A 72089-nucleotide genomic window follows, 5' to 3' on the forward strand; every position below is an offset into this window, starting at 1 on the left:
TCATAATTTCCAAATGGAGAGGAAACAGAGTTTATGTAATATAAATTGTTCTTTGTTTTACTTTGAACGTATTAGGATATGTTGGTCCACACTATGTGGACTAATTCACAATAAGATGAAGAAAGCTCAGAGAATAATTGATGACTTCTTAACTTAATCAACTGGAGATTCACAATGTGTGAATTTGCAAAGTTCATGTATATGTGGTTGGACTCTTTGTGACAAACTTTCTTCTTGTTTTATATTCTCTTTCACTTGTTCTGAGATTGAGAAGGGATGATATGTCTCAAAATGAGCTTTTATCCACAGATCAAATATTTGAGGGATTGTTCCTCAAATAGATTTCATTGATGGGTCTTGGGATGTAACTCCTCATCCACCTAAACCAACAGTACAAAACTATAGGCTTTTACCAATCCTACTGTATCCCAGATGATATTTCAAGAAGACTGATGGAAGCATTCTTTGTTATTGGTTTCCGCAAGTAGCTCATTGGCCAAATATTGCATAGACCCTGAGAGGCCAGATACAATGACCCAGAATTTGCTGCTTCTGGGGATCTTCTCCACCTTGCATGTTGTAGTAATTATGAAGTCTGAAGAAAGACCTTGTAAGGAATGTTGTGAGCACGAGTCAGGATGTTACACTAGAAACTTACATAAAAACTGAAAGCTGACCTCACTTTTAATATGAAAACTGTTTCTGCTCCTTTGTTAATCCATTATCTTTAGTTTCTCTAAGGACTCTCTCAGTATATACTAGGTATATTGTTTCTTAAAATCTGAAGTTGCAAACCTAGTATTTTTACTATAATTTAATCTGCTGCTGTGTACATAAAGATAAGAGGTTGCTGGATTTAATGGGTTGTACCTCCAGCATTTACTTGCTCCATGTTGTACATCCAGAGCAGCCTCTGTAAATGTCTCTCTCTGCCTTTTGCCAGGAGAGTCCAACTAGTTAATATTAATATTTGTGACAAGAATAAATATTTCCTATGCTTCCTCAGCATGCAAACTCAGGCAGTTTCTCTATTTTGGTTGTCAGTATAGTCCACATTTTATTAATGCTTTGCAATATAGGTTGTTCTATTACCAATGAACACAACCACATTTTTTATACAAATATGCTTTAGTAATCTCTGCTCAGTGGGATCACAGATACACCCAGAGTCAGAAATATTTTGTTTAGTGAACTAAATTCCACCATATGTTTCAGAAATTAAATAATCAAGAGTTCAATAATTCATTATTTGCACTGCCCACATCAGAAACCAGAAAAGGAAATGTGATAGTGTACGATCGTGAAATATACTTAACATGCTAACGAGGTAGAGAGTGGCAACCTTCTGTGCGCAGCTTAAACTCCTTTCCGCGCTCATAGCAAAAGGTGTGTGTGCGTGCTCATCCTAGAGGGAACATTGTAGGCAATCAATTCTTGACACTGTAACAGAAAGATAGAAGGAAATGCAACATCAGCTGTCATGGATTCATACAGCACGGAAACAGGCACTTCAGCCCAGCTGCTGCATGCTGACCAAGGTTCCGAGCTAAGCTATTCTATTTGCCCATGCACAGCTTTCCTATCCATGTACCTGTCCAAGTCTTTAATAAATGTTGTTACTATACCTGCCTCAGCCACTCTATCTAGCAGCTTGTTCCATCTAAAGATTATCTTCCAGGTGAAAAAATTGGTCCTCAGCTTCCCAATAACACCCTCCCTCCCCTCTCACTTTAAGCCCATGTTCTCTAGTTCTTGAATTTGCAGTCTTAGGAAAAAGACTGTGTGCATTCACTTCAGATTTAAAATTTTATTCACCCTTACGATTTTATACACCTCTATAAGACCATCCCTCCCTCTTCTACACTTCAATGAATAAAGTCTCGCCAGATGGATGAATGTTGTAGCAGTTATCGGTGACGTGTGTTGCAGAGCTGGTACTGCATATGCGGGCTACAGCACAATCATTAACCAAACAATCCGGTCACATTTTTATTGGCATTACAAACATGTTCACTGGTATTTATTCTGTTGTCTCCCTTGACTCCTTCTTCCAATCATGCTTCACTTTCGAACAAGAAGGATGACCTCATACCGCCTCTGAAGTAAAGCACTTCTTTAGGTTTTTCCAATCACTCCACTAAAACATTAACAGTCCCATCACTCTATTGGAGATGTTAGTACTGAAAGCCTACACGTTCCTGCTTTAAAAAAATTACGATTTAATGACAGTGTCCAGCACTGGGGAAAATTCTGGATATGGTATTGTGATGATAATCTAGATCAATAAACCAGAGAGTTCAAATTAACTGAATAATTTATATTCTTAAACAAAATGTTGGTTCAGCTTAAAATAATAATGAAGCTATTATTGTGAAAGCACAAGTGGTCCACTACAGTTGTGAAAGGAAAATAACATACTGTCTAAATATTAGCCTTGCCATGGGAACTCATAAATAAAGAATGAGTTACAGTAAAATAAAAGATGATAGTGTAATACTGATTACTGCATTAGCTTAGTACACCTTCTAATAGTTATTCTATTACTTAAATAGTTTTAGGAAAGCCTAAAGGATTGCTAAAGGAAAAAGATAGGGGTGGGATTATAATAGCAGAATGGATTAGTTATAAGAGTGGTTATTTATAATATTGGTTATAAGAGTGTAAGCAGTAAAAGGCAGATATACTAGATAGATTTTTTAGCTAGTTTTATAATCTATAGGATTTGGTGCTGTGCCATTTCTATTTACTGACTATAACAAAACACTGCATATATGCCTGTAAGGATAAGCATCAAAATCTGCAGATACTAAAAGAAGCTAGAAAATCAAAGAGAGTTATAAATATATATTCATCAACAAGTTCCTCCAGCATTTGGTGTGTATTATATTGATAAGATGTGGAGCAGGATTAAAGAATGCACAACAGACTGTGGGGAAATAAAGTAATCTTTGAAAGTAGGCCTAAATGCTGGAAATGCAGGGACGTGTTTGCAGGGCAGTAACAACCGAACCTCTGAGTAATAAGGATGTAAAATAAATTGGTGAAACTCTCTTACTATACCTGTCTCTTGCCACTGACTGCAATACCTCGGGAGAAACAGATATCCAACTTCTGAATGCTCTAATGGAAGCTGAGATTCACCCTGCTTTCACGTCAGCTAAGATATGGCATAGAAGAATGTGTGCCATCATGAATATAGATCATAGAGTGTAAAGGGACATCCAGATTACCACAGTGCTGAGTATCTGGCTCTCTAACAGCTTAATAGCATTGCTAGGGTATCACCTCAATGTTAGGAGCAGTGCCTCCATAAAAGATAGACCTTCACCTTTCCTACAGGAAAGATGTATAAGATTGGAAGGGTACAGAGAAATTTACAAGGATGTTGTCAGGCCTGGAGGACCTGAGTTATAAGGAAAGATTGAATAGGTTAGAACTTTTTTCCCTAGAATGTAGAAGAATGAGGGGAGATTTGATAGAGACATGCACAATTATGAGGAGTATAGATAGGGTAAATGCAAGCAGGTTTTTTCCCACTGAGGTAGGTGAGACTACATCTAGGGATCATGGGTAAAGAGTGAAAGGGGAAATGTTTACGGGGAACATGAGGGAAAACTTCTTCACTCAGGTGGTGGAGAAAGTGTGGAATGAGCTGAAAGGCAGGTAATAGATGCAATTTCGATTTCAATTTTCAATAGAAGTTTGGATATGTACTGTAAATGGATGGGGGGTTATGGACGGCTATGGTCCAGGTGCAACTTGCTGGAGGTAGGTAGCTTAAAAGGTTCAGCATGGACTGAATAGGCTGAAGGACCTGTTTCTGTGCTGTAGTTTTCTACGACTATGACTTTAAAATGGTTGGTTAGAATTTTTAAAAATGGTTGCTAGGTTCAATTAGGAGTAAAATAAAAATAGAAAATACTGGAAATACTCAGTAGCTCAGGTGACATCTGTGGGAAGAGAAACAGCAGTAATGATTCAGGCTGAATAATGGTCTGATAAAGGGCTTTTGACTGAAAATGTTAACTTTCTTTTCCCTGCCACAAGCGATGAGTATTTCCAGGATTTTCTCTTTTTTTAATTTTAGGTTCTCAGCATCTGCAGTATTTTTAAGGATGTTGGTTTACTTGTTAGAATGCAATTAGATATGAGCAGAGTGCTCCACACAGGAGCATGTGTACAGAGACGAGACTCCTGCTTGAGCTGAAAAATGGAACTCATCTCTCTCTTGCAGGTCCCACCTGGCTAGTCCAGCTGTTTAAACGGCATTCCCTTAATATCCTTTTCAATTAGCACAGATGTTGCTGACAACCCATGGAGAAATCCGTGCCTGATCTGGGATGGCTTCAAACTGCTGGCTGTAATTGAAGAAAGAGAGTGAAACGTTACTGAACATGCTGAATACCAGCTTTTGGTGGGAGGGGAATGAGGGGGAGCAGTAATAATCTGAATCCTGCCTGTTATCTGATCTCAGGGAAGTGGACAGACAATGCTGCATTGATGTTTTGTCATCCAGACCACACAACCATTGATTCAAACAGACCCCATTGTCACTCTACTCCTTGGAAACTGCATTGTGCACGATCCAACGAGGATGGCATGCCGGAAAAAGACATAAATGCTTATTGGTGGCACTCATCTCTGTTCTTGCAAGCGAGAGCTGAATTCCATTTCTCAGCTCGAGCCAGAGACTAGTCAATGAACACTCTTTACTCCTTCGCTCCTGCAGTGAGTACTCTGCTCATACGTAATACCTCTCTGTGAAGGATAACTGACTGCTCACACACAGCATTGCTTTTACTCCCAGAGGACTGCAAGCTGCTAATGGGTTCCGCCCCTGTACATTGAACGGCATTTTGCTCTCACATTGTGATTAACACAAGAGCTGCATTCTGCTGGCAGTTTTCTGTGTGGAATATCTTCAAACTGCTCCCATGTGATGGGAACCAGGCCTCCAGTCAGATTCCAACAAGGCTACATTGAAGCAACTTCAGTTGGTCACACCACGTCTGTTACTGCTGTTTGATGGAATTGCCAACAAGCCTTTATGAAGAGATGTGAACAGAACAGAGATCTTGGGCACCTGGTCCCACACAACCTTTCTGGGGAGCATAGAGACAGACGTCTCATATGCCTTCATTCAGACATGTCTGTCAATAAACTAATTATTTTGAGTGTCACCATTTGTGGCTCTCGTGAGTACTCTTTAGATAAAAATGTCCTCCCCTCTGATAAACCTCTACGTCAGGTGATGCACCATCAATAACTCTCAGAGACGTGAGGTGGGAGATAGGCTTTTTATTAGCTGGAGGAGAGCACTATCAGCAGCAAGAGACTGAGGGAGGAGCAGTGCCTTCAATTGCCTTTATACAGGGGTCTGTGGGAGGAGCCACAGGAGCAGTCAGTGGGGGGGGGGGGGGGGGGCGTGTCCAGACAGGTATATGTAGTTCACCACACCAGGTTCCCTGCCACCTCATGCCGGTCTGCAGCCTACTCATTCCTGGTACATTCCCCCATGACACAGATCACTCCAAACTATTTTGCTTGTCTGCCATGGTGCCAGTCTGTAAGGCACTGTTGACACATTTTGCTCAACATTATTATCACCCTCCTCCTGCCTCTTTCCTCTTGCTCCATATTATGTTGACTTAGTGAGGAGAAAGCAGGGGGCATCTCTATGTTCCTTGTAAAATAAAAAATAGTTATGCTTACAAACCAAGCCCAAAAACCTTAGTGGTAGTACAGCAATACCTTTGGTAATAAAGGTGTCCACTGTTGAGAAACTAAAGAGGGACGTAGTAATCACAAAGAAACAATGCTAATGTGCACAATTGGCAGGCTTGTAGCTCCTCCAGAGTTATCACAGGTCTCTTGATGGCCTCCCTCACTAGTCCCCGTCTTGCATGGTCACTCAATTTTTGATGACAGCCTGCTCTAGGCAGAGTTAGAGCTGTGTCATATTCTTTCTATTGCTTGATGATTGGCTTAACTGTATTCCAAGGGATATTCAGCGATTTGGGAAATTTCTTGTATCCATCTCCTGACTTGTGCTTTTCAACAACCTTTTCGTGGAATTGCTTGGAGTGTTCTTTTGTCTTCATAGTTAGTTTTTGCCAGATACTGACTCATCACCAGTTAGACCTTCCAGATACAGGTGTATTTTTACTACAATCATCTTAACTGCACACAGGTCTCTGCAAATAGATCTCCATTTAACTAATTATGTGACTCCTCAAACCAATTGCCTGCACCAGTGATGATTTGGTATGTCATATCAAAGGGGGTCATCAATTATTTTGTGTTTTATATTTGTAATTAATTTAGATCATTTTGTGGAGATCTGCTTTCACTTTTTTTTGTTGATAAGTATCAAAAAAGCCAAATTAAATCTACTATGATTCAATGTTGTAGGACAATAAAACATGAAAACTTCTGGGTGTGGGGGGGGGGTGTGAATACATTTTATAGGCACTGTATGTCTGCTCAATGTATCTAGATTCTCTCTACCTTTTCCTTTCTGCCTTGCTGTCCTTCATTTCACAGACAGCTTGTGTTATCACTGTTTGGCTGCCACAGAGAAGTGTGCCATATTCTGATTACTGCACTGCAAAATGTTTCACTGGATTTAGTGTGGTGCTGCTAGGAGCAAGCAAGTTGCATCTCAGCCCTTCTGTCTGGGTGTAAGACAATGTCTCACTCTTGCTTTTAACTAATTTTGCTGTATCTTGTGGGAAGCCTGACACAGCATTTACTCTAACTACAGTGATGTGCAGGACACAAAGATCATGCAACCCAATTGCTTGCAGTGAGTAAAAACGAATGATATTCCAAATTTCCTGATGTTCAGGAATTAATAGGACGTGTTCGGTAGAATATTGTCTTGTGTCAGGAATTTCAAATTTAGACATCTTGAAATCTGAATCTCTTCATTATTGCAATACAGATTAAGGAGCAAGACTGGAGAATGTTCAAAAATGTTAAAAGAATGGAAGAATATGAATAGTAAAAGGCATCTTCTCTAAGTACAGAAAATCTTGAAGATGGAAGGTGGTAGGTAAAATACTTGCTTTTTTAAATCATGGAAGTGTAATAGGAGCCATAAAAATTTTTTTTAATGATAAAAAAATAAAGCATGGAAGTCTAAACTGCGCAGCAAAAAGCAGAATTCTCATGTCCAAAAAAAGCAAAGTAGATTGCAAATTCAGTTTCCTTTCATGCTGTTACTGTTCTGTGATTTCTGTTCATATGAATTCTAAAAAGATCCGCTTCAGTTTATAGAATTCACTCAGTTACAAAAACATACTACCTTAATAAGATTCATAGTGAATTTATAACATCAAATACAGTCTCATTATTTAGCTTCAAACATAGTTGAAAAATTAAATACTTAATTTCCAATCCAAAACTGTCGAAGCAAACAGAAGCTTCTAAACAGCGCACAATTGGTGGTACGTTGGGACGGCAGGGTTATGGCTTTGACCCTGAGTTCTAGTGCTGCCTTTTTGGGCTTTGCAGATCCTCCCTGTGTCTGCAGAAAATGAGAACACCAGTGCAAAAATTTCAGCAAGTTTGACCAGAGGACAAAATCAGTTGGGTGCCTAAGACACTTGCATTATGGTAGTAATTTTATATATTGCACTGTACTGCTGCAAAAAAAAGCTTCAAATTTCATGATATACTATATGTGGGTGATGATAAACCTGATTCTTATATAGGCCTTTATTGTGGACTGAGAGTGGGAAGGTAGAGGGGATTCATGGTTGGGAGTAGGGGAAGAGGGGAGGGAGGTGGACGAATTAGAGAGGCATTCTGTAATGATCAATAAACCAATTGAAATCAAATGACTTTGCCAGGGCTGGCTATGTCTGCACTGTGTGGGAGATCCAGCATTCCTTCTCTACCACCTGCCCCATACCATTCCCACTGCACTTCACCCTAGTTTTTCCCAACATCCTTTGTGTGCACTAGATTCACAAACTCGCTCGCAGCTCCATGTTGACAGATACATTACTGTGTATCTTACATACTGAAAGTACTCTTCTCAGTACACTTGACAGAATACTTTGTTCCTTAAACATAAATAACCAGCTATTTTTCTTCCTACTGTAATTTTCTTGTCCTCTGAACTAAAACCATTGCATGTCATTTCTATAATTATGTCATCTTTTTCTAATACCTCAAATTGGGGAATAAATTGTCAATTGTTTCTGTAATATGTCCTACCAAAAGCTATAATCATAGCTTTGTACTGAATGACATTTTATAAAACTATAAGCTCGAACCAAAAATGCAAAAATGGTTTAACTGTTACAAATATTCATGCACAGTATAATGTTTAAAATTTAACAATTACCTATAACCACAATAATAAATGCAAAAGAGTAATAAGTTTTATAGACTTGTTACACTCAAAAGCATATTTCTTTAAAATCTGATTAGTTCCAGGATTGGCTGGTAAAATGCCTATTTTATTCATGGTCTAAAATATTCTGGATAGCTATACTATAATGATGATCTATGCAGCATGCCCAAGTTCAGAAATAAAGTTTATTTAATGAAATGGCATATGATTACATCTTTAACAGAATGCCCACAAACCTATTCATTAAGACAATTTCACTTTGTTCAAATACTTGCAAAAGATTGCAAGCCCATTTTACAAAAGCTTTGGAGAACAGTGAAAATATTTCTTTACATTTTCATTTTATAAAGCATTTGTTGTCTTCAAAATGTTTTGTGGTGTCCAGAATCTTGAGGCTATGTCCTCTAGTTCTAATCTCATCTACCAGAGGAAACAACCTCCTTGTCTCTATCTTATCTATCACTTTCACAATTTTATGTGCTCCTATAAGATTCCCTCTCATTCTGCTGAATTCCAGTGAGCACAGTCCCAGGTGACTCTACTCCTAGGCTAAAGCCCTCATTTTTCGAATCAACTGGAGATGTAAAGCCAGGATAGTTTTCCTCAAGTGAGAAGACCAGAACTGCCAGTAGTCCAGTATGGCCTCAGCAGTACCCCGTACAGTTGCAGCATGACTTCCCTGCTCTTAAATTCAATTCCTCTAGCAATGAAGGTCAACGTTCCATTTGCCGTTTTGATAATCTGCTGCACCTGCAAATCAATCTTTTGTGATTCACGTAAAGGTGCTTAGAAACTCCTCTCTGCACAAACAGCATGCTGAAAATTTTCAGTATTTAAATATATTTAGTTTTCTATTTTTTCCATCCAAAGTTCATGACCTTGCAATTACTAACATTGTACTCTGTTAGCCAGACAGTTGCCCACTCACCTAACTTAGTTCCACATGGAAGGTTAGTTAAGAAGGTTCAGTCGTTAGGTATTAATGCTGGAGTAATAAAATGGATTCAACAGTGGCTAGATGGGAGATGCCAGAGAGTGGTGGTGGATAATTGTGTATCGGGATGGAGGCCGGTGACTAGCGGGGTGCCTCAGGGATCTGTTTTGGGCCCAATGTTGTTTGTAATATACATAAATGATCTGGATGATGGGGTGGTAAATTGGATTAGTAAGTATGCCGATGATACTAAGGTAGGAGGTGTTGTGGATAATGAGGTGGGTTTTCAAAGCTTGCAGGGAGATTTATGCCGGTTAGAAGAATGGGCTGAACATTGGCAGATGGAGTTTAATGCTGAAAAGTGTGAGGTTCTACATTTTGGCAGGAATAATCCAAATAGAACACACAGGGTAAATGGTAGGGCATTGAGGAATGCAGTGGAACAGAGAGATCTAGGAATAACAGTGCATAGTTCCCTGAAGGTGGAGTCTCATGTAGATAGGGTGGTGAAGAAGGCTTTTGGAATGCTGGCCTTTATAAATCAAAGCATTGAGTACAGAAGTTGGGATGTAATGTTAAAATTGTACAAGGCATTGGTAAGGCCAAATTTGGAATATTGTGTACAGTTCTGGTCACCAAATTATAGGAAAGATATCAATAAATTAGAGAGAGTGCAGAGATGATTTACTAGGATGTTACCTGGGTTTCAGCACTTAAGTTACAGAGAAAGGTTGAACAAGCTAGGTCTCTATTCATTGGAGCGTAGATGGTTGAGAGGGGATTTGATCGAGGTATTTAAAATTTTGAGAGGAATAGATAGAGTTGACGTGAATAGGCTGTCTCCATTGAGAGTAGGGGAGATTCAAATGAGAGGACATGATTTGAGAGTTAGGGGGCAGAAGTTTAAGGGAAACACGAGGGGGTATTTCTTTACTCAGAGAGTGATAGCTGTGTGGAATGAGCTTCCTGTAGAAGTAGTAGAGGCCAGTTCAGTTGTGTCATTTAAGGTAAAATTGGATAGGTATATGGACAGGAAAGGAGTGGAGGGTTATGGGCTGAGTGCGGGTAGGTGGGACTAGGTGAGATTAAGAGTTCGGCACGGACTAGGAGGGCCGAGATGGCCTGTTTCCGTGCTGTGATTGTTATATGTTACATGTTATTTCATCTCTCTGCAGAATCTCCTCATCCCCTGCACAATTTTGTTTCCACTTAATTTAGTGTCATCAATGAACCTACTGTATATATACTATGCTCAGTCAGAGTTAAATTACAATAAAATTGAAATTGAACATAAATATTGGTGTAACATTCACTGTATTTCAATCTACCAAAACCTGTCCAGGGTCCAGAGAATTTTAGTAAATTTTCATAAACATGTCTACTATAACTTCTGCTTTTTCTTTCAGTAACCTAGGATGCAGTTCAGCAGGATTAGGGGACTTGTTTATCTTTAGGCCCACTAGTTTTCTCATTGACAACAATTGTATTGGGGTCCTCACATCCCTTTGCATCCGTAACATCGCTCTTTTGAACGTTAGATGTGTCCTACACTGTGAAGACCATGACAAAATAATCATTCATTGCCTTGGCCATTTCTATTACCCATTATTAATTCCCTTTTCTCATCTGCCAAGGGACCTACATTCACTTTAACCACCCTTTTCTGCTTTAAAAACTATGTTTTTTTGTCACTAATTTTTATTCAACACCAACAAATGACATTCAATACAACCAGTTGCCGATTACATTTTGACTGTTTAACCCAGTCACCCCAACCCTCATCCCCATGCCCCCTCTCCACCCCTGTCTCTTCCCCTCCACCAACCAACTGAATAGTAGTGCATACACAGACAGAGCAATCCTATTTTAACAAAAGATCTTTAAGTTAGGTATCAAATTTGTCCAGATTAGGATTGTGTTTGGTCGTGCATCATTTACTCTTGCTGATGATAATTCCAGGTAAGGAATGTCCAAAAAGCTCCAAGCCAGTGAGTACTTGAAATATCATGAGCAGGTTTCCAACGCTGGACTACAATCTTTTTAGCTGCAGTCAGGCCTGCCAGCCAGATTTATATGCTATATTTTTTAATATTTTGTGTTAGTTTACTTTAATAATCTATATTCCCTTTCTTGATTGTTTCATCAGTGGTTCTTTGTTACTTTTTGAAGTTTTTCCAATCTTCCAGTTTCCCACTACTCTTTGTGACTTTGTATCCATGAGCTTTTAGTTCGATGCCTTCTTTTTTTTCCCTTAGTCATCCAAGGCTGGCTCTCCTCACCCTTTACTGTCTTTGCTTTTAACTGAACAGTTTTCTTGTTCAGCACCATGAAAAATCTCTTTGAACGTCCTGCACTGTTCCTCAACTGTCCCACCATCTAGCTGTGGTCCCAGTCTACTTTAGCCATCTTCACCCCCATCCCATTGTGGTTTTCCTTGTTTAGGCATAATATACAGTCGGCCCTCCTTATCCGCGGATTCTGCATGCGCGGATTCAAACAACCGCAGACCGGAAAACCCAGAAGTTCTCTCTGCAGCACTTGTTGTTTGAGCATGCTCAGACTTTTTTTTCTTGTCATTATTCTCTAAACAATGCAGTATAACAACTACCTACATAGCATTTACATTGTATTAGGTATTATAAGTAATCTAGAGATGATTTAAAGTATACGGGAGGATGTGTGTAGGCTACTTTCGATCGGGATCGAAAAAAACGGAAGTTCTCTTACTAAGTAAGTCGGAACAGGTACATCTGGTATTATTTAGCGTCAGTTAGTCAAACATTTAGCTTTGAATATAGTATATATTTTACCTTTCTATGCATATGAAACACTTAAGAATCATAAGCATTTCAATAATTAAACCACTGCATGGCTTAGTAATAATTGTAGCTTTCATCGGGGCAGGGCCTTTCTCACTTTATCCTTTAAAATTGTTCCGATCGTTGACCGACTGTAGCCTAATGCTTTTCCAATAATGGATGGAATTTCACCTCTTTCCGATCGCTTTATTATTCCCACTTTATTTTCAAACATGATCTTGATTATTTTCATGAACAGAAACACTGCGGGTTCAGAACTCTGCTGGGTCCTAAAGTCCACCGCACTGAGACAGGTTAAATAAGGGATTTGAACAGCTGCATTTTTTGGTATCCACTGGGGTCCCGAACTAATCCCCCATGGATAAGGAGGGCCAACTGTACTGCTTATAGATCGAACATTTTCATCTCCATTTGTTCGAGAAATCCAGTTATACCATGATCACTCTTTCCATTTGCAAAGGGAACATTTGCTTATTCTGCCCCACTTCAAAATGTGACTAAAATAATTTGATATAATAAGCCCATTGAGATTCATGGATATGCATTATTTTTGCTGTATTAATCTACTGTTAGTAATACTGCATGTATTTCCCTATCTAGTTGTGGTGGTATCACGAGCAATGATGTGCCAGTACTTGATTGGGCAGAGCACTGAGTGTGCGCAGGATTGCTAGAATGTTCCAACATGTGGTTGGGTTAAGATGTGTTTCTTTATTACAGTAAATAAAAGTTCTCTAATTCTTCCAGAATATGATTCTTCATTGTTAACCCACGGTTACTTTTAACAGAAGTAACATAACATGGTGTCAGAAGTGGTTCTGGAAGAATAATATGGAAGAAGTGAGAATTGAGAATCAAAGATAATTGAAAAAAAAGAAGGAAAAAAAGTTTGAACTGTAAATGGTAAAATAGAAGGGTTACAACCCCCATCAAAACTTCAGCTGACTGGCAACGTAGCTGAGAATTGAAGGATATTCAAGCAACAGTTTGAACTGTACTTATCGGCAATCGATTATGTAGAAAAATCAGAAAAAAACAGAGCTGCACCTCTGCTCCATGTAATCAGGAATGATGCAATAGAGGAATACAATAATTTTATTTTTGAAGATGGAGATAATTTCAATTTAAATTCAATAATGGACCGATTTGAAGTATTTTGTATACCTAAGCATAATTTAACCTATGAGCGATATAAATTCTTCACATGTGCGCAGAGAGCTGCTGAAACCATTGATCAGTACATTACTGAGTTAAGAAAGCATAGTAGAACATGCGAGTTTGGATTGCTCATGGACTCTCTCATTAAAGATAGAATTGTTTGTGGCATTTGAGATAATGCTCTGAGAGAAAGACTGTTGAGAGAGCAAGATTTAAAGTTTGAAAAAGTTTTGGCGCTTTGCAAAGTTTCTGAGACTGTGATGTTGCATGTTGAAGAGCTTTTTGTTAAAAACTGCAATGTAAATCTATAAAAGAGCGTGAATACATCAAGAAATATTGTATTACGTCAACGAAACTGACAGAGAGCAAGATGGCATTGGAATTAAAAATGCAATATGATCGCTGTGCGCGGGAACATTGTCCAAATCAGTGTCCCGCATATGGGAAAATTTGCAACGGCTGCAGTAAGACTAATCATTTTTCACGCTGTTGTAAAAGAAGAAAGAAGGAAAATAAAATGAAATAAGTAAATGCTGTGCTTGAGGATGAATGTGAGGAGTTTTATATCGATGTGCTTTGTGAAAACAATCAAAGTAAGAATGACTGGACTACTCCATTGCAACTGAACCAAAACAATATTCTGTTTAAACTTGATACTGGAGCGCAGGTAAATGTTCTTGCAGGATCTGAGTTTTATTCTTTAAAGCCAAGGCCCAAGTTACAACAGACAAATATAAAAGTGACTGTGAATTCAGGTGCAGACATTCCAGTTAAAGGAACATGCATGTCAAAGGTATCACACAAAAATATTGTGCACATGCTTTCATTTGTGGTCATGCCAAAAAATGTACAGTCAATTCTGGGTTTAGCTGCCTGTGAAAGACTTAATTTGGTGAAAAGAGTTTTAGTCTTGGACAGTGACGCAGAGCTGAAGCAACACAATGTTGCATTACAGTCAGCAGAAGGTGATGTAACTCAACTGCAGAGCCAGCTCATGGAGGCAAGTGACCACATGGAGAATATAAAAGCTGTAGCTGCAGTGTCTGAGATGATCAAACAGGAGGCAATTGAAAAAGCAATGGCAGGAGGAGGTTGCTTCAATGCAAGCGATAATGAAAGAGACACTGTGAGAATATGAGATTCAGTTTCATCACCGTCTAGTGCAAGAATGCTTACAGTGGGCACAGTATAAGAAAGAAGTGAAAGCACAAGTGAAGGAATTGACAAGTTTTATTGAGATGATGAAGTCTCAGCATAAAAAAGAGATTACACAGTTAATGAATGAATTAGATGAAGAAAAGAAGATTTGTATTCCATTACAAATGGAAGAGGAATGTGAATTGACTGATCTAAGGAGACGCTTGTCTGAAGGACAAGGAGACAAAGTGAGGATACAAGATGAAATGGACATAGACCAGATCATACATGGTCCAAACAGAGCAGGGAGCAGCGGTAAGAAGGGATCGCAAAGACCTCAAAAAAGGGCCTACTTCAGAGATTCAGTAAACGGAGGAAGATGAGGCAATACATGTAAATAATAACAAGGAAACACAAGAACTGAGTGTACCACTTAGAAGGTCTACTCGAGTTCGTAAACCCACAGAGTGACTGATAGAGACTTGTTGAATTATGCATTTGCTTTGATTTATGTTGCTATTTGTTTTTTTCTTTTTAAGGAAAGGAAGATGTGGTGATATCACGTGCAATGATGTGCCAGTACATGATTGGGTAGAGCACTGAGTGTGCGCAGGATTACTAGAATGTTCCAGCATGTGGCTGGGTTAAGACATGTTTGCTTATTACTGTAAATAAAAGTTCTCTAATTATTCCAGAATATGATTCTTTATTGTTAACCCATGGTACGTTTAAGCAGAAGTAACATGACACTAGTTAAATGCTATTTGAGTTGTTGGTGTCATTGTATTGTACAGAGAATTTAACTTATGGAAAATTTATTATTAATAATAATAATAATAAATGTTAACTAGATGTCAACAAGGAAGTGTTGAATGCCTGGCTTAGAGTTGGAGACCTCTTCCCAGAAACAGAAGGGTTCCTTGTGGCAACACATGATCGTGTGGTTAACACAAAAAAATATCAAAAATGCTTAATAAAAGACTGGCAAATTCAAGATGATAAATGCAAAAGAAAGCCAAAAAATCCCCAGAAACAATCCAACACATTACAGGGTCCTGCGGCAGTCTAACACAATCTGATTACATACACAGGCACAATTAAGTGCCAAACATTATTCACCAAAATCTTGCTTTGAAATACAAAATTAACACCTTACTATAAATACAAGCCTGATCCAGTTATAGAGACAGAATAAACAAATGATATTATGACCAATCTATTAATATAGATAGGACAATCCATAATCACCATCCAGATAGAATAATATGGGATAAACAAGCAAGAACTTATTTAATAGATATCATCATTCCAAACACGCATAACTTACAGAAATCAGTAAGTGAAAAACACCAGAAATATGCTGAATTAAAAGAGGAAATCGGAAGTCTTTGGAACATGAACAGGGTATACATTGTCCCAATCATAATATCTGCAACTGGCATCATCCCAATGACACTACACAACAGCATTAAACAATTAGGGCCACAGAGCAATATCTATGTAAGTCTTCAGAAAGCCACAATATTGAATACCACTAGAATAGACTGGAAGTTTCCAGCAATTGAGAATTGAATGTGCTTGGCTATGCCCATACCTCAGCTTGAGCTGAGAACAAAATTAGTAGTAGTAGTAGTAATAATAATAATAAAGCATGGTGACTTCTGGTCTTTTATTCTATCATATCAAACCGACATGGGAACAAGAATTGTACAAACATCACCACCCATATTTTATTCTAAAACTGTTTTAATACGAAATAGAGTTTAGCAAAATATTAACCCTTGAGCAATTTAAGAAGACTTGTGAAACATATGCTGAAAATATCTTCTCACTGATCCAAGTAGTTTCAAAGTGGGTATCAATGTAGTTGTTATCTGAATGACTGATAATTTACTGTAAACATAGCATTTGATCACTTCTCAACTTTATCCTGTCACCCTTTGTCACCTGTCACCTGTCACACTAATAAAGATGGTGGTGTACTGCTGTTGCACTAACACACATGCGTGGGAGATAAGTTTTCTCTGTCATCTCAGATGCATTTGAAAGCTGTTCATAGTAGCATGTTGGTTCCAACAATGCTGGTTTACATGAGGATTAATTTCAGTTAATTTCCTTATTACACCGCCATGTGTACAATCTTTTGAAAGAGTTTAGATTAGAACAATGATTCCCAAAGTGGGTTATATCGCCCTCCAGCGGGCAGTGGGAGTGTCTAATGGATAAAGATAAAGGTGGTGGTGGTGGTTGCTTGGTAGCAAAGGGGGCAGCTGACAGATAACGGGATTAATTTAAGAAATTAATTATTTATTATAAGCATTTGATTCTCAGTGCCTCATAACTGATCACGTAATCACTTCATCTCTTGCTAATCCACTTAGACTTCTCTGAGCGTGTTATAGTTGTTAAAAAACAAAGTGACACTTCTGTATTTAGCATACCATGAAAATTCTGGACTGACAAAATTGTCATTTCCGGGCCCAGCAATTTTGCTGTTCACTACAGTACAGTGTTAGCTGGTACAATTCCCATGCTCTAAATATGCATTAACTGTGAATTAGGATCTGTCATTCAAAGTGATAAAGTTCAGAATCTGCCCTTTCTAATGGTCTTAAATGCGTTTCCCTAGCCCACTGCCCAACGAAATATTGCTGTCCCACTTGTTATGCCTTCAGGAAGAGAGTCAGAACTTTCCTCCTTATTGATCACAGCCCTTGAGATTGCACAGTGGTCATTATTCCATGATGCAAATGGCCGAAGCAGACCAAACAAAAAAAACTGTGGACAGTATAGTGTGGAGTATCTGAAATGTGGATTTATATCAGCACCAAGCAACCAAAAGCAGCCAGTGTATCTGTTGTGTGAAAAGATTTTTTTAAATGAAGCCATCCAGATTCCTTGAACATTTGAAGAGATTGTACTCTGGTAAAGCAGATAACTTAATTTATTTCCAGTCACTTCACGAAAACTTTCAGAAACATAAAACACTTCAAAACAAGTTTGCCAGCACTTTAGAACAAAACAGTGATGGTTTGTCCGCTTTATACAATATTTCATTGCTCATTGCTAAATCTGGAAAGCCCCATACAATTGCTGAAAAACTGATTCTGCCAGTAGTAATGGAGGTTCTGATTACAGTTTTGCACAGGTCACTAGAACAAGTGATTAAAGCAATCCTACTCAGTGATAGCTCTGTTCAAAAAATGAATAGATGAAACGTCTGAGAATGCTGAAGACGCATTGTGCAACATACTTATGACAACTCAATTTGCTCTACTATTAGACTCATAGAGTCACAGAAAAGTACAGCACAATACAGGCCTATCGGCCCATCTAGTCCATTTAAACTGCCCTCTCCTATTGACCTGCACTGGGACCCGAGCAATCCATATCCCTATCATCCATGTACCTATCCAAACTTCTCTTGAGTGTTGAAATTGAGCTCGTATGCACCGTTTGTGCTGGCAGCTCATTCCACACTCTCACTACCTTCTGAGTGAAGGCTCCTCTCATGTTCCCCTTAAACTTTTCATCTTTCACCCTTAACTCATAATCTCTGGTTGTGGCCCAACCGAATCTCACGGTTAAATGCCTGTTTGCATTTATTGTACTCTGTTTATACCCCTCATGATTTTGTATACCCCTATCAAATCTCCTCTTAGTCTTTTGCATTCTGAGGAATAAAGTCCTAACCTATTTAATCTTTTCTTGTAACTCAGGACTTCCAGGCCTGACAACATCTTTGTAAAGTATCTTGGTGCTTTTTCAACCTTAATTACATCTTTACTGTAGATAGGTGACCAAAACTGCACACAATACTCCAAATTAGGTCTCAGCAATGTCTTATACAACTTCAACATAACTTCTCATATTCTGCTCAATACTTTGATTTCTGAAGGTCCAATGTGCCAAAAGCTTCCTTTATGACCCTATCTTCCTGTGACACTACTTTCAATGAATTATGGACCTGTTTTCTCAGATTCTTTTGTTCTACCACACTCCTCATTGTGTAAGACCCACCCTGGTTGGTCCTACTGAAGTGCAACACCTCTCACTTGTCTGCATTAAATTCCAGCTGCCATTTTCAGCCCATTTTTCCAGCTGGTCCAGATCCCACTGCAAGCCGCGATAGTCTCCCTCACTGTCCACTACACCCCAATCTTGGTGTTATCCACAAATTTGCTGATCCAGTTAATCGCATCATCATCCAGATCGTTGCTATAGATGACAAAGAACAGTGGGCCCAACAACGATTCCTGAGGCACTCCACTAGTCATAAGTTTCCAGTCAGAGATGCAACCATATACTGCCTACCTCTAACTTCTCACACGAAGCCAATCTGCAGGATCCTTTAGGATTCTCTTTCACCTTGTCTGCAGGTGCAAACTCATGCCTTCCCTTAGTCCTCCTGATTTCTTAAGTGTTCTCTTGCATTTCTTATACTCCATAAGCACCCCATTTGTTCCTATCTGTCTGTACCTGTTATGCACCTCCTTTTTTTCTTAACCAGGGCCTCAATATCTCAGGTTCCCTGCACTTGTTATCTTTACCTTTTATTGTGACAGGCACATACAAGCTTGGTACTCTCAAAATTTCACTTTTGTATGCCTTCCACTTACCAACTACACTTTTGCCAGAAGCAGCCTGTCCCAGTCCACACTTGCCAGATTTGTTCTGATACCATCAAAACTGGCCGTTTAGGATCTCAACCCACAGATCAGCCCTGTCATTTTGCATATTTACTTTGAAACTATTGGCACTGTGATCACTCGATGCAAAGTGTTCCCCTACAGAGACTTCTGTCACCTGCCCTGTCTTATTCCCTAACAGCAGATCAAGTATTTCACACACTCTCATTGGGACTTCAATGTACCGATTAAGGAAATTTTCCCGAACCCATTTGACAAACACTATCCCACCTAGTCCTTTTACAGTATGAGAGTCCGAATTAATATGCAGAAAGTTAAAATCACCAACTATGATACATTTAGGTTTCTGCAACAGTCTGCAATCTCTCTGAAAATATAGAACATAGAACATAGAAGTCTGCAGCACATTACAGGACTTTTGGCCCACAATATTGTGCTGACCATGTAACCCTATTCTAAAAATTGCCCAGAAATTCCCTACTGCATAGCCCTCTATTTTTCTAAGCTCCATGTACCTATCTAAGAGTCTCTTAAAAGACTCTATTATATCCACATTTACCACTGTCGTTGGCAGAGCATTCCATTCACCCAGCACCCTCTGTGTGAAATTTGTCCACTAAGTCGCTCGGACTGTTGGGTGGTCTGTAATATAGCCCTGTTAACATGACCACACCTTACTTATTTCTCAGTTCCACACACAATGCCCCATTAGATGAGTTCTCCAATCTGTCTGAACTGAGTTCTGCCATGACATTTTCCCTGACTAATAATGCCAACTCCTGCCTTTTAATCCTTCCCACTCCATCCCAGCCAAAACAAATGAACCCCAGAATACTGAGCTATCAGTCCGGCCCCACCAGCAACCAAGTCTCACTAATGGCTACAGTATGATAATTCCAACTGGATGAGTCCACCTTGCAAGGCAATTAATTTTTGTTTCTTGTTGATGTTCACTTCATAAAACATGGCTCATGAGTTGTTATTTGCAAGGAGACTAGAAACAGATACAAAGAGGGAGTCAATATTTCAAGTTCTTGAGCAATTTTTCTAAGAGAAGGGCATTCCACTCACCAAAATTTTTGCCTGTGCAACAGATGGGCACCATCAATTACATGACACCACCATGGGCCCGCAATGTTGTGCTGAACATGTCCCTACCTTAGAAATTACTAGGGTTACCCATAGCCCTCTATTTTTATAAGCTTCATGTACCTATTCAAAAGTCTCTTAAAGGACCCTAACGTATCTGCCTCCACCACCGTTGCCGGCAGCCTATTCCATGCACTCACCACTCTCTGTGTAAAAAACTTATCCCTGACATCTCCTCTGCACCTACTTTCAAGCACCTTAAAATTGTGCCCTCTCGTGCTAGCCATTTCAGCCCTGGGAAAAAATCTCTAACTATCCACACAAGCAATGCCTCTCATCATCTTATACACCTCTATCAGGTCACCTCACATCCTCCATCGCTCCAAGGAGAAAAGGCCAAGTTCACTCAACCTGTTTTCAAAAGGTATGCTCCCCAATCCAGGCAACATGCTTGTAAATCTCCTCTGCACACTTTCTATGATTTTCACGTAACTTCCTATAGTGAGGCGACCAGAACTGAGCACAGTACACCAAGTCTGACGTCTGACCAGGGTCCTATAATAGCTGCAACATTACTGCTCAACTCCTAAATTCAATTCCACGATTGATGAAGGCCAATACGTATGCCTTCCTAACCACAGAGTCAACCTGTGCAGCTGCTTTGAGCGTCCTATGGACTCAGACCCCAAGATCCCTCTGATCCTCCACACTGCCAAGAGTCTTACCATTAATACCATATTCTGCCATCATATTTGACCTACCAAAATGAACCACTTCACACTTATCCAGGTTGAACTCCATCTGCCACTTCTCAGCCCAGTTTTGCATCCTATCTATGTCCCGTTGTAACCTCTGACAGCCCTCCACTCTATCCACAGCACCTCTAACCTTTGTGTAATCAGCAAACTTATTAACCCATCAAGCCATACAAATCAAGTCCCATGCTCCCAATTCTCGACTATTTCAAGAGATTTGTGTTGAGATTGATGAACAGGTTGAATACTTGCTGTTGCACACAGAAGTCAGATAGCTCTCAAAAGGAAACTGCCTGAGACACCTTTATGCAAATTGAAACTGATAAAATTCTTTGAAGAATTCAGTAATCAGCTCAAGAAAATTAGGCAAGATGTTGCTTATTTGTCAGAATTATTCCCCAAGTTTAATGAAATCAATCTTCAATTGCAAGGAAAAGATGTGAATCTTATCAAAGGCAAATCAGTTATCTATACATTTCTGTCCAAGTTAACCCTATTTAAATGCAACATTGGCCGTATCGTGACCTTTTCCATTTTCTGAGCCTCTCTTGAGTTGGAAGAGAAAGAAAGAATACCTGGTGATGATATTCAAGTGATATTCTATAATATGATTAGGAATAGTCAGCATGACTTTGTCAAAGGCAGGTCATGCCTTACAAGACAGATTGAATTTTTCGAGGATGTGACTAAACACATTGATGAAGGAAGAGCAATCGATGTAGCATTTGATAAGGTACCCCGTGCAAGGCTTATTGAGAAAGTAAGGAGGCATGGGATCCAAGGGGACCTTGCTTTGTGGATCCAGAACTGGCTTGCCTACAGAAGGCAAAGAGTGGTTGCAGACAAGTCATATCCTGCATGGAGGTCGGTGACCAGTGGTGTGCCTCAGGGATCTGTTCTGGGACCCCTTCTCTTCATGATGTTTATAAATGACCTGGATGAGGAAGTGGAGGAATGGGTCAGAATCAGAACCAGAATCAGGTTTATTATCACCGGCATGTTAACTTAGCAGCAGCAGTTCAATGCAACATAATCTAGCAGAGAAAATAATAATATTAATAATAATAATATAATAAATAAACAAGTAAATCAATTACATATATTGAATAGATTAAAAAACATGAAAAAACAGAAATACTGTACATTAAAAAAAAGTGACGTAGTGTCCATTGAGGAATCGGATGGCAGAGAGGAAGAAGCTGTTCCTAACTTGCTGAGTGTGTGCCTTCAGGCTTCTGTACCTCCTACCTGATGGTAACATGAGAAAAGTGCATGCCCTGGGTGCTGGAGGTCATTAATAATGGACACTGCCTTTCTGAGACACTGCTCCCTAAAGATGTCCTGGGTACTTTGTAGGCCAGTACCCAAGATGGAGCTGACTAGATTTATAACCTTCTGCAGCTTCTTTTGGTCCTGTACAGTAGCCCCTCCATACCAGACAGTGATGCAGCCTGTCAGAATGCTGTCTATGGTACAACTGTAGAAGCTTTTAGTATATTTGTTGACATGCCAAATCTCTTCAAACTCCTAATAAAGTATAGCCTCTGTCTTGCCTTCTTTATAACTACATCAATATGTTGGGACTAGGTTAGATCCTCAGAGATCTTGACACCCAGGAGCTTGAAGCTGCTCATTCTCTCCACTTCTGATCCCTCTATGAGGATTGGTGTGTGTTCCTTCATTTTACCCTTCCTGAAGTTCACAATCAGCTCTTTCATCTTACTGACGTTGAGTGTCGGGTTGTTGCTGTGGCACCACTCCACTAGTAGGCATATCTCACTCCTGTATGCCCTCTCGTCACCATCTGAGATTCCACCACCAATGGTTGTATCATTAGAAACCTTACAGATGGTATTTGAGCTGTGCCTAGCCACATAGTCATGTGCATATAAAGAGTAGAGCAGTGGGCTAAGCACACGCCCTGAGGTGCGCCAGTGCTTACCATCAGCGAGGAGGATATGTTATTACCAATCTTCACAGACTGTGGTCTTCCAGTTAGGAAGTTGAGGATCCAATTGCAGAGGGAGGTACAGAGGCCCAGGTTCTGCAACTTCTCAATCAGGATTGTGCGAATGATAGTATTAAATACTGAGCGATAGTTGATAAACAGCATCCTGACGTAGGTGCTTGTGTTGTCTTGGTGGTCAAAAGTCATGTGGAGAGTCATTGAGATTGCCATTGACCTATTGTGGCGATAGGCAAATTGCAATGGGTCCAAGTCCTTGCTGAGGCAGGGGTTCAGTCTAGTCATAATCACCCTCTCAAAACATTTCATCACTGTCGATGTGAATGCTACCAGGCGATAGTTGTTAAGAAAGCCCACATTCTTCTTCTTTGGCACTGGTATAATTGTTGCCTTTTTGAACCTCTGCCCGTAGCAGTGAGAGGTTGAAAATGTCCTTGAATACTCCTGCTAGTTGGTTGGCACAGGTTTTCAGAGCCTTACCAGGTACTCCATTGGGACCTTCTGCCTTGCGAGGGTTCACTCTCTTTAAAGACAGCCTAACATCAGCCTCTGGGATGGAGACCACAGGGTCATCAGGTGCATTAGGGATCTTCACAGCTGTAGTTGTGTCCTCCCTTTCAAAGCATGCATAGAAGGCATTGAGTTCATCTGGTAGTGAAACATCACTACCATTCATACTACTGGGTTTCAGCAAGGCATTTGACAAGATACCCCATGCAAGGCTTATTGAGAAAGTAAGGAGGCATGGGATCCGAGGAGACATTGCTTTGTGGATCCAGAAGGCAAAGAGTTGTTGTAGACTGATCATATTCTGCATGGAAGCCAGTAACCAGTGGTGTGCCACAGGGATCTGTTCTGGGACCACTACTCTTTGTGATTTTTATAAATAACCTGGATGAGGAAGTGGAGGGATGGGTTAGTAAATTTGCTGATGACACAAAGGTTGGGGGTGTTGTGGATAATCTGGAGGGCTGCTAGAGGTTACAGTTGGATATTGATAGGATGCAAAACTGGTCTGAGAAGTGGCAGATGGAGTTCAACCCAGATAAGTGTAAGGTTGTTCATTTTGATAGGTCAAATATGATGGCAGAACATAGTATTAATGGTAAGACTCTTGGCAGTGTGGAGGATCAGAGGGATCTTGGGGTCAGAGTCCATAGGATGCTCAAAGCAGCTGTGCAGGTTGACGGTGTATTGATCTTCATCAACTGCGGGATTGATGAAGGAAGAGCAGTAGATGTAGTATACTGTAGTGAAGTGTCCAAAACTGAGCACAGTACTCCAAGTGGGGTCTGAACAGGGTCAGCATGGCTTTGTCAAAGGCAAGTTGTGCCTTACGAGCATGATCGAATTTTTTGAGTATGTGACTAAACACATTGATGTAGTGTATATGGATTTCAGCAAGGCATTTGATAAAGTACCCCTGCAAGGCTTACTGAGAAAGTAAGGAGGCATGGGATCTAAGGGGAGCTTGCTTTGTGGATCCGGAATTGGCTTGCCCACAGAAGGCAAGGGATGATTGTAGATTGATCATATTGACCAGTGGAGTGCCTCAGGGATCTGTTATCAGACCCTTACTCTTCGTGATTTAAATGACCTGGATGAGGAAGCGGAGGGTTGGGTTAGTAAGTTTGCTGATCACACAAACGTTGAGGGTGTTCTGGATAGTGTGGACGGCTGTCAGAGGTTACAGCGGGACATTGATAGGATGCAAAACTGGGCTGAGAAGTGGCAGATGGAGTTCAACCGAGATAAGTGTGAAGTGGTTCGTTTTGGTAGGTCAAATATGATGGCAAAATATAGTATTAATGGTAATACTCTTGGCAGCGTGGAGGATCAGAGGGATCTTGGGGTCCGAGTCCATAGGATGCTCAAAGCAGCTGCACAGGTTGACTCTGTGGTTAAGGGGGTATGGTGTAATGGCCTTCATCAATCATGGATTTGAATTTAGGAGCTGAGAGGTAATGTTGCAGCTATATAGGACCCTGGTCAGACCCCACTTGGAGTACTGTGCTCAGTTCTGGTCACCTCACTACAGGAAGTAAGTAGAAACCATAGAGAGGGTGCAGAGGAGATTTACAAGGATGTTGCCTGGATTGGGGAGCATGCTTTATGAGAATAGGTTGAGTGAACTCGGCCTTTTCTCCTTGGAGCGATGGAGGACGAGAGGTGATCTGATAGAGGTGTACAGAATAATGAGAGGCATTGATCATGTGGATAGTCAGAGGCTTTTTCTTAGGGCTGAAATTGCTAGCATGAGAGGACATAGTTTTAAGATGCTTAGAACTAGGCACAGAGCTTCAACTACGGTTGGACATGAAATTGAAAGTGAGTCGGAAGTTGAAACAGACTCTTTGGGAAATCCAGAAGAAAAAGAAAAGAAGGAAGAGATTAAAGGAGACATAAAAGATATCCTGATATATATATAATGAATTAAAAGTTATAAGAACAGATATGGCGAATGAATTTAAAGCTATAAGAACAGATATAAGAAGCATACAGAATACACTTGATAATGTGGTGGAAGAACAAAAGAAGATGGATAATAAAGTTAAAGAGATGGAAGTAAAAATAGAAAACATGGAAAGAATAGATAAGATAGAATACGATAAGCTTGCCTGGACAACAGAAAGAAAACGGATGATGGAAAAAATGGATGCGCTTCAGAACTCTAGTAGACGAAATAATATTAAAATTGTTGGTCTTACGGAAGGTACAGAGGGAGAAAATCCAATAAAATTCTTTCAAGAATGGATTCTGGAAATTTTGGAAATGAAAGAAGGAAGTCAAGTAATTGAAATTGAAAGAGCACACAGAGCTTTAAGACCACGACCTCAACAAGATCAAAATCCGAGATCAATTTTGATAAAATGTTTAAGGTACCAAGATAAAGAAATGATCTTGAAGGCAGCAACTCAAGGTGCTAAAAAGAGAAATGGGCCATTGATAGTAGAAGGGAAAAGTTTTTTTTTATCCAGACATAAGCTACGATCTGTTAAAGAGGCTGAAGGAATTTAATCCAGTGAAAAAATCTTTATGGGAAAAAGGCTATAAATTTTTATTGAGCTACCCAGCAAAATTGATAATTTTCCTGAATAATGGAGAAAGAGGATTCTTCGTTGACTACTGGAAAGCAGAGGAATTTGTACAAGAATTACCTGATGTCCATGAAGAGGACTAAAGAATTATAGAAATGAAATGGACTAATGATGAAGACTGAAACAAGGTTGGACCTGATGGACATTTATAAGAAAAAAAATGGTCGAGGAGTATTAATTGAGAGTAGAGACATTAATTATTATTATTTTTTTCTTTTCTTTATTGATATATTTTTCTTTTTTTTTGCAGGGGAGCTGGGGGAGCTCCTGATCAATAGCCGCGAGTTTCACGTGTGCAATCATGGTGATTGCCATGACCCGTAAAATGGGGGAGGGGGGTAATGTTGTGTTCTTTTTATTCGCAACATTAGTGGGGGGGTACTTTGTTTTTTTTTCTTATATATTAGTTATCTTTTTTCTATTTTTCTTCTTCTTTGCCTGGATGATTGGGGAGAGACTCATAGCAACACGGAGAATTTTAAATAATTCCCAAGGTACTATGATGATTAATTTACTTAATTTTTTAAGTTTTAATGTTAATGGAATTAATGGATCTGTGAAAAGAAAAAGAGTTTTAACATATATTAAGAAAATGAAAGGAGATATAGCTTTTTTTACAAGAAACACATTTAACAGAAACAAAACATAAGAAATTATAGAGAGATTGGGTTGGAAATGTCATTGCAGCTTCATTTAATTCAAAATTGAGAGGAGTTGCAATTCTGGTTAATAAATCTTTACCAATTAAAATACAAAATGTAATAATTGATTCTGGGGGGAGATATTGTCAAATTTTTTCAGAATTATGGACTTTGATGAACATTTATGCACCAAATGAAAATGATGCAAAATTTATACAAGAAGTTTTTTTGAACTTGGCTGATGCACATGATAAAATATTAATTTTTGTTTAGATCCAGTTCTGGATAGATCAACTAAAGGTGCTATAAAATCAAAAGTAACAAAACTAACTTTATCATTAATGAAAGATTAAAATCTGATTGATATATGGAGAAAAATTAATCCAAGAGAAAGAAATTACTCATTTTATTCAAACAGACATAAAACTTACTCAAGGATTGATTTTTTATTATCAAAAAATATTCAAGATAGAGTGAAAAGTGTGGAATATAAAGCAAGAATATTGTCAGATCATTCCCCTTTGATAATGACAATGATAATGATGGATGAGGAGGAACCGATTTATAGATGGAGATTTAATTCAACTCTATTAAAACGTCAAGATTTTTGTGATTTTATGAAAAAACAAATCCAATTTTTTTTGGATACAAATCTACATTCAGTTGAGGATAAAACTGTAATATGGGAAGCAATGAAAGCATATTTAAGGGGTCAGATTATAAGTTATAAAATTAAAAAGGAATATGCAGCAGAAATAGATCAATTGGAAAAAGATACCATAAAGTTTGAAAAAGAATCTCAAAGATACATGACAGAAGAAAAATGAAGACAACTTGTGAATAAAAAAACTACAATATAATACGCTCCAGACATATCGTACAGAAAAAGTAATTATGAGAACTAATCAGAAATATTATGAATTAGGTGAAAGATCGCATAAAATTCTTGCTTGGCAGTTGAAAACAGAACAGGTTTCTAAAACAATAAATGCAATTAGAGCAACTGTAAATAAGGTTACTTATAAGCCTTTAGAAATTAATGAAACTTTCAAAAATTTTTATACTGAACTATATCAATCAGAATCACAAAATAAGACTACTGAGATAGATAAATTTTTATCACAAATAACCCTTCCAAAATTAAATTTGGAAGAACAGAAAGGATTAGATATGCCCTTTACATTAAAAGAGGTTGAAGAAGCTTTAGGATCACTTCAGAGTAATAAATCCCCAGGAGAAGATGGTTTTCCTCCTGAGTTTTATGAAAAATTTAAAGATTTATTAATTCTTCCTTTTATGGAATTAATATACCTAGTGGAAAGAATGTATAAACTTCTGCAATCTTTTTTTAACAGCGATCATAACTGTATTGCCAAAAAAAGATAGAGACCCTTTAAAACCAACATCATACAGGCCTATTTCTTTGTTGAATACAGATTATAAAATACTAGCAAAAATTTTATCTAATAGAATATCTAAATACTTACCAAAATTAATACATATGGATAAAACAGGTTTTATTAAAAATAGACAATCAATGGATAACATAATTCGGTTACTTAGTATTATTCATCTGGCACAAAAAGAGAGGAAATGAGTGTGGCAGTTGCTCTAGTTGCAGAAAAAGCATTTGATAGATTGGAATGAGATTTTTTATTTAGGGTATTGGAAAAATATGAGTTAGGAAAATCTTTTATACAGTGGATTAAAACTTTAAATACTAATCCTCAAGCTAAAGTAGTTACAAATGGTCAGATTTCAACACCATTTTGCTTAACGAGGTCAACTAGACAAGGCTGCCCATTATCACCTGCTTTATTTGTATTGGCAATAGAACCATTAGCTGAATTAATTAGAACAGATTCAGACATTGGGGGCTTTAAAGTTAATCAAGAAGAATATAAAATTAATTTATTTGCTGATGTTTTGATTTATTTAACAAACCCATTGCAATCATTGCAAAGATTATCTTTTAGATTGGAAGAATATGGGAAAATATCAGGCTATAAAGTAAATTGGGATAAATGTGAAATTTTACCCCTCACCAAAAGAAATTACAATCAATGTCGATTAGCAACTCAATTTAGATGGTCAATGAATGGGATAAAATATTTAGGTATTAGAGTTGATAATGATGTAAAAAATTTATATAAACAAAATTATTTGCCATTATTAAAAAAAAGAGGATCTTGATAAATGGATGATGTTACCAATAACATTAATAGGTAGAGTTAACACTGTAAAAATGAATATATTTCCTAGATTGCAATATTTATTTCAAAATTTACCAATACAATTACCTCAGAAGTTTTTTCAAGAACTGAATAAATTTGTAAGGAAATTTCTTTGGAAAGGTTAAGGTGTCAAGAATATCATTGGAAAAATTGACATGTAAATTTGATCTAGGAGGGTTACAACTTCCAAATTTTAAGAATTATTATAAAGCAAATCAACTTAGATTTATTGCGTCTTTTTTGATGAAGAAAAATCAGCATGGATTAAAATAGAATTGGACAAGATAGGAGAAAATATATCAGAAGAAAAAAAAGAATCTCCTTTATTAAAACACTTGATTGATTTATGGAATAAGGTAAATATAGATGATATAAAGAAATCTTTATTAGCAAAAAGAACTTTAATCCAGAATAGGCTTATTCCTTTTACAATGGACAATAAACTTTTACATAATTGGTTCTAAAAGGGGATTAAATATATAGGTGATTGTTTCAAAGGAGGTATATTGATGTCGTTTGATCAATTAAAAAATAAATATAAAATATCAAATAACACTCTTTTCTGTTATTTTCAATTAAGAGCCTATTTATGAGAAAAGCTGGGATAAACAATGTTGATGCCAAAACCTAGTGAAATAGAAATATTGATTCAGAAAGGAAGAATTAAAAAATTTACATCTTGTATGTATAATCTGATTCAAAAGCAAATAATTAAATTAGGAATTCATAAATCAAGACAAAAATGGGAATCTGATTTGAATGTTAAAGTTGAAGGGAAAAACTGGTCAAGATTATGTTTTGATAGTATGAGAAATACAATAAATGTTCGACTTAGATTAATACAATATAATTTTTTACATCAATTATATATAACACCACAGAAAATAAATAGATTAAATTCAAATATGTCTGACCAATGTTTTCGATGTAATCAAGAAATTGGTACCTTTTTACATTCTACTTGGTCTTGTTTAAAAATTCAAGCATTTTGGATAAATTTAAGACTTTTATTGGAACAAATTACTGGAGTATAACTTCCACATAGTCCATTATTATTTTTATTAGGAGACACTGAAGGGACAATACCGAAACTTAAATTGAACAAGTATCAGAAAAAAATTATAAAAATTGCATTGGCAGTAGCCAAAAAAGTTACCGCAGTTAGTTGGAAATCTGATTTATATTTAACTATGGATCGTTGGAATAATGAAATACATAGTTGCATTCCATTTGAAAAAATTATGTATAATTTAAGAAATGAATATGATATATTCTTGAAAATTTGGCTCCCAATACTTACAAAAGATAGGATTAAATACATAGGTCCTTTGAAGATAAAATTATAGTAATTGGGGAAAGTAAAAAATAAGTATCAAAATCATTTTGAACTCCATGGAGCATGTGGGGATCCTTCAATATCCAGGCAATCTTTTTCTTCTTTCTTTTTTTTTCTTTAGATAAGGGTTAAGGGGAGGGGGGAGGGTTAATATTATCTTTCTTACTATTTTACTATTACATTTATTCTTTGTAATTTCTAAAATTTAATAAATAAATATTTTAAAAAAAGAAATAGGCACAGAGGAAATGTCAGGGGTAAGTTTTTTACACAGAGAGGGATGCTGGCGGTGGAGGTGGAGGCGGAAACGATAGGGTCTTTTAAAAGATTCCTGGATGGGTACATGGAGCTTAGAAAAATCGAGGGCTATGGGTAAGCCTAGGTAGTTCTAAGGGGTGAGGACATGTTCGGCACTGCTTTGTGAGCCAAAGGGCCTGTATTGTGCTGTAGGTTTTCTATATTTCTAAAAAAAGAAATTATTTTATTGTAGCTTTAAATAGATTTGTCATTACTTTGAATTTGCAGTTCCTATTTTCTTTCACTGTACATCAAAAGTCAAAATTCTTTATACTTTATGTGTAATGGTCAGGAAGTGAGAGAGAGGCACTGAGGATGTGATCTGGGTGCTATGGAGATGGCAACCCAAAAAGTCCAGGAACCACTGGTTTGGAACATAACTCTGAAATTACAGCTTTTTGAATATAGAGAAATAAATAGAGCCACAAATGGGATTCACCCCAAGGTCAAATCTATTCATGTCTATTTGGAATCTTGTGATCCCAAGTGTCTTTCGGCGCACCAATTTTTGTTTGAAGATTAGAAACCATAGTAACTGATGCTTGTCACATAACAATAGAAAGTCTTGGTAAATTTTACACTGTGACGGATAATTAAAAATCCCACTAGAGAAAGTAATTAACATGATTATTTGAAGAATCTTTATTCATTATAAAACCAAACTACGAGAACCACATAATTTGGATAATTTCCTTCTACTCATTTATTGCTTTGTGTGAATTAGTCCTTTTTACAAACAGCTTTTTGATGCATAAAAAATTTCTCGTAATGAACAAAATGATGAAATCAATATTCATTTTCAGACATAAAGCATAGTCACCTCAACTTTAAACTTGTACATCAAGGACACTGATTTCTGAAAATTTTGCTCTATTTGCTGCAGAACACTGTTAAGAACTCATTGCAATCACAATTTCAAATTGCAAACCTTGATCTTAAACTGATTACACACTTTTCAAAATACATTTGAGTACTTCAAGTACCTTTCAATACTGTATCATTATGAGAAGATCAGAGATTAAACACTTCAAATTCTGAAGTTTGATTGATCAGTTAGGAGGCATGAGTAATGCGTCTTGAGAGCATTAAAGACTGTATGATATCCAGAGGCAATTTTAACCCAAAGAGTTTGGTTGGATTGCATTAATTTCATGATTTGCAAGTTATGCTAAAGTGACATCCATCAATCCTGATCAAGAAGAAGCAGTCACAGCTCATCACAAACCCCATTAAGGCGATTTCTGAGAGTTTCAAGATAGAGACAATATAGGGTTGTTAAGTACTGACAATAATTATTCAAAGATAGATTAATTTGAAGATAGCAGCCTAGTCTGGGTTCATGACTTTTTTTATGCCATAGCTTCCTACACTAACTGAGGGGTCCATGGACTCCAGACTGGGAACACCCGGCCTAGATTTTCCTGAAATGGTAAGCACTTTGCACTTGTAATTTATGCTCCTGCTCAGACTAAATTACTTTTAGCAGATCTCTTGAGAGTAATTTCTTCAGTGATTCCAATATCATCACCAAGGTGTGTGCAGCGCAATGCTTTGCACAGATAAATGATCACATGAACAGAATAGAATGGGCTCACATGAATGATAGGTGTAAGCCAAGCATTTCAACTGAGAGAGCTGCTAAAACTGCCATAAACTGATTATGACTCAGACAGCTAAACAATTAAACCAAAATATTAAAACCATTTGAACATAGTATATGCTTAAATAATTAAAAAAAATAATAAAGACACAATTCACAATTAAAAATTCACAGTTGCTTGAGATTTTATATGCTCGTTATGTGACCCTCAGGAGTCAGAGTATATCCAAATAAAGCAACTATGCTCTTGAAGAACTCTAACCAATGCATTAAGGAATGCCCTACAGCTATCTGAAAACTGTTCTGTAATCAAGACCGATAGCAAAAAGCATCAGCAAGTTTAAAGTTACTACATAATGCACAACAGTGCTCTTTGTTTACTTCTGATAATACATCAGTGGGAAATAAACCAAAAGCTGTGGATGAACCACGAGATTCGAAGTCTACCGAGGGCTTAATCTGTGGCGATCAGGAATTATACAAGAAGTCCAGATGCAACCTCCGAAAGGCCATTTTAAGGCACAATAAACAATTCTGATTAATATTAGAGACAGAATTGGATACATGTCAGCTCTGGCAGGATTTGCAGGTTCCTAAAAAGCTAAACCTAACATCATGAACAGCTATGATGTTTCACTCCCAGATGATTTCAGTGCCTTTTATGAACATTGTGGAAGGGAGAATAACACTACATTCATGTGAAACCCTGCAGCATCCGGTGATCCTGTGATCTCTGTCCCAGTGACCAATATCAGAATGTCTTTCAACCTTTGCAAGGCATCAAGACCTGATGGTGAACTTGCTAAGGCTGTGAAAACCTGTTTCAACCAGCTGGCAGGAGTGTTCAAGGAGAACTTCAATTTCTCACTACTGCAATTGGAAGTACCCACCAGCTTCAAAAGGGTGACCATCATACCAGTGCCCAAAGAAGAGGAGGGTGAGCTGCTTCAACAAATATCACCCAGTGGCATTCACACCTACTGATGAAATGCTTTGTGAGGTTGGTCATGGCTGGAATCAACTCATATCTGAGCAAGGAACTAGACCCACTGCAAATTGCCTATCACCCAACTAGGTCTACAGTGGCTGCAATCTCACTGGTTCTGCACTCAGCTGTGGACCATCTGGACTATAGTAATACTTATGTAAAGCTGTTGTTAATTGACTACTGCTTTGTGTTTAACACAACCATACCATCAGTTCTAATCAACAAGCTCCAAAACCTGGGCCTCCGTAACTCCCTCTGCAAATGGATCCTTGACTTCCTCACTAGGAGAACACAAACTGTGCAGGTTGAAAATAACATCTCCTCCTTGCTGACCATCAACACCGATGCACCTCAGGAATGTGTGCTTAGCCCACTGCTCAATTCACTCTACACCCATGAGTGTGTGGCTGGGCACAGCTGAAACTACATCAATAAACCTGCTGATGACACAACGGTGGTTGGCAGAATTCCAGATAGTGATGAGGAGGCATACAGGAGCAGGATAGATCTGCTTGTAGAGTGGTGTCACAGCAACAATCTTGTACTCAACCAAGACCAAGGAATAGATTAATCACAACGAGGAGAAAAATTGCATATGTTGGAAATCCAAGCAACATATACAAAATGCCAGGCAACATTTATGGAAAAGAGTAAAAAGTCGACTTTCAGGCAGAGACCCTTAATCAGGACTGGAAAAATAGGTGAGAAGTTAGATCAAGAGGTGGGGGAAGGGAGGAAGAAGTACTATGATAAGTTAAAGAGGGAAATAGGAATGGGAATGCAGAAGGGGGGCAATTACTGTAAGTTTGATAAACCCTATGTCCTCCTTTAAAAAAAGATATATTCCTTCCTCCACCATTAATGCTGCCATCACCTGCATCTCATCCATTTCGCACATGTCCACCCTCAGCCCATCCTCCTGCCACCCCACCAGGGATAGGGTTCCTCTTGACCTCACCTACCACCCCACCAGCCTCTGCATACAGCACACAATTCTCTGTAATTTCCTCCATCTCCAATAGGATCCCACCACCAAGCACATCTTTCCCTCCCCCCACCTCCCCCCCCCCCCGGTTTTTGCTTTCCACAGGGATCGCTCCCTATGCGACCTCCTTGTCCATTCATCCCTCCCTACTGATTTCCCTCCTGGTATATATCCTTACAAGTGGAACAAGTGCCCACTTGTCCTTACACCTCTTCCCTCACTACCATTCAGTGCCCAAAACAGTCTTTTCAGATGAGGCAACGCTTCAACTGTGAGTCTTTTGGACTCATCTACTGTATCTGGTGCTCCCGGTGTGGCCTCCTGTACGTCAGTGAGACCCGACGTAGATTGAGAGACAGCTTCACCAAGTACCTTCACTCTGTCAGCCAGAAAAAATAGGGATATCTCAGTGGCCACTCACTTCAATTCTACTTCCTATCCCCATTCTGACATGTCAGTCCATGACCTTCTCTATGCCATGATGAGTCCACACTCAGGTTAGAGGAGCAACATCTTATATTCCATCTGGGTAACCTCCAACCTGATGCATGAACATCGATTTCTCGAACTTCTGGTAATTGCCCCCCTTCACCATTCCCCATTCCAGTTTCCCTCTCTCACGTCATCTCCTTACCTGCCCATCATCTCCCGCTGGTGACCCTCCCCTTCCCTTTCTACGTAGAAGTAGGATAGTGGAAAAAAGTGGGGGGGGGGGGGTTAAAGGACAGGGTCAAGAATTGTAAAATAACTTGGAGAGATTACCATTACACCAGCTTGAAAATTGATAGTGATTTGCAATGTATTACTACAGCTCCCTGGTGTTAAAATTCTAACCACTGAGCTTTCTCGACAGGGAGGATTCTTTTGCTTTTAGTCCATTTCATGAGGTCATTGAAACCTTGGTAAAATCAGTCATGTACCCTACTGAGATGAACAGAATGGGAGGAAGTATAGTTTATACCAAGCAACTAATGATATAAACTCTACAGAGGAATCCTTTGTACACAGATTTCTTTGATGTCCTTTCTGCACTGTTAAAGAATGAAAGGCTTATTGATCTGAATCCTATATTGAGGGCGTCAACAAGAATATACCAAAGCACAATTGTGAAAACTGCTGTGAATACAAAAGCTAATAGAAGACATAACTAACGGAGGATTTTCTTTCCTCTGGGGGTTCAAAGTACCATTAGGGTAAATTACAGCATTATTCTACATTAAATTACAATTGAAAAAGATTACCAAATCTCCAATGATTGTTTAGAGGAGAATGAACTAATACAAGAAGTGATATCTTCAATAGCTTCTTTAAAATTAACAGATACATTCATTGTGATTTGCCACTGAATCGTGCAGTTTGAATTCACTGTTAACATAAAAGCAAACCATAACTGATGCTCCTGATATGCAGGTAGCTTCTCATTTTGTTCTGCTTGTGAAATCTCCATAATAATAGGAAGCAAAGAAAAGAAATTAAATCTTGCCTCGTTGTAGGACATCTTGAATTTCTATTGTGGGTTGAGGAAGTATGTTTCAAGGTGTTAGTGTTTTCATTACAATAGTTCAGTACTTACACCGTTTTGTTGGAATTAATTGTGCAGGTGTAATGCTTACGCGACCGGCTGGTGTATGTCTAGGGGAAAATCATCCACCCACCAAACTGCACCTCCTGTATACGTGGATGCTGTGAAATACATGCTAATACAAACTCGCACACCCAATATCAAGCTCACACCAGGTACGTTTACAGAATACACTTTATAAATCTTAATAGAACTAAGTGATTAATAGCGATACAATATATATGACGGGAAAGAAAATAAAGAAAAGGCGCCAAAACTTATCAGAGTTCAGTCAATTAGTGCACATCATTGGAGCTCAATTATCAACCCTCCGACCACTCTTCGCTCTTCTCCGACCTCCACGACCCGCGCACCTGGGACCACCCTCGGTGATCGATCAGCAGTGCCTCACCCGTCCACCTTTCTCGCTGTCTTCTCCTGACTCACGAAAAGGCTGCGCAATCCCAGCTCCCAGACCCACAAGAGAAAATAACATTCAACCCAATTGGTTAACAAATGAATACAAACCCCGTTATCAGCAACTTTAACCCAAACAAGCTTTGAGAATGCTCTGCAAGAAAAGCACTCCCTCACCCGCAAGCGTACAAAGAAGCAGCTTTACTTATAACAAACAAAGAAGCCATTTTGATTAACATATGCAGTACACAAGTCATTATGGTTATAAATTATTCATCATGATAGGTTAATGGTGAGCTACCTGTGTTTATTACCACTGGACGGAAACATGAAAAATAAATTGAAACGTAACTTACATTTGCTTAAATTTACAACTGAAATTGAAATTTACATAATGTAAATTATGTAACTTCTACATAACCCCAATTATAATGAAACTCTATTGTACATTATTTAGCTCACTCTCTCTTACACAGAGGAAATGACTACTTTTGTCATAACAAATGCAAATAAATTCACCTTTTTTGCCAAAACTCGGCTAAATGTTTCATGATTAATTATATCCTCACAGAGTGTGGAATATTTACACAACATAGCATTCACTCATTAATCCAACAACACCACTGTCCTTACGATCCATAAAAATAATCTTACACTTAACCAAACTACCCACAAGTATACCAAGTATGTCATCGTAGAAAGCTAACAGCAAGCTGGTGAGTATTTTATAATCACTTGTGTAGCTATTTGTCAGTTGCATTGTAAAGTCATAGACTAATATAGCCCGAAGACAGGTCCTTCAGCCCAAATTGTCTATGTCAGCCACTCTCCAATGTAGCCCCGGTTGTCCACATTCAGCCCATAACTCTGCAGCCCTTCTCTTTCACGTGCCCATCCAAATTCTTCTTACATGCTGCAGTTGTACCCTTCTCAACCACTTCCTCTGGCAGCTCATTCCAGGTACTCACATCCCTCTTTATAAAGAACTTACTCCTCAGGTCTGTCTTAAATCTCTCCCCTCTTATCCTATATCTTTTCCTTTACGTTTTGGACTTCCAAACCCTGCAGAAAAGACTATCCATACCCCTCATGATTTTATAAACTTCTATGAGGTCAGCTCTCATTCTCCTACCCCTCAAGGAAAAACGTAGATCCAGAATGGCCAACTTCTTCCTATATCTTAGGCCCTCTTGCCTGGGCATCACCCACGTAAATCTTTTCTTCCAGCTTGACAATGCTTTTCCAAAACCCAATCACTAAAACTGTACACAATATTGCAAGTGCAGTTTCATCAACAACTTATATAACTGTGCCTATTCCTAAATATGACACCTTAACTGATGAAGGCCAGCATGCCAAACAACTTCTTCACCATCCTGTCTATTTGTGTGATTGCTTTCTGTAAAATAGTCATTGCAAGCTCGGGTCCAAAAGAAACAACGCTGATTGCGTTGACTTGAGCAGGATCAACCAACAATATACAGTGTGACATGACATATTGGCTCCCTTAAACCCATTTTCTATACAGAGGATTTTGGCAGGGGCTGTTGAGGAGGGACATCAATATGGAAATGAAACATCAAGGTCACCTGAAATGTAAATAACCCCATTTTGGCTTGGACAATATTCAGGTGATCCAAGTAATTATCTAAACCGGCATTTGTTTTTGTTTCATGATAAGTTAAGAAGAGATCTTAAACTTATAATGGACATTTGGAACTCATCATTTCCTGCTGTATTAAAAGTTTTTGTTCTTAAAGTGACCAAATGAGCAGAACTTAAAATGTCACTACAAAACAAAATAGAACAGTATAGCATCCTTTACCAATGATATTGTGCCAAATTGTTTCCGCTAAATACCCTTAATTAAACTAATCTCTTCTGCCTGTATGTGATCCATGTCCTCCCATTGTCTGCATATTTGTGTGTCTATCTAAGAACTTCTAAAATGCCTCTGTTAAATCTGCCTCCAATATTATATTTGTTAAAGCAATACCGGCACTCATCTGTGTGAACAGAAACCTGGCCCTACACATCTCCTTTTAACTTTCCTTTTCAAACCTTAAGGGTAAATCCTCCACAGGTGCACAATCCCTTATCCGAAATTCTGAAGTCCAAAAATCTCCGAAAACCCAAGTTTTTTCACCAACAGCTGATGTCACTCAGGTGTGATGTGTCAGCGCTAGCAGAGGCCACCAGACGTCAGTTGTGGCTCAGCGCTTGTATGGGGTACACGTGTATTTGCTGTTCGCTGATATTTTGTGTTCACTGTTGACTTTGTGTTTAATTTCACTGTGAAAGTGTCAAAAAGAGCTGCAGATACCCCTATGGGTAACAATGAGAAAAAGAGGAAGCATCTATCATTATCAATAACGCAGAAAGTGGAGTTATTGCAGAAGCTTGACTGTGGTGTGTCTGTGCGGCATTTTACTGAAGAATATGGTGTCAGAAATACCACTGTATATGATTTAAAGAAACAGAAAGACAGGTTACTGAAGTTTTATAGTGACAGTGATGTTCTGCATTTATTCCAATAACTCATTTAACATGTGTTTGATTCAGTTTGTTTGAAGCTGTATATTGTTATGTTTTATTGAATGTTTTTGTTGGAAATAATTTTTTTTCTTGTCATTATTCCCTAAACAATACAGTATAACAACTATTTACATAGCATTTACATTGTATTAAGTATTATAAGTAATCTAGAGATGATTAAAGTATACGAGAGGATGTGCATAAATCCAGAGCTCCGCTGGGTCCTATAGTCCACCCACACTGAGACAGGTTAAATAAGGGACTTGAGCATACGTGTTTTTTGGTATCCACGGGGGGGGGGGGGTCCTAGAACCAATAAGGAGGAATTCTGAAATCCAAAAAATTCTTTTCCGAAATGCATCTGGCCCCAAGGATTGGATTTTGGATAAGCGATTGTGGACCTGTAGTAATTGACATTTTGATCCCGGGAAGAAGATATTGCCTGCCTCCTCCATCTGTATCTCTCATAATTATATGAATATCAATAAGTCTCCTCTAGGTCTTTTATGCTCCATGGAAAACCACCTGTTTGTCCAAATCTCCTTATGGTACATGTGCTTTAATCCAGGCAGCATCCTGGTAAACCTCCTTTCCACACTCTCTGAAACATCCACATCCTTTCTGTGATGGACTGACCAGAAGTGAATGCAATATTCTAGATGCAGTTTGGTATAATAGAGTTTTATAAAACTGCAGCATAAATTTCTGACTCATAAATTCAATACCTCAACTAATACAGGCAAGCATGGCATATGCCTTCTTTACCACCCTACCTTGTGTGGCCACTTCCAAGGAGCTATGGACTTGAACCTCAAGGTCACTCTGTGCTTCAGTGGTGTTAAGGGTCCTGCTATTAACTGTGTATTGTCCGTTTACGTTTGATCTTCCCAAATTCAACCTCTCACATGGGTGGATTAAACTCCATCTGCCATTTCTCCACCCATATCTACAACTGATTGAAAATCTATTGCATCCTTCAGTAATCTTCTATTCTACCCACAATGCTACTGATTTTTTGGCATCTGTAAAATTACTAATCCAACCATTGTCATTTTCATTCAATAAATATAATAAAAATAATTTTTAAAATTAAAACAGAGCTGGCAGGACCCAGAGGATGTCTCCATTATTCAATACAGTACTGTTGACTGCCAACTGTGTCAGGCCCTTCCTTCCTCACTGCATCTTCCCCTGGGAAGCCCTTGGCATCAACCTAATTAGACAATAGCCTTTGGGAGTTTTTAGGTCTTTTTCTTAATTTACGGGATGTGGGCATTGCCACCCCTAGGTGCCCTTTAGAAGGTTGTAATGAGCTGTATTCTTGAACTGCTGCAGTCATTGAGGTGTAGGTACACCCACAGTGCACAGATCAATCATCTTTATTATGCAGATGAGTTAATGAGTCAAACTAGCTGAATCTTTGGCTTCTGGTGCAAAAATTCATATCTGGAAATGATAATAGTCTCAATTTCCTTGAATATAATGGATACTGCACCTTGTAATTACAGCTATGGTAACAAACAACAAGAAGATTCAGGTAAAATAGATCTAAATCAAAATATATCCATATTTTGTATGGTCTCAGAGAGAAAGGAGACTAAAAAATAAAAGAGAGAAACTTGTTTGCAATTAGAATGGGCTGGCACAGCCGTGAATCCAATCAGCAGGAGCTGAGGTCCAGTGATAAATGAAATCGGTCCAACCAAAGATCAGGCTATGCTCTCAATCTTTCCAGTCTAAAGGCCAACAATACACCAATCAAGGTGGCCTGAGAGTTAAGAATAAACTGAATCACTTTAGTTTGAGGCTTGTCAAAAGCAATTTGCTCCTTTAGAACACTTCGAACTTGCACGGAATGCAAGTCATTCATGCTCAACAAGATGAGACTAAAACTCAACAACAGATGGAGCAATGTTGCACTGAAGTAATGTAGCATTGAATCCCATAACTTATTAGCACTACATTGAAAGATTGGAGAACTGAGAGTACCAACAATCCTTGCCTGAGATTCTATTGTAACTTCAACTATACCGGATATAAAATAACGTGGTGGTTATGATGAATGCCAGAGAGGTTAATCTCCAAAGCATATTACAGAGGATTATATTAATACAATGATGCTAAAACTTATGATCTCCACATAAATTGGATGACCTTTAGACAAAAGCAAAATTAAGAAAGCTATAAAAGAGAAAACATGACAAACCTGGGATATATATTGGCACCCTATTGTTTCAAATTCAAGAAGTTCCATTTATTGAACATTCAGAAGAACAGAAGTATCAGTGGGTACTTTAACTTTGGAATAACCATATTGCTGGAGAGAGATTAAGGCAGACAGATTGTGTAGCAATTTCTTACTTTTGCATAATTAATTATACTTGCGTAGATTTAGAAAAAAGACAGTGACATAAGTAATCTTTCTAAGAATATTTCTATATTTTGCTGCATTTACTAGAAAAACAAATTACTTCACAAGTTATTTCCAGAATAGTAAAACCAGAAGATGCAGTGAATTCAAATTAACCTTGAGAAACTACACTCGGGGGCCACTTTATTAGGTACACCTGCTCATTAGTGCAAATATCTAATCAGCTAATCATATGGAGGCAGCCCAACACATAAAAGCATGCAGACATGGTCAAGAGGTTCAGTTGTTCAAACCAAACATCAGAATGGGGAAGAAATATGATCTAAGTGACTTTGACTGTGGAATGATTGCTGGTGACAGACGGGTGGTATTATTATCTCAGAAACTGCTGATCTCCTGGGATTTTCTTTAGAATTTAGAGTGAATGGTGTGGGAAAAAAAAAGAAAAATCTAGGAGGCGGCTGTTCACGAAAATTCCTTATGAATGAAATGTCAGAGTAGTATGGTCAGACTGTTTCAAGGCAACAGTAACTCAAATAACCACACACTGGTGCGCAGAAGAGCATATCTGAATGCACAACACATCAAACATTGAAGTGGATGGGTTACAGCAGCAGACCACCACCAACATACACTCAGAGGTCACTTTATTAGGTACATGAGGTAAGTGATTTAAATGCAAATCAGAATAGATTCTTTTATGGTAGAGAATATGAGTAACTTGGCACATAATATTTGATAATTGTAATATGCTTAGTCAAAAAGAGCTCACTGTTTTTTTAAGTTTCTCTTTTCACTGAGGTTTTCCTGAGTATTGTTGTAGGTCCATGATATATTTAGCATACAGTATATAGATTGCCACAATTGGTCAGAAATTCCTTTGTTGCTTTGATGTCTAAGCACCAGGATGTTAGAAGGAAAACTAAATGGAATTAGGTTTTCTAAAAATTTGATTTCCAAAGTTCAAAGTTCAAAATAAATTTATCATCAAAGTACATATATGTGTAACACTTACCCAACAGGCTGGTATATGTCTAGGCTAGGGGAAAAGGAGATCCAGCCACACACCAATCCCACTGCCCGTACACGCAGGTGCTGTGAGAATCGAGCCCACAGTATCAAACCCACAACAAATACCGTTATGAAATACACTTTAAAGAGTTTACTAAAATTAAAAGAGTATTAGGCAATACAATATATATGCAAGGTAAACAAACAAAAAGGCGCCAACTTATCAAAGTTCAGTCAGTTTAGTGCACATCGTTGGAGCTCAAACATCGAACCATTCAACCCCTCGTCGCTTGCCTCCGACCTTCACGTCTTCGCACCTAGGACCACGCCCGGTGGTCTTCCGAGCAGTGCAGCGCATGTCCACCTTCCTCGATATCTTCCTCCCGCTCTCCATGTCTTCGCACCTAGGACCATGCCCGGTGGTCTTCCGAGCAGTGCAGCGCACGTACACCTTCCTTGACGTCTTCCTCCCGCTCTCCCCCAAAAAGCCCGCAAAAAACCCCTCCCCTAAGTTCCCAGCCTCACAAGACAAAATAACATTCCCCATTGGTTAACAAATGAATACAATTACCATATCAACAAGTATAAAGCAAAACAACTGTGACAGAAACACCTATCAAAGAAGCATTCCTACTCTTAACAAACCAAAAAAACCCATTTTGAGTAACATACACAGGACATTGTACATATGTCACCATATACAACCCTGAGATTCATTTACTTGTGGGCATATTCAATAAATCTATAGAATAATAACCAGAATGAAATCAGTGAAAGATTGCCCAACTTGGGCATTAAACCAGTATGCAAAAACAACTGTGCAAATACAAAAGGAAAGAAATAACAATATTAAGTAAATAAGTAATAAATACCGAGAACTTGAGATGAAGAGTCCTTGAAAGTAAGTCCATAGTTTACGAGAACATTTCAATGATGGGGCAAGTTAAGTTGAATGAAGTTATCCTCTTTTGTTCACGAGCCTGATGGTTGAGGGGAATAAGTGTTCCAAACCTAGTGGTGTGAATCCTAAGGCTTCTGTACCTTCTTCCTGTTGGCAACAGTGAGAAGAAAGCATGTCCTGGGTGGTGGGTGTCCCTGATGATGGATGCTGCTTTCCTGCGACAATGTTTCACGTAAATGTGCTAATGGTGGGGAGCGCTTTACCCGTGATGATCTGGGCCATATTCACCACTTTTTGTAGGATTTTCCTTTTGAGGGCATTGGGGTTTCCATACCAGGCTGTGATGCAGCCAGTCAGTATACCCTCCACTAACCATCTAGAGAAGTTTGTCAAAGCTTTAGATGTCATGCCACACCTTCGCAAACTCCTAAGGATGTAGAGGTGTTGCTGTGCTTTCTTTGTAATTGCACTTACATGCTGGGCCCAGGACAAGTCCTCCAAAATAATAACACCAAGGAATTTAAAGTTGCTGACCTTCTATCCTTCTGATCCTCCAATGAGTGCTCATGGACCTTTGGTTTCCTTCTCCTGAAGTCAATAATCAGCTCCTTGGTTTTACTGACATTGAGTAAGAGGTTGTTGTTATGGCATCACTTAGTGAGATTTTCATCTCCACCTTTGATTCGGCCTATGACAGCAAACTTGAATATGGCATCAACAAACTTGAATTTGGCATCAGAGCTGAGCTTAGCCAAGTGAGTAACGCAAGGGGTTAATCATACAACCCTGTGGTGCATCAGTAGTGACGGAGGGGATGTTTTTTCCAATCCAATTTGATTGGGATCTGCAAGTGAGGAAATCGAGGATTCAATTGCACAAGGGGCTTTTGAGGCCAAGGTCTTGTAGCTTTTTAGTAAGTTTTGAGCTGATGAAGGTATTGTATGCTGAGTTGTAGTCAAATATACACTCAAAATAATTAAAATAATGTGCAGATTATACTCATTTTTTGTGCAAAGTTCTCCTTGCAGGTCAACACACGTGCCTTGCAGTGCTGAAATCAATGAGCAAGTGTTCAGATGCCTGTGAATCTGACTTGCTTTTCCGGTGGAATACAACATCTGAGCAATGAAGCTAAATTCCTGTCTCATTCATCCCCTCAGCTTTATGCCATTGATTCAGTGCTTGCTGTGGAATTGCATTTGATAATTTTAATTGAAAAGATGAGAGCTGGTAGTGATATGTTTTTTTAAATTTTACTTCATCTTAATAGCTTTAATTAGTCATAATAGTTTTAAATAAATATATTTTTATTCATGTGTTTAAGAAATTATTTATATCCATTACTAACACCATCACTCAGATTATTAAATGCATTTAAAAACAATGCAAAAGCTTTTGACTTCAGCAAACTATCAAAAGACCATTGGAATCTAGAGGAGGGTCCTTGGGAACCATCGTCCATGTCTAGACTTGACTCTTGAGGTTAATTGTCACCTGACTCCAAAGACAGCTCATGGAAAGATTACTCGGGTAGGGACGGGGCGGGAGGTAAGACATGCCTAATAGATATGGCAGGCCAGATTATGTTCCATCCAACTGACTCTTTAAGAGTTTTAGATTGTATTCTTGTTCCCTGAGCAGAGGTTTACCTGACCATGTATATGTCAGATGTTGTGGTACTTGTCTACATATTAATAATACCAGCACTTCAAAGATAAACCTTTTGGCCATAAAGCCCTTTGGAGTATCCAAACCTCTGGTAATAAAAGCAACAATAGCTTCATTTTATCACATTAAAATGTACTCATGACTTCAGGATAGTATACAGCACTTTACAACACATTACATCTTCTGAGCAATTAATATACATAGGCCAAGGTCCCAGAAAATAGCTGTGAGATAATCAGACAATCTGTTTTATGATGGTGCTTGAGTGACAGTTGTCACATAAGGCATCATGAGAATTCCTGTGACCCTCTTTTGAATGGTTTTGGATTTATATTATATCAGAGTGGGCAGATGGGATCTCTGTTTAATGTCAGACCTTTATACCATTTATAATCATTTATTTATATTCCTTTAGTGCTGTATTGAACTGTCAGAACAAATTATGAACTCAAATCCTAGTTCAGGACCTGAATCCACAATGTCCCGGCAAAAAGATTACCTCTAAATGCGTCGTCATTCAATATTGACGAGCTGCTTTAAATGCCCTGCAGGGCATTTCCTGGCTGAGAAGGTCAAAGAAAAAGCACTTGGCTGCATGGACACCCAGCACTTCACTTGACTGTCAACGCAACTGAACGCTCACTTGACATTTCATTTCCAGACCAGTCTCCATTCCTTAGCATCCAAAATCATCTCAAGTAATTCCTAAATAACTTGAGTGCCATGAAAAGACCTGAAGTTACATTGTACTGGGAATATTGCTATTACTCTGGATTAACTGAAGTATAGCTTGGCATAAAGAACTTACTAAGAACATTGGAGTCAGAAAATCCCATGTAATTGTATATAGGAGACAGATGTAGACACTGACTCACCCTGGGGTGGCAGGTCTACAGACATTGACTCACTGTTTTCTCATGATTCCACTTCAGAATTCATTTATTACTGCTCTGCTCGGGCATTTAATCTGGTCATCTCTCTCTGGAAATCCATTAGAATCTAAAGTTGAAAATCTGATGAACCCCACACCATAATATACCCATAAGTAGTGGACCACTGACTTCGTCTGTTTATTACAAAGAAATAAAAATTATTTGTGAATGAAAATCTGTAGCTTATAGGAGGTTAAAATAACATATAAAGTTGGGGAAAACACTCAGTTAAGCAGTTCTGTGTATTATGTGGTGTATTTCTTTTAGTATTTTGTCAGTTTTATTTTATGAGGCCAAGTTGCTAGCTTGATGCTCAACCTAGCACTGATAGAAAGTATGCAAGGAGCCGGCAGGATTTGAACCTGGGACCACTCACCTCAAAGTCTGGTACTGATGCCACAACACCACCAGCCAGCTACCTGCGAAAAGAGAAATAGAGTTAACGTTTCAGGTTCTTTTGACAGAATAGCATTAATCTCGGGGCACATGATGGTACCTGTGGTATAACAGGAAAGAACAAAGCATGTATTATATTCAGATTGGCTTTACATCATGAACAAATAAATACTACAGTTCAAACATAATAAATCTGATTACTTAAATTTGTACTTTCTGCTCTACACACATTTCATATTATTTTATGTTCAGAAGTCAGAATGTGTATAAAAACACAATGTAAGCATCGAGAGATTGGCTTTTACAATCAGTTAGCGTTTACTACAGGCACAAGTTCCTTGACAACTGAGCATCAGGAAGAACATTAATCACCAGCCTATACCATGAAGGTGGAGCATAATATTCCACCATAAAGAAATTAAACCTTTAATCAAATCTCTGTTTTGAAATCCTAAGGCACCTAATTCACCTTCAATTAAAAGTGACATTAAATCCTTAGAATTCTACATAAGTTTCACTTGATGTGTTAATGAGTCTGCCAAAGCTGACATCTAGTAAGATACACTTGCTATGAATTTTAATTCATATTATTAAATAGAATACTTGCCTATTCATTTTGCTAATAGAACAGTGTAGGTAGCCAGCTCAAATAATTGAAACAAAACAGTCAAAAATCAACTACTTGTTTTAAGATGTAGATGCATATGTTTTTCATAAGTATTTAATGAGCATATTGTTAATACAGTGGTGAAAAAAATTATTGCTGTTAAATTTTCTGTTCAAGAAGAGAATACTTAATTCTATTCAGGGAGAAAAAATCCCTACTCAAGTTCAATGGAACTAATAGGATATATATATATATATATATATATATATATATATATAAATATGAATTAGGAGCAGGATTAGACCACTTGGCCCTTCAAATCGTGCAGTCAGAGCAGTAATAACGTATTAATCTGAACTTTGAATTCCTGTTTGCTTACTGTAATCTTCCAACACACTGCTTAGCAAATATCTATATATCACTGTATTAAAAAAGTTTAAAGACTTCCAAGCCACCAAATGGGGAAGAGTTCCAAAGGTTCAAACTGAGAGGGGGAAAAAAACACCAATGACCCCTTATTTTAAAATGGTGATATATCATCAATAATCTCAAAAATTCCCCATTACAATTCATTCACTAGAATCCACTCTCACAAGAATGTCCATGAAGTGGAGCTTTTTGCTTTCATCACGTTTTTGTAATGCCAAATGCCAACATAGTTCGACAATACAATTTTGCAACATTTTGTAGTAACTATTCATGCACTTTCTACTCATTTTTAAAGTGTCAGTACCCTATCAAATCACTAAGGCATGTTGTGTTCAAGTATCATTCAAGTATTTATCTGCTATTTCTAACACCTGAGAATATAAAACCACAACAAAATGGAATAAGTTTTATAGACATCAATCTCTGTATCATTCCATGAGGTTTTCCACTAGTTTACCATATATAAACATGCTTTGATTCTACCAGAGCCTAAAAGTCAATCAAAAGCAGTCTTGAAAGCACTTATGAACTAAAAATCCATTGTTCCCTGGGATGAAGAATTCAAAAGGCTCAGAAACCTCAGTCAGTGATGAAATCTCTCCTCATCTCAGTCTCATAAGCTTGTCGCCTTAACCTGAGACAAAAGCCCACTTGTGTAAATCAGGTTTATTACCTCTGACATATACAGCAATTTTCATCAACAGCATTATGCAAAAAGTTCATGATTTTGTTCTTTGAAAACTTAGTTTTAAATTATTTAAAGTGCAACAGCTCTTTGGCAGAAGAAAACTTATTAAACTTTAAACGTGCATACCTCAATATATCCTGCAACCATTGAAAAATACTGTGGAGGCAAGATTATATTCAACTAATTTCAATATGTTTTGATTGTGATTGCATGATACAGGAATATAAAAAAGATTCTACAGCATGGATAGAAATAATATCATCTGTGGTGAAAATAATCAAGCTTGAATTAAAATGTCCAAGAGTCTCATAGATTTGTACTGTTAATCAGGAAGATCTGCATCATTCTAGAGACCTAGTTCCCTAATTTCACAAATAAAAGCCTTTGAACTGTTTTTAAATATTCCTGACTGTGGGAGATAAGGCATTTGGTGCCTTTGGTTGTTTAATAAGCTAAAAATGAAATTGAAGTTCATACCTTGTTCATACAGCATTCATACCTTTGATTATGCACGCTGAAAATTGCCTTTGCCTGTGTTTTGAATAGCACTGACTTCTTAAGCAATACACAAAAAAATAATAATTACCAAATTGGAATAAAATAATAGGTTTTGCTCTATGGTAACTCTGGAAACTGGACCAGGCTCTTCTTGATGGGATATTCACTTGTACAAATGACCTACTTTTCTTGATGGAAATGTATATAAATGACATTAGTCCCTGTGTCTTGTTCATGTGGAATGTTACCAGGAGAAATCAGGTCACATTGCCACAAATTGCTTCAGTGATGGTTGGTCACAACAAATTTTCACACCTATGTGATTTGAAGGGCCAAAGAAATGTTTGCACTTTAGTATTCTCCAGAAGCCTGCTTACATTGACCACATAGAAATTAAGAGAGAAGCACACTTAAAACATCTTCACTTTGTGTGTTTTAGTGATCTCACTTGGGATGTTGCATGGACTTAAGCTGTGGATATGCTTGAGGACCCTTATGGTAGAGAGTAAGGGCTTGTATCCACTGATCCTTTCTTCCAAAGTATGAAAGGGTATATGGCTCTAAAATATTTGCACCAAGGAACAATGTATCTAAAGACTTTGTTTTTAATATTTGTAATCATAGATATCTGCATTGCCTATTGACGCAGTTGCGACCACACAGACATGCCTGAGATTGGAGCTTAATGCCACTACCATTCTCAACTTCTTATTCTCTAGATTGCTCCAGTTGGTGATACAGTTTGTTGCTAAGCACAACATTTGGAAAGTCACAGACATTTTCTGCTCAAGGAAAAGGAACTTAATCCACTTTATCTTTAGCAGAGAGCATATAATGCTGAGTAGTCACAGATACTAATTAAATTTGGAACTCGCCAGCATTTATAGCACTTAGTCCATGATAACCTGTTCTCATGTATTCCTCAGGCTCCATTTCAGAACGTAGGGCTATTCATGGCTTGAAAGAACTCTCACCTTCTGAATGTAAAATTCATGGTCAACCATGAGAAAACATTTGTCACACAACTTTTTCCATTCTCAGCATTTTGTCTTGCCTTCCATATTTCTGAGACCTGGATCTTGGAGGCTGACAATTTTCTCATCCTTTTTAACTTCTTGCTCTACCCTCTAATGACAATAGCTCTATGTTACCATGACTTCACAAAGGGGCTAATGAAGTTTGTCATATTCTCAGAAAACAATTCCTCTGTATGGCCCGTTTCAACCTTATCATCCAGTATATATCAGAATGCATTTCACACTTTGCCATTTTGTGTAATTTTTTTCGCCAACAGGAGAGCACGCCATCAGCAACATAAAAAGGAAGGGTCAGACTAGTCATTTTGTCAGGGAGATACTAATTGCCTCAGATCATCCTAAAAGCACATTGTTCAAAATGCTCTACAGTCGGTCATGGAGGTTATTTGTGCAGAACAAAGGTACACACAGAGAGGATTCATTAATAAGCATTTGGTTAAGATTCAGTCCACTGGTGACTCAAACTCACATAAAGATGCAATTGAATGACTTCAAATGTTTGCAGATAAATGTTCAGCAAGATCACACAATTAACCTGTAGAAAGATTCTTTTCTTTGGCAGAAATTTGTAAGTAAAAATGAAATTTTCCAAGCCTGAGTGATTCACAACTAAATTCCTAGTGCTTGCTTGCAAGTGGGACTTTGGTGACCTCCTCTTATTACCGTGTACTCCATCTATGGGTGGTACATGATAGATAGAAAACTGCACTTTATCATCTGGGGGAACAACAATCAGAATCAGAATCAGGTTTAATATCATCGGTGTATGTTGTGAAATTCGTTAACGTTGCTGCAGAAGTACAGTACAATATGTGATAAACAAAAAAAATGAATTACAGTAAGTAAATATATGTATATTAAATAGTTAAATTACGTCAAGTAGCAAAAAAAAAAGTAATTTAAAAAGTAGTGAGGTAATGTTCATGGGTTCAATGCCCATTTAGGAATCAGATGGCGGAGGAGAAGCTGTTCCTGAATCGCTGAGTACAGTATGTGCCATTAGGCTTCTATAGCTCCTTTCTGGTGGCAATAATGAGAAGCAGGCATATCTTATGTGGTGGTGATCATTGATGATGGAAGCCACTTTTCTGGAGCACTGCTCCTTGGAAGTGTCTTGGATACTACAGAGGCTAGTATCCATGATGGGGCTGACTAATTTTACAACTCTCCACAGCTTGCTACGATCCTGTGGAGTAGCCCCCCACCCCCCACCATACCAGATGGTGATGCAGCCTATCAGAATGTCTTCATGGTACATCTGTAGAAATTTATGATTGTTTTTGGTGACAAACTAAATCTCTTCAAACTCCTGTCGAAATAAGGCAACAGCCTTGCCTTCTTTATAGCTGCATTGATGTTTTGGGACCAGGTTAGATCCTCAGAGACAAACAGGAACTTGAAATTGCTCACTCCCTCCATTTCTGATCCCTCTATGAGGATTGGTTCATGTTCCTTTGTCTTACCTTTTGTCAAGTCCACAGTCAGTGCTTTGGTCTTATTGACGTTGAGTGCAAGGTTGTTATTACAATACCACTCAACTAGTTGGTATATCTCACTCTTGTATGCCCCCTTGTCACCATCTGAGATTCTGCCAACAATAGAATCATCAGCAAACTTATAAATGGTATTTGAGCAATGCCTAGCTACACAGTATTGGGTGTCAAGAGAGTAAAGCAGTGAGCTAAGCACACATTCCTGACATGTGCCAGTGTTGATTATAGCAAGTTGGTGATGTTATTACCAATCCACACAGATTGTGGTATTCCATCTGGGAAGTTAAGGATCCAGTTGCAGAGGGAGGTGCTGAGGGCCAAGTTGTGTAGCTTTTTGATTGGGACTGCAGGAATGATGGTGTTCAACACTGAGCTATAGTCAATGAACAGCACCTTAACATGGGTACTTGTGTTGTCCAGGTGACCCAAAGCTGCATGGAAAGCCATTGAGATCGCGTCCACTGTAGATCTATTGTGGTGATAGACAAATTGCAATGGGTCCGGGTCCTTGCTGAAGCAAGCTAAGGAGTGATTTTTGACTGTACCATCTCACCAAAGACGTGGATAGCTGGCTGAGTGGCTGAGGTAAACACACTTGAGAACAAGTGGTGGGAGGAAAATTGCTGATGTCCTGATAACTCTGACAATGGAACAATCCTGAGACTTGGCAGGCAACAAGCTTTGCATCTACGACACAACTGTTCCAGATTTACAGTACTTCTATTTCTGCAAAATTTAAAACTATCTTCCTTTGTTTTTAATGACAGGCTTTAATTTTTCTTGTCAACCATTTATTCCTTTTCTTTGTTTTCCATTCATTAACAATCCTCTATCAATAATAATATGTTCCCTTCAAGTTTATTAGACCTTCCCTTGTACAACAGCAGCTTAATAAGTTTGTTAAACAGGGCTTCCCTTTCACTTCCTTTGGAACCATGAGTCACAGGGTGGTTAAACAAAAGAGGCCTTTTAAACATCTGAGTTCTGTAGAAGAGCTGTGTGGTTAGCCCAACTCTTCTTCCTTCTCTCTGTACCCCTGCAAATGATTTTTCATATATTAATTAGCTCCCTTTTGAATATTACAATTCAGCCTGCAACCACCATCATTTCTGAAAGTGCATTCTAGAGCCTAACTGTTGCTCATGCCACTTATGTTTCTCTGCCAAACACACTGGGCCCAACAGCAACTGGAAAAGAAAATCAGAGCTGACATTTCAGGTTAAAAGGACTTTCATCAGGATGTACCTGCTGAGTGTTTCTAACATTTTTTGATTATATTTTAGATTTCTAGCACTTTAAGACAATAAGACACATGAGAGAATTAGGCCAGTCAGCCCATTGAGTATACTCTGCCTTTCTTTCATGGCTCACGTATTATCTCCTTCAGCCCCATTCTCATGCCTTGACACCCTTACTAATCAAGAAACTATCAACCTCCACATCAAATATACCCAGTGACTTGGTCCCCACAGCCAGCCATGGCAAAGACTTCCACAGATTCACCACCCACTGTCTAAAGAAATTCCTCCTCATCTTTGTTCTAAAGGGTCATACTTCTATTCTGAGGCTGTGGTCTCTGGTCCTAGACTCCCCCATTATATGGAAGTCTAGAACTAAAGGGCATCCTCTCCATGTCCACTCTATCTAGACCTTTCAATATTCACTAGTTGTCAATAACATCTCTCCTCATTCTTCTAAATTCCAGTGAGCACAGCCTCAGAGCCATCAAACACTACTCATACCTTTCATTCCTGGGAGCATCCTTTGCTCAATGTCCCAAAAGTCTTGAAGGCTCTGCCAATGAAAAAAAACAATCCCCCTATCTACTATCTTACCTTTCCTGATTCAAAATACCTCTCTCAGATTCCCTTGCATGTACACTATTGTTTATATTGCCTCTTATTCTACCTACCAATACATATCACCTCAAAGTTCTCAGCATTAAGTTCATCCACAAATTGCTTTCCCGTTCCAGTAGGTTGTTTTTTATTTTCCAGGAAATTTATTACTGACAATTTTCTCCGCAACTCCCTGGTTCACTTTCCCAATGCCCGTAACCACCCCCATCTCATGGAATCTTTTCGTGCAGCTGTGGGAAATGTGATACCTGCCCTGTAAATCTTCCTTTTCTACCGTTCTATAACCAATGACGTTCTTCTGGGTGAAGAGCAATTCAATTTTGCATCCTCTAATTTACTGGATTGCATTTGGTCTCCTACACTGAAGGGAACAAATGAAAATTGGGGACAGCTTTGCGATCAGCTATTCAGTTAGAGTGCGTCACCCTACTCTGCTCCAATCCCAATTTAATCTCTCCTTTTTCTTGCCTTTGATATTCCACCAATGACTATCAAACTAATTTTGGCTGCAGCTATAACAGAACCATTTTTTTTGTTTAAGTTCTATTTGCAGCTTTTTTTTGGAAAGTGCTGGCAATGCTGCAAGCAACTGTTCACATTTCTCAGAATAAGGGCCACCAAATACAACATTATTTTTTAAGCGGGGAAATGCATAGCTATAGGAATTCCTTGGCCTGAAATCTGCCCAAACACCTGGTGTAGGAAGTGCTTCAGTATGTACTTGAATGGAGAGAAGGACCCTTGAGGGATGAGGGTAAACATTAGGCAAACAAAAAATCATAAGTTTGCAGAAGCTGGAAGTCTGAAACGAAACAGAAAGAGCTGCAGATATCCAGCAATCAAACAGCACCTACGGAGAGAGAAATATTGTTAATGTTTCATTGTTTCTCTTTCTGCAGATGCTGACTGACCTACTTGACATCCGTAACATTTTCTGATTTTAAGAATTGATCAATTTATTTTGTATAAGTACTTAAATAGTTTAGTGTTTTAATTGTCTTAAGCATATTAAGTTTCCATTTGTTCTGATTTAAAGTTCTAACCATTTTTGTAATTTTAATAAAAAATAGTTCTTGCCATAGTTTCTTTTTAATATTTATTCCCATTGCATGCATTCAGAACCATTCAGACTGTTTAATTGCAGATTTAAGCAAATGTCAAAAAGTTTTCTTTTGTACTGCCAGCAAATTTCTTGTTGCTCCAGATTTTAGCATCTGCACACGTTCGTCTGTCCATTTTCTTTTAGGTGTTTACTGGCCTCGGAACACCCTGTCAGTGCAGAGGGTCTATTTACTAAGGACAAAGCCAGCACTGTCCAGGAATGAATATTTGTTTTTACAGAAGTTAAGTTCAGACTTAGTGTAAGAGTTCATGGCTGACAGGCATTCTCAAACAATATTTTATAAGCAGGATATCTGTCACTTGTACTTGTATATCTAGAACAGGGTTTCTCAACCGGGGTTCCATAAGAGGTTGCTAGGGGTTCTGCGAGAGATCGTGATAAAAAATTAAACATAGTTTTTTGAACTTCACGTGATGCTGGTGCTTGCAGTGACCGAGCAGACCCATTAGCAATCTCGTTAGAGATCTTAACCACAAAGTACATTGCAGATGCTGTGGTCAAAGCAACATGTACAACACGCTGGAGGAACTCAGCAGGTCGGGCAGCATCCGTGGAAACGAACAGTCAATGTTTTGGGCCGAAACCCTTCACCAGGTCTGAAGAAAGAGGGGGCAGTTGCCCTATAAAGAAGGTGGGGGAGGGTGGGAAGGAGAAGGCTGGTAGGTGCCAGGTGAAAAACCAATAAGAGGAAAGATCAAGGGGTGGGGGAGGGGATAGGCAGGAGAGGTGAAGAAGGAATGTAAGGGGAAAGCACTATGGGTAGTAGAAGAAGGCAGAATCATGAGAGAGGTGATAGGCAGCTAGAGGAGGAGGCAGAGTGAAACTGGGATGGGGGAAGGGAGAGGGAGGGAATTATCGGAAGCTGGAGAATTCAATGTTCATACCAAGGGGCTGGAGACTGCCCAGACGTTATATGAGGTGTTGCTCCTCCAACCTGAGTTTGGCCTCATCATGGCAGTAGAGGAGGACGTGTATGGACGTATCCAAATGGAAATGTGAAGCAGAGTTGAACTGGGTGGCAACCGGGAGATTCTGTCTGTTGTAGTGGACAGAGCAGAGGTGCTCGACGAAGCGGTCCCCCAATCCGAGTCGGGTCTTGCCGATGTAGAGTTGGCCGTACTGGGAGCACCGGATGCAATAGATGACCCCAACAGAGTCACAAGTGAAGTGTTGCTCTCTCCCACCCCTTCATCTTTCCTCTGATTGGTTTTTCATTTGACACCTACCAGCCTTCTCCTACACACCCTCCCACCACCTTCTTTATAGGACACCAGCCCCCTCCCTCTTCAGTACTGATGAAGGGTCTCGGGCCGAAATGGTGACTGTTTATTTCCATGGATGCTGCCCGAACTGCTGAGTTCCTCCAGTGTGTTGTACGTGTTGTTAGAGATCTCTCAGCCCTGTGTAGGACCATGTTTACTTCCGTTAGTCCATTCTCAATTTTTAACACTGATAAGGGAAGTCACTGATAATTGGTGAGTGCTGTATTGCACGGAGGGGAGACGGAGGCTGATAATTGGTGAGTGATGTATTGCACGGAGAGGAGGATGGTAGGCTGATAATTGGTGAGTGATGTATTGCACGGAGAGGAGGATGGTAGGCTGATAATTGGTGAGTGATGTATTGCACGGAGGGGAGACGGTAGACTAATAATTGGTGAGTGATGTATTGCACGGAGAGGAGGATGGTAGGCTGATAATTGGTGAGTGTTGTATTACATAGGGAGGGGACGACGGTAGGCTGATAATTGGTGAGTGTTGTATTGCACGGAGGGGAGACGGTAGGCTTATAATTGGTGAGTGTTGTATTGCACGGAGTGGAGGATGGTAGGCTGATAATTGGTGAGTGCTGTATTGCCCAGAGTGGAGACAGTAGGCTGATGATTGGTGAATGTCGTATTGCACGGAGGGGAGACGGTAGGCTAATAATTGGTGAGTGTTGTATTGCACGGAGAGGAGGATCGTAGGCTGATAATTGGTGAGTGTTGTATTGCACGGAGGGGAAGATGGTTGGCTGAAAATTGGTGAGAGTTGTATAGCATGGAGGGGAGATGGAGGCTGATAATTGCTGAGCACTGTATTGCCCGGAGGGGAGATGGTAGGCCGATAATTAGTGAGTGTTGTATCGCACGGAGGGGAGACGGTAGGCAAATAATTGGTGAGTGTTGTATTACACAGGGAGGGGAGGATGGTAGGCTGATAATTGATGAGTGCTGTATTGCACAGAGGGGAGAACGGTCGGCTGATAATTGGTGAGTGCTGTGTTGCACAGAGGAGAGACGATAGGCTGATAATTGGTGAGTGCTGTATTGCACGGAGGGGAGCCGGTAGGCTGATAATTGGTGAGTGCTGTATTGCACGGAGGGGAGACGGTATGCTTATAATTGTTGAGTGCTGTATTACACGGAGGGGAGACATTAGGCTGGTAATTGGTGAGTGTTGTATTGCATGGAGGGGAGATGATAGGCTGATGATTGGTGAATGTCGTATTGCACGGAGGGGAGACGGTAGACTAATAATTGGTGAGTGTTGTATTGCACGGAGAGGAGGATCGTAGGCTGATAATTGGTGAGTGTTGTATTGCACGGAGGGGAAGATGGTTGGCTGATAATTGGTGAGAGTTGTATAGCATGGAGGGGAGACGGAGGCTGATAATTGCTGAGCACTGTATTGCCCGGAGGGGAGATGGTAGGCTGATAATTAGTGAGTGTTGTATCGCACGGAGGGGAGGATGATAGTCTGATAATTGTTGAGTTCTGTATTGCCTGGAGGGGAGACGGTAGGCTGATAATTGGTGAGTGTTGTATTACACAGGGAGGGGAGGATGGTAGGCTGATAATTGATGAGTGCTGTATTGCACAGAGGGAAGGATGGTAGGCTGATAATTGGTGAGTGCTGTATTGTACGGACGGGAGACAGTAGGCTGATAATTGGTGAGTGTTGTATTGCACGGAGGGGAGACGGTAGGCTTATAATTGGTGAGTGTTGTATTGCACGGAGTGGAGGATGGTAGGCTGATAATTGGTGAGTGCTGTATTGCCCAGAGTGGAGACAGTAGGCTGATGATTGGTGAATGTCGTATTGCACGGAGGGGAGACGGTAGGCTAATAATTGGTGAGTGTTGTATTGCACGGAGAGGAGGATCGTAGGCTGATAATTGGTGAGTGTTGTATTGCACGGAGGGGAAGATGGTTGGCTGAAAATTGGTGAGAGTTGTATAGCATGGAGGGGAGACGGAGGCTGATAATTGCTGAGCACTGTATTGCCCGGAGGGGAGATGGTAGGCTGATAATTAGTGAGTGTTGTATCGCACGGAGGGGAGACGGTAGGCTGATAATTGTTGAGTTCTGTATTGCACAGAGGGTAGACGGTAGGCAAATAATTGGTGAGTGTTGTATTACACAGGGAGGGGAGGATGGTAGGCTGATAATTGATGAGTGCTGTATTGCACAGAGGGGAGAACGGTCGGCTGATAATTGGTGAGTGCTGTGTTGCACAGAGGAGAGACGATAGGCTGATAATTGGTGAGTGCTGTATTGCACGGAGGGGAGCCGGTAGGCTGATAATTGGTGAGTGCTGTATTGCACGGAGGGGAGACGGTATGCTGATAATTGTTGAGTGCTGTATTACACGGAGGGGAGACATTAGGCTGGTAATTGGTGAGTGTTGTATTGCATGGAGGGGAGATGATAGGCTGATGATTGGTGAATGTCGTATTGCACGGAGGGGAGACGGTAGACTAATAATTGGTGAGTGTTGTATTGCACGGAGAGGAGGATCGTAGGCTGATAATTGGTGAGTGTTGTATTGCACGGAGGGGAAGATGGTTGGCTGATAATTGGTGAGAGTTGTATAGCATGGAGGGGAGACGGAGGCTGATAATTGCTGAGCACTGTATTGCCCGGAGGGGAGATGGTAGGCTGATAATTGATGAGTGCTGTATTGCACAGAGGGGAGAACGGTCGGCTGATAATTGGTGAGTGCTGTGTTGCACAGAGGAGAGACGGTAGGCTGATAATTGGTGAGTGCTGTATTGCACGGAGGGGAGACGGTAGGCTGATAATTGGTGAGTGCTGTATTGCACGGAGGGGAGACGGTATGCTGATAATTGTTGAGTGCTGTGTTGCACGGATGGGAGATGGTAGGCTGATAATTGGTAAGTGTTGTATTGCATGGAGGGGAGGATGGTAGGCTGATAATTGGTGATTGCTGTATTGCACAGAGGGGAGACATTAGGCTGGTAATTGGTGAGTGTTGTATTGCATGGAGGGGAGATGGTAGGCTGATGATTGGTGAATGTCGTATTGCACGGAGGGGAGGATGGTAGTCTGATAATTGTTGAGTTCTGTATTGCACGGAGGGTAGACGGTAGGCTGATAATTGGTGAGTGTTGTATTACACAGGGAGGGGAGGATGGTAGGCTGATAATTGATGAGTGCTGTATTGCACAGAGGGGAGAACGGTCGGCTGATAATTGGTGAGTGCTGTGTTGCACAGAGGAGAGACGGTAGGCTGATAATTGGTGAGTGCTGTATTGCACGGAGGGGAGATGTTAGGCTGATTATTGGTGAGTGTTGTATTGCACGGAGAGGAGGATGTTAGGTTGATAATTGGTGAGTGTTGTACTGCACGGAGAGGAGGATGTTAGGCTGAAAATTGGTGAGTGTTGTATTGCACAGAGGGGAGATGGAGGCTGATGATTGGTGAGTGTTGTATTGCACCGAGGGGAGATGGAAGTTGATAATTGCTGAGCACTGTATTGCCTGGAGGGGAGAAGGTAGGCTGATAATTGGTGAGTGCTGTATTGCACGGAGGGGAGACGGTAGGCTGATAATTGGTGAGTGCTGTATTGCACGGAGGGGAGACGGTATGCTGATAATTGTTGAGTGCTGTGTTGCACGGATGGGAGATGGTAGGCTGATAATTGGTAAGTGTTGTATTGCATGGAGGGGAGGATGGTAGGCTGATAATTGGTGATTGCTGTATTGCATGGAGGGGAGACATTAGGCTGGTAATTGGTGAGTGTTGTATTGCACGGAGGGGAGATGGTAGGCTGATAATTGGTGAGTGCTGTATTGCATGGACGGGAGGACGGTGGGGTGTTGAGGAGCTTGAAGTGCATTTTCCTAGCATTGAAATGGACTCACCGAATTTGGGCTTTGACGTCAGCCTCTTCCTCCCAAATTACCTCCAGCAACTTCCCCTTATGAGCCGCCGACTGGTTAATGTGTGCGAACAAACTATCAGTAGAAAGCTGGAGGGAAACTTTCATTCTAAAGACGATTCAGTGTGACAATTTTTGTGATGGAAGAGCAGGATTCTAAGAGTACAGACAATTTTGATAAGGTTAATCATGAAGAATTACAATCTTCTGAGCCATTTCACTGCACTGGTAAAACAACATGAACAATAAGGTCTGTCTTTTTTTTACAATACTATAGAAGTTTACTTACAGAAGAAATACACATTTAAGTATTTACAAGGGTGAATATATTCAAATTAAAAAATGATTTTTACTGTTTATAAAACACTCAATTCCCTGGTGGGGCCCACTGCTCTCAGAAATCCCCCATTATACCCATTGTGACCACATGCTCCGTTCTCCATGGACAACCAGTCCAAATGTATCCTCGGAAGAGGGGCAGTCAGTCAGCCCTGGGAGCGCCTTTGACTTTCTGTCACTGAGACCCATGAATTGTCATCTTGGCCAGGCCCAGGAGCAAGCCCACCAGTAGGTTCTGCTCGTGACCTGCCCCTTTCTATACTGGGTGCCTGTATATAAGGAGAGTGGAGCTAAACTACAGCTAGAAACTTAAGAGAAAATTAAAATTACTGAATCATATTTGGAATTTAGGCCATCTTCCGTCCTCATGGAAAATGGCAGAACCTGGACAACCACTGCCAGATCCTTCTAGTTATAGACCACAATCATTAACGTCCCATTTGTGTAAATTTATGAAACATATGGTAATAGTGCGGTTGAATTATATTTTGGAACAAAGAGGTGATATAGTGCTTTATCAGTGTGGATTTCGGAAGGGTAGTGTGACACTGGATTCCGTTTTATGTTTGGAAGATGATATTAGGAAAGCACAGGTAAATAAAAAAGTTGTAATAGCAGTATTTTTTGATATAGGAAAAGCATATGGTATGTTATGGAGAGAGGGTTTTTTGATTAAAATATTGAAAGTAGGAGTGAGAGGAAGACTATATAATTTTTTGAGATTTTTATTTAAACAGTCTATGCAGGTAAGGGTAGAAAAGGTATATTTTGGTTTCAAGTGAGAGAGAATGGGACTCCACAAGGCTGTATTTGTAGCCCTTTATTGTTTAATATTATGATTAATGATATTTTTCTGAGATAGCAACTGGGGTGGGTACATCACTTTTTGCAGATGATGGAGCTTTATGGATCAGAGGAAAATATTTCAATTTAACTGTATATAGGATGCAATTAGCAGTTAATAAGGTTGAACAGTGGGCAAATAGATCAGGTTTTAAGCTTTCAGTAGCTAAAATACAAGTTATATGTTTTACAAAGAGGATCAATAGACCTGCACTCAATTTGAAATTGTATAGTCAATCTCTTGAAGAAGTGTAAGATTTCTTGGCATGTGGCTGGATAATAAGCTGATATGGAAGCACCATATCAGTATGATAATTGACAGATGTAAAGGGACATTAAATATCCTTCAGTGTCTACGCGGGTATTCTTGGGGAGCCACATGAAAATCTCTGTTGACTTTATATATTAGTTTAATTAAATTGGTATTTGATTATGGCTGTGTTGCTTCTGGATCAGTGTCATCTTCAAACAAGGTGTTTGAATGTGATACAAGCTCAGGCTTTAAGACCGTGTTGTGGTGCAGTAAGGTCGTCCCATTTCAGCTTTACTGGTTGAACTGGGGCAATTACCCTTACAGTTGCAGAGGATGACTTTGTTGTTCACATACTGGGCTAACTTGAGGGGGCAGAGGAATGATCACCCTGCTAGAAGTGTGTTGGAAGCATCACAGGAAGAGTGTGTTTAGCTTTGGGTGGCTGTTTTCTCATCACATTAAGAATATGGGTTTGCTGGAAGATGTAATTAGTCCCACTGCAGCTTTTTTTGGTAACCCCACCATAGATTCTTCCAATGGCTGTAGTTGATTTTAGGTTGTATGGTTTAATGAAATCCAAGGATCCTGATATGTCTCAGAGTCTGTTGGTTCATCAGTCTGTTAAGGAGAATTATTGTGATATATTAACCATTTTTACTGATGGATCAAAAGATAATTTAATGGGAAATGTTAATGTGACAGTTTTTTGTGCCTGAATTACAGGTAACAATAAAGAAACACCTTACCAACTATTTATCAGTGTAGTCTGTAGAATTGGTTGCAATAATTTTGGGCTTGCAGTGGGTGGAGGAAATCTGTCCTTGCAAAGTTATAACTTGTTCACCCAAAGTACACCACAGATGCTGCGGTCAACTCAACACGTACAACACACTGGAGGAACTCAGCAGGTCTGGCAGTATCCGTGGAAACGTTGGGGGGTTATTTCCATGGATGCTGCCCGACCTCCCAATTCCTCCAGTGTGTTGTACGTTATAATTTGTTCAGATTCTTTTTTGGTTTTGACTACTCTTAAAACAGGTCACTCTAGCAGTAGGTCAGATTTACTGCTGGAAGCTCTTCAAACTTTACTTCACAATCAAAGTATTGGTCTACGTGTTTCTTCTTATGGGTCCCTGCACATAGAAGTGCTGAGGGGAATAAGTGGGTTGATTGTTTGGCCAAAATAGCTGTTAAAAGTTCATCTGTAGATATAGACCTTCCACTTAGCAAATTAGAAGCTAAGGGGTTGGTGGGGCCAAGAATTAGGGGATTATCGGAAGGCATATGGGATAACAGGCATAAGGGGAGACACCTTTACAGAATACATAAAACTGATGGATGGAAGAAAAAATAAGAAGGGAAGGAATTATATTGATTCAACTTAGTATTGGACATACTATGCTTACTTATTCCTTGTATCTTGTTGCAAAACTTCTCTCCGGGGTGTGTAGGTGTTGTCATCATTACAAAACAGTGGAACATATTCTTTTACAATGTGAAGCATAGAAGGTAAAAAGAAAGCAAATGCAGGCTGTACTACTAGTTTTGGGGTTGACAGCTTTCATTTTAAAACTCTAAATTATCAAAGTGACTTTAATTCACAATATTGTCTTTCATTATCTAAAATCTATGGGGCTTTTTGGAGTGATTTAGTTTTCATTTGATAAAGAACTTGTGGGGCTTTTATTTCCCAACTCTCTACACCACGCTCCAGCCCAGTGGGTGGTGGCAATGCACCTTTAAGTTGGACTGCCAACCGCCATGAGAAGTCAGAAGAAGAAATGCAGCCAGAGCCTGAGCTTGAGCAGCAGCCCCTTCAGATACTGAAACAGGGGCTGCAACCTCGCTCACTCCCTATGAGCCTGGTACACGGACTCCTCCTGGCCACAGGATAGACAGGTCAACGGGGTATCAGTGAACCTGCTTAAAAACCTGTTGCATGGTACTGCCCTATGTTGCCTGTGTACTGAGGAAGGACCCACTGGGAATCTCCGCTGCCAGATGGTAAAACCGATCGCCAAGCCGAGTCTGGTCAGCAGATGAAGGCAAGGAAGTGAAAGGTGTGCAAAAGCAGCCCGTACAAGGAACACTTTGGAGCGTCACAGAAGGGCACAGTGTGCGTGCCTGTGTGATGGCTCACATTATGTGGAACCATCTCCCACATGGTTTTCTGAAGGTCTGGGTCCAACAAGCAATTCCAGCCCATCAGCTGCTGTTGCAGCCGGAACCCTTCCACTTTGCCGAGCCGCCTCGATACCCACTGTGACAGGATGGGGATCAGTACCCCTCACAGCAAGAGGGCTGTCCCCCCCTAGCGCAGGAGCACCCTGGCTGGATGAGACTAGACCCCATACCCTCAACAGCTCTTGGTAAAAGCAAGGCAATTTCCTCAAGTGGTGATGCACCATCAATAACTCTCTCTGAGACGTAAAGGCGAGATATCGGCTTTTATTGACTGGAAGAAGGAACAAGCAGTGGCTGACCACCATACTACATCCTGGAGACTGAGAGGCTGGGCTCAGGCCTTGATCGCCTTTATACCGGGGTCTGTGGGAGGAGCCACAGGAGCAGTCAGCAGGGGGCGTGTCCAGACAGGTATATGTAGTTCACCACAAGTGGCATGGCTTATGCTGTGAAGCGTAGTTGCCTACAGGTATCTCTGCCGGGTCCTGAGGCAGAAAGCCACCAGCTGGGTATGTACACGCCATTGACTGACCACCCTCCACACTCAGAAGACTCGAGACTGTAACAGAGACCCAATGCCTCCTGTTGCCCCAGAAGAGGTCCATCAACCTCTTCTGGGTCCTGGAGACGAAAGGAGTAGGTGGGACTAAAGTAATCAGCCGGTACCATATCTTTACAATAAAAGCAACTTTACAATGGGTTTCACATGGACTGGTGATCCAAGTTGTCCTGTTCCATTGTGTCCAGTCTGTGGCAAACAACTTAGAAATGCAGCAACGGCTCCAGCAAAATTGAAAAATCACTTAACTACAAATTATATCCATCCGTCATGTAAAAGTACTGATTATTTTAAACGACTATTGGAATCTCAAAACAAACAGATTAAAGCATTTAAAAATAAAGACACAATCTGTAGAATGGATCAGAAAGTGAGTTATTTAGTAGTTTTAAGACTAGTTCACTCGAGAATGTTTAAAAAACTCTGTGAAAACCTGGACAAAGAGCACATCAATCTCCTACTACATACAGAAATTTGATGGCTTGGCAGGGGAAGAGTTTTCAACAGCGTGTTTAAGCTGAAAGGTGAATCGCAGTATTTTCAAGAAAATAGAAGGCCAGATTTTGCTAACTGCTTTGAATATGAAGAATGGTTGCAGAAACTAGTCTACTTAACAGGCAGTTTTCATCATATGAACCAGTTGAACAGGTTCTAGAGAAAATGTTTTGACTTCAGGTGACAAGATTCTTGGATTTAAAAGGAAACTGAGTCTTTGGAAAAATCATGCTGCAAAGAGAAATCTTGAAATGTTTGCACTCTGCTTGGACTTGAGAGTGAGGAAGAATATCAGAAAGTCTCAAGTCTTATTAAAAACCACCTGGAAGAACTACTCAACAAAATTGAACAGTGTTTTTCCTCCCTTTCAACAAAAATATATGTCTGGATGAGGGACCCTTTCTCTGTATCTTCTCCTCAGCCTGAGGACTTGACTTTGAGAGAAGAGGAAGAAGTTTGCAAGCTGCATTCAAGGTGAGATTTACTGACCTGGCCCTGGACAAGTTCTGGATTTCTGTGAAATAAGAGAATGCTGCCATTCATTGAATAGCAATGAACATTTTGCTGCAGCTTTCAACTTCTTACATGTGTGAACAAGCTTTTTCTTGTTTAACAAGCATCAAGAGTGAGGATAGAAATTGTCTCATTTCAGTTGAAGGTGAAATCCATGTGTGCTTATCTCAACTTTGACCCAGAATTGTAACATTTATTATGTTTGCCTTATGTTTTAAAAATTTATGGAATAGAAAGAAAGAGTAATTTCTAGAAAGGCGAGCTAAGCTTAACTATCTGTTTTTTCAAGAAAGGTTGGCTAAACATTTATTCTCTACTCAGAAGAGCATTGACAATTAGATTTGGATTATTATATCTACACACGAAGCTCTAGAAATAACAATTTTTATGCAGGGGTTCCCTGAGATCTGAAAATTATTTCAAGGGCAAAATTATCTCCAGGGCAAAAAAGTTTAGAAAGACTGATCTAGAAGAATAGAAAGGTTAATTTTTTATACATTAAAAATATAACAAAGATGGAAGCTATCTCCAACATCCTTCTTGATGTTCTGTACAAGGACTATCAATCTTTTACAAATCTGGAAAAATAACCCATGCTTTGCTCACTGCTTCCTCTATTGTAATCATTCTCAATCAGCTGAACAAAGCTATGAGTTTGAGAGACAATCACAGAATCATGTAGCACAGTCAGGTAGCATCTATGGAAACAAGTAAACAGTTGACATTATGGGCTGAGACCCTTTGTTAGGACCGAGGAAGAAGGGAGATAGAACATAGAACAATACAGTACAGTACAGGCCCTTCAGCCCACAATGTTGTGCCGACCCTTAAACTCTGCCTCCCATATAACCCCCCACCTTAAATTCCTCAATATACCTGTCTAGTAGTCTCTTAAATTTTGCTAAATAAAAAGGTGGGGGCAGGGGGAGGAGCAAGCTGGAAGGTGATAGGTGAAGCCAGGTGGTGGGAAGGATCGAATGCTTAAGAAGAAAGAATCTGATAGAGAGGAGAGTGGACAATAGGAGAAAGGAAGGAGGAGGGGACCTGGGGGAAGTAATAGGAGGGTGAGAAGTGAAATGTCAGTGTGGGGAATGTGGGGGGGGGTAGCTTGTTTGTTCACCTGAATTGTTATTCATGCCATCAGGTTGGAGGGTATCAGATGGTGTACACGACGGTGCTTTTCCTCTTGGCACAAATGGAGGTCATGGATCAACATATTGGAACAGGAATAGGAATCAGAATTAAAATGTTTGGCCACTGGGACGTTCAGCTTGTGGCAGACTTACCAGCAAATCTTTGGTATGTGGGAAGAAACTGGATGAAGCACATGTTGTCATGGAAAGAACATGTATGGGCGGTATAGAAAAATAGAGGGGTATGTGGTAGAGAAATTCTAGGTAGTTTCTAGAGTAGGCTACATGGTTGGTACAACATTGTGGGCCAGAGTGTGCTGTAGATTTTCTATGTTCTACAAACCCCATTTCCAGAAAAGTTGGGATATTTTCCAAAATGCAATAAAAACAAAAATCTGTGATATGTTAATTCATGTTAACCTTTATTTAACTGACAAAAGTACAAAGAAAAGATTTTCAATAGTTTTACTGACCAACTTTACTGTATTTTGTAAATAAACACAAATTTAGAATTTGATGGCTGCAACACACTCAACTAAAGTTGGGACAGAGGCATGTTTACCATTGTGTTACATCACCTTTCCTTTTAATAACACTTTTTAATCATTTTGGAACTGAGGATACTAATTGTAGTAGATTTGCCATTCTTGCTTGATATAAGACTTCAGCTGCTCAACAGTCCGTGGTCTCCGTTGTCTGATTCTCCTCTTCATGATGCGCCATACATTTTCAATAGGAGATAGATCTGGACTGGCAGCAGGCCAGTCAAGCACATGCACTCTGTGTCCACAAAGCCACGCGTTGTAACCCGTGCAGAATGTGGTCTGGCATTGTCCTGCTGAAATAAGCATGGACGTCCCGGGAAGAGATGTTGCCTTGAAGGCAACATATGTCTCTCTAAAATCCTAATATACACCTCAGAGTGAATGGTACCTTCACATACATGCAACTCACCCATGCCGTGGGCATTGATGCACCCCCATACCATCACAGATACTGGCTTTTGCACCTTTTGCTGATAACAATCAGGATGGTCGTTTTCATCTTTGCCACGGAGAACTCGACGCCCATTTTTTCCAAAAACTAGCTGAAATGTGGACTCATCTGACCACAGCACACGGTTCCACAGTCTTTCGGTCCATCTGAGATGAGCTCGGGCCCAGAGAACTCGCCGGCGTTTCTGCATAGAGTTGACATATGGCTTCCTCCTTGCGTAATACAGTTTCAAGTTGCATTTCAAGATGCAGCGATGGACTGTCTTAAGTGACAATGGTTTTCCGAAGTACTCCTGAGCCCAGATGGCTATAATTGTCACAGTAGCATGATGGTTTCTTAGGCAGTGCCGCCTGAAGGCTCGAAGATCACGTGCATTCAACAGTGGTTTCCGACCTTGCCCTTTACGCACTGAGATGTCTCTGAATTCTCTGAGTCTTTTCACAATATTATGTACTGTAGATGTTGCAAGTCCTAAATTCTCTGCAATCTTGCATTAGGAAATGTTCCTTTTGAACTGACTAACAATTCTGTCACGAATTTTGGCACAAAGGGGTGAGCCATGACCCATCCTTGCTTGCAATGACTGAGCCTTTGATGGACGCTACTTTTATACCCAGTCATGATACCTCACCTGCTACCAATTAGCCTGCTTAATGTGGAGTCTTCCAAACTGGTGTTACCTGAATATTCTGTGCACGTTTCAATCTTATTTTAACTCTGTCCCAACTTTTGTTGAGGGTGTTGCAGCCATCAAATTCTAAATTTATGTATATTTACAAAATACAATTAAGTTGGTCAGTAAAACTATTGAAAGTCTTTTCTTTGTACTTTTGTCAGTTAAATAAAGGTTCACGTGAATTAACATATCACAGATTTTTATTTTTATTGCATTTTGGTAAATATCCCAACTTTTCTGGAAATGGGGTTTGTACATGGTACCCAGGGTATGAATGGAAAGTGGGACGTTGGTATCTCCAGGAAACTGTGTTAATTGACATTGCGGTGTGCAAGCACTCAACTCTTTGTATTCATTTTTCAGACTTATTGGACATAGGGTGCTATCATCTGAGCATGGAACTGCTGATATTTCCCAATAGGTCTGGCCCAATAATGCCATATATGTCACAGGGCTTAAATTTCATAAGCCCTATGGCAAGTATGTTCAAATAAGTTAACTTTACCATCAGTGTGTTATTTTTCTAGTAACAACTGAATTTGAGTATGTTTTTACTGAAAATTCAAAAAGATAACAGAAATTAACATGAAGGTAGGGCAGACTCCAAGCAGCATTGAGTTCAAACAGCAAACCAAAGGCCCCACCCTCAGTCTGACTGGATTTTGAATTGTTTTCATATTTATCCTGTAGAGACATTTAGAAATAATTATATAAACAGTTAACATAAAAATAATTTTCAATGAAAAGCTGTAATTATATAGCTTCTATTTTACATCACTTCTAACACCACAGATCAGCAGTGCCTCCTGGTGGAGAAATGTCATCAACACACAATTCGTTTTTCAACTGGATGAAATACGTTTTGCATGCAATTAAAGCCGGTATTTTTTTCTTAGAGGAGTATGACACTGATGTGATGAATAATATATCTTTATAGATTATTTTCAGAATTTACACTTGTGAAAACTTCATTAAAAATCAAATTGCATCATGCTGCACATAGCCCATTGTCCACAGTACCTACCTACCTGTAAGTAGAAGGCTGATCTCCCTGACTACCCATCTCCTACCGTGGAAATGAGTAAGATCTCAACAACTAACCAGTCTCAGGTTGAGCATTATCGAGGTGCTATTCACATCAGCCTCACCTCTTGACATTCTTTGTTCTCAAAGATTTTTGAACTCTTTTTAAATGTCATCTAAAACCAATTCAAATAAGTTGAAATAATCAAAATCTGATAAAAGAAAAAGTACACCAATTAAAATGTTAATAATAAGATAAAGCAAAGTACCATTTGCGTTTGCTCACAAGGTCAAACCACCCTCCCCCACCCCCCAAATCAGATACATAGCATAACTGCTTATGCACATTGAACCTCAAACTTACTCTGGACTTCTGCATTTGGTCAATCATCTGCATTAGACGAAGCTGATCTGGCTATGCCATCTGCCTGCTAAATTTTGCCTATTGGAACATTTACAAATCATAAAAAGATTTTACTAATGAACAGTACTTAAAAAGAAATATATCATGCCTGAGATCATGGGTGGGCTCAAGTAATGAATGGTAGAATTTCAGTGGGAATCCATGTGGTATGATTTGCAGCCAGAGACACTTGCTAAGGAATGGCATGCATGTACGGAAATAAAGTCTGATCGAAAGTGAGTTAAACAGAAATCATTGAAGGTGAGCAAAGAAAAAAGATGGAAATCCTAGAGAGGAGATTAGAATATCTTCAGGTGGATGTTCCCATTCTGTGGCACAAATGATACTCACCACTTATCAGTCCAAAAGTTTAAAGTTCAAAGTGAATTACCAACATACATGCTACAATATACTACATTGAGATGCATTTTCTTGCAGGCATTCCCAGGAAAACAAAGAAATACAATAGAATCAAGGAACAACTACACACAATGACTGACAAATAGCCAATGTCCAAAGAAGATAAACTATGCAAATAAAATTAAATAAATAATACGGAGAACATGACTTGTAGAGTCCTTGCAAGTGACTGGACTGTTGGTGAGATCTGCCTGCACATAGATGTAAGCTGCTTCATTGACTGAGCACTTGAAAGTATATTTAAACACTGCCATCATCACTGAATATCCCCACTTCTGAAGGTCTCGGAATGAAACAGTTGATGATGGTCTCCAACAGCCACAGCCACCACCTTTTGTACAAGGTATAACTTCTCTCAATACTCATTACCCAGTTTTAACCAAAGATCCTTGATTTCACACTTAGTAAAGTACTGCCTCAAAAGCAAGTAATTTCTAATTCAAATTTAGAGTTTGGTACTTCATTCAACTTTAGACCAAGGTCCAGTTGAGATCTGGAGAGGAATGGTCCTGGCCAGACTCCACCTAGGTATTATTAGCAGAATGGGAGAGCAAGTGCTGCTTGAAAGGACAGTAAACTACACTTGCTGTCACTTCACCAAATACTGAAAGACAGCTATTGAGGCATTGATAAAAGATTGCATTTTTTCTTTTTTTTATTAGAATACACTGGACAACATTTTTTTCATAAGTGTTGCTTCCCCCAGCATTATTTTCTGTTTATGATAGACTGCTTGAAGGTGAACACAAATATATTTCAGACTACGTGTATTACTTAGAAATTTGGAGAAACAAGAAATTAACTTTTATTGAATATTGTATGTTTAATTGTATAACAGTGCTGATGCTTTGCAATAGTTCAACTAAGCCAAAAATGCTAATCTGATGATTTTCATTTGTACTCAGCATCTGAGGCTTCTTATGTAAGTGTCCAACACGATCAGCCAGCATTGGTGGATTCCAGTTGCCCTGATACCATTTCTCCATGACCATACTTGTCAATGACAGCACCAAGATTTGCAGGGAAAAAGTATGAATGGGAGTACAGAAAAATAATCTTTAGTGACATGCTGCACTTCATGGTTTTGTATGCTTGAAGCATGTTGTCAACCAGCTGCATGTAGTTTGATGCTCTGTACTTGCCAAGAAAATTTTCAACAAAATCCTTCCATGCTATTTTCTCGTGTCCCACTAGAAATAATGACCTGTTTGATTTGTGAACCATCAAAAGTGCCTTCCTTAATCTTGGCATCAGTTATGCTGGGCACCATTTGTCTCAAATACCTGTATTGAAATCCTTCACAGAAATTAAAAGCCTTTCTAAATCCTTGTCCTGCCATGCAGCATCCACCACCTCCAAGCATGTCTGGACACGATAGAAAACCTTTGGGCTTACATTGTGGACAACATTTTAATAGATTTAAATTATGAATTAAAATAACAAATGTGCACGAGAAACTTCATGGTGATTTTCAAGATCAGCAGCCCCAAACCCATGATAGAAGTATTCAGAAAGCAAAATCTTTGTTGTCCAGTGATATTACTAGGTAGTGCTGCAAGTGTAGTATCTTCTGAAAATTTTTTTTGCCCAGATTCTGCTTAGCTGGGTTCACTATCTGCTATTGATGAGTGGATTCACCACTGTCCTGTAATTACTTGGCTTGAACACACTAGGCCACTATTTACTGGACTTACAGCAGTGAATCCCGGCACAGCATCTAAAGCTTCAAGAGTTACAGTTAGGGCTTCACATGACACTGTCGGATCAAGGCATATCCAGAGAATCTTTGACATATGTCAAAGCTCTTCATTCTGAAATTATCCTGGCATTCTAAAATTTTGTAACATTTAAAAAATAAAATGAACAATTAAAATAAAAACATCTAAATTACTCTAAAAATTTAAGTAATTAGTAACATTGATATGTAATTCAGCTTTCCTCTCAGCAGTAAAGTTTGAACTTGATGAACTTGCAGATCCTCACCTCATGCAGAATTTGTGAGCATAAGTGCTGAGCAAATTCATGTTCTATCTCAGGACTAACAGTGATGCCTGGGGAATCTGTAGAAAGCTGGAGTTTCTGCACTCAAGGGGCAAAATCCCAAATTCACTTGTAGTTAAACCTAGCTGGGTTGAGGGCAAATGTGAGCAATTTGCTGTAGAATTACTTGATACAGTGTACTAACGAAACTCAGCTCCATGTTTCTGACCTTAATGCCCAAGCAATTTATAGCACAAGAACACCAAATTATGCCGGCATTGGGCTTGGAATGAGTTTATGCTTTTGGCAGTCTATGGAACAGGAGTTAAACACAAGAAATAGCACAGATACTGTTACCGTGGTTTCTAATATTAGTAAGTCACATGGTAATGTTGTCCCAGTAGCTGTGATGGAAATAAATGTCTTAGCTATAAAAAAATTCAGAGAATATAATGTGTTCATATCAAATGTCTGAGCAAATATTTGTCTAAAACACAAGATGTTGTTGCATGGAGGTTACTATAAAGAGATATTTATTTTTGCAGAACAACTTTAATGGTCTGTCACCTTCCAGATGTGAACACTACATACGCTCAAAAAATCTGTTCAAAAACTCTTTTACTTAAGACTTACATTCAAGTGTGATACAAGTGAGAGCCCATGAACTCTCTAAGGAAAATTTTCAGGAATAAAGCATGTAATTCCAGGGACTGAGATTGGTTTCTAGGTTGAGGGGGATTGAGATAGTGTTGGTAAATTGGCAGGCTGATCAGGGCCTGTGATTGGAGGGGGATTTGGGGAGTGCTCCAGAACAATCAAACCCATGGCTCAGAGGAAAGCTAATTTAGGGCAAAGTCACCAATTAATTAAGGGTGGATGAATGGTATGAGGTAGTGTTCAGGCACTGCAATGAGCCCTAGGTCCACAGAATGGAAGTGCAAATGCTGAGATATCAGTAGTAAAATTCAAATTTTAGAGAAGGTGTGGTGTTCCCAAAGCACAGAAAGAAAAACGTGGTAGTGTACTACCTTTGCAAGGATCATACTCCAAAAAAATCCATTGCACAGGATTGGCACTATCCAATGCACAGCTGGTACTGAAATTGCATCAGATATATCGAGTTAGTCGTAGCTCAGTGAGTCCTATTGAATTTCCAGCAAAATGTTCAGAAATGTTCACTGTTGCATTATTTCAATTACTGAAATAAAAATTCTCAAACATTTAGGACTAAGAGGGATCAGAATTAGGAACAAGGTATTTTTGTGAAAAGATGCAAAATAAGAATCAACTCATTAGAAATACAGTGGATTCCAGTTAATTGGGACACAGCAGAATCAATACATTTTGGCCCAGGTAAACAGTGTCACTATTTAGCCGAAGTTTCATAGAGAGTGTTCTTTTGATTGACCGTAAGTAAACAAAATCAGCGCAGACACCTAGTGCAGATAATGGACTACCTTCATTGGCTTCTTGTATGAAGTAGCACAATAATAAATTTCCTTGCACAAAATTATCAAAAATCACTGCTTTTTGAA

The sequence above is a fragment of the Hypanus sabinus genome, chromosome 13 (genome assembly GCF_030144855.1).
Source record: "Hypanus sabinus isolate sHypSab1 chromosome 13, sHypSab1.hap1, whole genome shotgun sequence".
Lineage (NCBI taxonomy): Eukaryota > Metazoa > Chordata > Chondrichthyes > Myliobatiformes > Dasyatidae > Hypanus > Hypanus sabinus.